The following is a 72,089-nucleotide window of genomic DNA, read 5'->3' as shown; positions in this document are numbered from 1 at the left end:
ATTTTCCCAGATATTATAATCTCCTGGGGTAGAGTAGAATGAAGGAGAGGAGGGAAGACGATAATATTAACTTTAAAATCTGCTTGAGCAGGGTCTGGTGCCTTTATGACTTTCTCTCTTGAGTCTTGATGGCTGGTAAGGAAGAACAGTAAGTAAGTAAGGAGATTAAAAGGGTCCAGTGTCAGATGAGACAAGTGGATTGTAGTGAACTTGATGGTCATGCCTTTGTCAATCTTCAGAGTGCCTCTTATAACTCTCTCGTCTATATTTCTGTCTCACTCCAATCTTCTCTTGTGATTCTGCACAATTTTTACCTCTTCTGGAAGAACACACTTGAATAATAGACATGATCTGGAAATGTTTTTGTATTTGTACTACTTGTCTATGCAAACATACACCCACCCTTGGGACCCCCTTTTAACTGCTTTGTTTTTCACAGAAGACTTTATTATAAAATTTTGATCATATGTAAGAATTTTTTAAATTTTTGATAGTTAAGGTTATTGCTTAAAGGAAACTTAGTTTTTAAATTCAAATATCACAAGACAATCAAAAACTTCAAATGAGTCATAAAAGAGAAAATACAGTATTGCCAAAATAAATCTACAAGAGATATATGTGCAGCTTTGAAAGATCTAAATAAAAACCTTTCTACAAAAGTGAAAAAAGTTCATATCCAAAGTTAGGAAAGGCAGTTCCCTCAAATGCATTTTTTAAATGTATCAGCCTGAAAATAATTAATTTCAGAAAATAGCTTCAAATGCATTGTCATTCACAGGAAAATCATCATCAGAATCATTCAGATTCACTCCTACCTTTCAACTCATAAGACAAAATTAGACACAGTGGCCTACTTAAGGAATACACACACACACACACACACACAAGCAGGTATTTTAGCTTTGAAGTTTTGATTCACCATTGATAGCACAGTGAGGAGCATAATATAGGGTGAATGTTTTGAGAATTCGAACCATGTCAAATTTTTTTGTAATGAAATTCTTCTGAAATTCATTTTTTAATTTAAAAATGTATAATTTCTCAATAAATGATAGTTTATGTAAGTCTAGGAAATAAGGATTTCTCAACGAAATTATGGGGATTCTATCCTGGACTTTGTTTGTGCCTGTATTAAATCAAACCCATTCCATAAATATTTATAAACAGCTATGTGCCAAGACTCATGCTACCTGTCCGGGGATATAAGGAGTCACAATCTATTGAAATCTGATGAGTTCATCTTAATTAGAATTGAGGTCACACTGCAGTAGAACATGTTTCAAGTGTGTTTTAAAGTATAAAAGGAAACCTTCATATTTGGAAATCTGGGTTTCATGAACATTGTGTCATGATCTTTTTCAGAGTTATTCATGGGCTTTCAAACTATGAGTTGGTGCAGGTATTTAGTATCTTTTTATACTTTGTTCTTACTCTCCTCCACCCCAATCTATCATGTTAAAAGGCATTTGAAGGTGAATGACTTGCATCATGAATAAACTCAATTGTTCAGCAGACAGCTCTTTAATTAGAAATCTTTAAATGTGGGCCTGGCGCGGTGTCTCACACCTGTAATCCCAGCACTTTGGGAGGCCGAGGCGGGCGGATCACGAGGTCAAGAGATCAAGAGCATCCTGGCCCACATAGTGAAACCCTGTCTCTACTAAAATATAAAAAATTAGCTGGGCGTTTGGTGCGCGTCTGTAGTCCCAGCTACTCGGGAGGCTGAGGCAGGAGAATTGCTTGAACCCGGGAGGCGGAGGTTGCAGTGAGCGGAGATCGCGCCACTGCAGTCCAGCCTGGCGCCTGGCAACAGAACGAAACTCTGTCTCAAAAAAAAAAAAAAGAAATCTTTAATGTTTGGGAGGACTGTATTTAAATTCCCTTCATACAATGACAAATTATGAAAATACAACTTTTGTATTCTATAATCAAGAGAAGATATTGCTTAAAAAAAGGCCAAATGACATATTATTTTTTAAGTATATCTAATGGTACATGTTTACCTGCTGTCCTTTTCCATAACATTTAAAGTCATTTATGCAGTGAAGATGGCAAAGTATCTTGCTATTAAAAAATATATTCTTTCTACAGTACAGAACACTTTAACAAAGTAATGCTGGATATGTTTCAAGTCAGTAACTCTGATGGCATTCTTCAATTTCTCATATTACTAACCACTCAGAACAAAAGTGCCACTATTAATAGGGTTCAGATTTTCTCACTAACTCATTTTGATTTCCATTGAAACCTTTTCTTCATATTACATGGACTTTCTAAAAAAGTCTTCAAGCTTTTTAAATATTGGATGTGAAGACTAAAGCCAGAAGCTATTTATTTGGGAAATGAATCATCCTAATCTCTTGCAGCCATTTCTACACTATAAAAATGTAGGAAAGAAATGAAGAATAACAACAGGAGGGACAAATTAGCAATGACAAAACTGAAGCCTGGTTTGAACGAGATAGTTTTCAATTCCCAAATGAGGATTTAATGGTAAAATTCAGGAGTATTCAAAACTAGGTGTCTAGTTCATAGTTGCTAAAATGTAATGAACTTGCTTTTTAAAATTGGCTTAGGAATTTATAGTATCAGTTTTCACAATTAACACCTATATAGAGAACAGACATTTTAAATCAACTAATCAAATGCATTCTTTAAATCCCTCAGTATATACTAATGTACCTAGCAATGTATTAAGCCAGTCCTTCTCAAACTTTTCCTTACTTGAGTCTGTAGGTAGGCTTGTTACCACACAGATGAGCTTTAATGCCACAGTTTCTGATTCAGTAGGTCTTGGGTGGGACCCAACAGTTTGCATTCTAACATATTTTCAGGTGTATTAGGCTGCCATTACAAAATACCAGTCTTGGGTGACTTAAACAACAGAAATTTACTTCTCACAATTCCGGAGACTGGGAAGTCGAAGATCAAGATGCTGGCAAGGTGGGTTTTATTCTAAGACCTCTTCTCTTGGCTTATAGTGGACTACCACCTCCCTGTGTGCTCAAATAACCTATTCTTTGTGCATAGAAAGAGAGAGAGAGAAAATTAGACTAAACGATGGAGAGTAAGAATTATGGGGTCCATAATTTCCCAAGAAAAAGAAAACATGATGAAATTAGAGGGAAAAATGAACATTGACCAAGAATGAGATCTAGGTAGTTCAGGAAAGTACCTACATCTTACATGCTCTCTACTTTCTCTTTGTTTGCTGTGTTTCCACAATTTGTAAATTGCAAAATATTGGTGACTGTTGACAGAGCTTATTTCTTTGAACCATAATGCATGAAAATCATCTGTAACTCTTGGCTTGCAAAAAGGAATCCTCAATCTTTCTCTATATTACAAATTATATAGTATGAAGTAAGAAAGTACAAAATGATTATGAATAGAATTTTGTCTCTTTACATTTATTCAGTATCACCACAACAAAATTACTTGTCGAGAATTTGGCTGACACTTTGGAAATGTACATTAACTTATTTATATTAGAGTTTAACTGTATTTCTAGTGGATATAAATATGCTCTTATGATGCATTATTTTGTTTGGTTTCCATTCTCAGTAGAAAGATACTATTTTCCCTATGGTTTTATTCTTAATGGTATTAATTATACTTATGATTTTATAGTTATGCCATATATATTTGAAATTAATGTTTTTTAAGGTAAACCTAGAGAATAAAAATTAACAAATATACTAATATACCTCAAGGACTACATTATTAAAATTTATTTTGCAACCTTTGTTTATTTGGATTAAATAAAAGTAAAGATGTCTTAGTTATACAACTTTATAATTTTAAAAAAATCTAGCCCCAAAATGAAACTCAAGCCTTTCATGGTGCAAAAGAGAGGATAATCCCATTGTCAATCTGTGTGCTCAGAAAAACTCATTTTAATGGAGACAAAATTATAATGCGTGCATTATAGAAGCCTGTGCTTCTTGGAATTCCTCTTGTAATACATTTCCAAGAGCAGTTAATTTTTACAAACAGAAGTTTCTAGTGAATATAATGTCATAAATACAGTGTTGGTTAAGGGAACCACAATTACATTGAAAATGTATAGATGTTTATTCACCACAAGAATACAGCTGATAAAATTATTGCCAGGAAAAAGCATAGGGACTAACATGCTTGCCACCAGTGCTGACTCAATTTGTTCACTGGCAAGGTATGAATCAATATTATCATGATACAATATTAAGTGTATGAAACAAATTAGGAAGTATCTCTTTTTTCTGCTATAAGACTGTTAGCATGCCACTGGAATTCTTTATTTCTTTAAGGTTGGGAAGAAATCACCCATAGATTCCACTCAGGCACTTTTCAATGGGTGTAATTCATTGACATTTCATTGAATTTCTTCTATAGTTATTGTTCTATTATGGATTTAGGACTTTTTTCAGTCAGTTTTGTTCATTTATATTTTCCTTAAAAAACTTCCTTTCTGGGAAGAAAAATTCATATTTATTGCTGTATAATTGCTTTTGGATATAAGCCATTTTAACTGAGGTGAGATGATATCTCATGGTAGTTTTCATTTGCTAGAATGAAACATTCTAACAAATGTTTTTCCTATAGAGTTGAGATATAGCACCTTATATCTTCTAGTTATTAAACCCTTGTCAGATGGATAGTTTGAAAATATTTTCTCCCATTCTGTGTGTTGTCTCTTCACTTTGTTGATTGTTTTCTTTGCTGTGCAGCAGATTTTTAAGTTAATATGATTCCCTTTGTCCATTTTTGCTTTGGTTGCCTGTGCTTTGGGGTATCTTGTAGATGTTTCTGTTTCTTTTTCTTTTTCGAGATGGAGTCTTGCTCTGTCACCCAGGCTGGAGTACAGTAACATGATCTCAGCTCACTGCAACCTCTGCCACCCGGATTCAAGCAATCCTCCCACCTCAGCTTCCCAAGTAGCTGGGATTACAAGCATGTGCCACCACACCCAGCTAATGTGTGTGTGTGTGTGTGTTTTAAAAATTATTTTTAGTTTTAGTAGAGACAGGGTTTCACCATGTTGGCCAGGCTGGTCTCAAACTCCTGACCTCAGATAATCTGCCCAGCTCAGTCTCCCTAAGTGCTGTGATTACAGGTGTGAGCCACTGTACCCAGCCAGATACATAAAGTCTTTATTCATTGTTTATAATAAATGCTAAAAAGAGCTGGGGTGCAGTGGCTCATGCCTGTAATCCCAACACTTTGGGAGGTTTTACCATGTTGGCCAGGCTGGTCTCAAACTCCTGGCCAACATGGTGAAACAGATTGTCCTCTTTTTTGCACCATGAAAGGCTTGAGTTTCATTTTGGGGCTAGATTTTTTTAAATTATAAAGTTGTATAACTAAGACATCTTTACTTTTATTTAATCCAAATAAACAAAGTTTGCAAAATAAATTTTAATAAATTTATTAAAATTTATTAAATAAATAATAAATAATAAATAAATAAGTCCTTGAGGTATATTAGTATATTTGTTAATTTTTATTCTCTAGGTTTACCTTAAAAAAACATTGATTTCAAATATATATGGCATAACTATAAAATCATAAGTATAATTAAACCTATGTCAATACATAGGAAGCTTCTCTACTCTTTTCTCCAGGTTTATTTTACTTACATACTTACTGTAATTAGTTTAACCAGCATTATCTTGGCAGATATTTAGGGTGTTTTTTTTTTTTCCTTCTAGCATTAACAAATATTTCTTGAGACAGGGTCTCACTCTGGTACCCAGGGTGGTGTGCAGTAGTCTGATGATAGCTTACTGAAGCCTTGAACTCCTGGGCTCAAAGCAATCCTCCTACTTCAGTCTCCTTAGTAGCTGGGATTATAGGTATGCACCACCACACTCTGTTTTTAAATTATTGTAGAGGCATGGTCTTGAAATGTTGCTCAGACTGGTCTTGAATCCCTGGCTTCAAGTGATACTCCCACTTCAACCTCCCAAAGTGTTGGGATTACAGGCATGAGCCACTGCACCCCAGCTCTTTTTAGCATTTATTATAAACAATGAATAAAGACTTTATATGTCATTTTTTACATAGTGAGTATATCTGTAGGATAAATTCCAGGAAGTGTAATCACTGGATCAAAAGGTATACAGTAAGTTTGCTAGATATTGCCAAATTGCCTTCCAAGAGGTTGTATAAATTATAATTCTTACTAAAAAGGAATGGAACTGCGTATTTCCCTATAGCCTTGCCAACACTGTATCGTCAAACTTTTAAAAAAGCTTCCAAACAAGTAGGTAAAATTATCATCACAGTACATTTTAATTTGCATCTCTTTTTAGCAGTAAAACAGAGTATGCTTCTTTAAGAGTCATTTGTATTTTATTTTTCATGAGCCATCTCTTTATGTTCATTAACCATATGGGTAGGGGAGTGGTTAGTGTTCAGATATCATGGAACATGTTTTCATTTGTAATGTGAGTTACAAATCTTTTTTTTACAACCTATTATTTATCTTTTGACTTTGCTTATGATTTTTACACAGATTTTTAAACATTATATAGTTGAATTATCAATGCTTTATGTGTGGCTTCTGAAGTTTGACCAAAGTAGAAAGATCTCTTCCTATTTATTCCTAGTTATAAAAGAATTACCCCATGTTTGTCAAGTTAGTTTTGGTTTTGGGTTGCACTTTGTATATTTAAATATTTTATCCTTTGGAAATTGGTGTGCACTGTGAGGTAGAGAGTGAGTTTTTTTCTTCACAAAAGCGCCCAGTTATTAAAACATTGTTTTTGCCACTTTTATTGTATAGCAACATCCCTGCTAGAATTTTTGTTCTCCTACCCCATTTCCAGGCTGTGACTGGCTCCTCTGGTAATAAGAGGGTCACTAGTAGAGGTAGTGAAGGGTCCAGAAAGGCCTCATTGTGCCATTGATTTCTTCTGGTTGTGGCAAAACTTAAGTCTGACTCTGTATCAACAAGGTACTTCTTGTCGTTTGGCACTAAGAGAGTTACTTACCAACAACTTCTTCAAAGTTGGTGAATGGCTCTCCACATTTGTCAATTTAGTCTCCTTCCCATCCTCAAATGCCATATTTTGCTGAGGTTTTCTTGCCTGCTCAGAAAGTTTCTTAAAGTACACTCAGAAAATCTTTCCCTCTTGTGTTATCCGTATTTGTTCCTCTGATAAAGCACATGGGGGCAGGGCAAAGGTAGAACATCAACAACTTGCTTTTTAAAAATCCTCTCTTGAATGTTCAAAATTTCCTTTTACTTACTACATGTGGGTGATAGACTACAAGGAATAAAATTCATTATTTATTTGTTTTCTTTATCTTTGTTCCTTGTAAATCCTATATGGTCCTTTTGTCCTTGGACATAACTGGTGCTGAGATTTAATAGTGTTCATTTAGCATCCTGTTGTAAAAGCTATTTACCGTGTTGTCTATTTCCTTATTACTTGATCTTTGAAAACTTATTGATATGTTTTACATAGTCTACCATGATTATGGTTTTCTCAATTTTGTCTTTTATTTCTGTGCTAGTTTTCTAAATTGTGAATGTAACAAATCACCTCAAACCTATTGGCTTAAAAAAAAATTATCTTAAGGGCTCAATAAACTGTAGCTCTTAATATTTATTTTTTGCTGTTCTCAGAAAGCCTATTCCATTTGATATTCAATTCTTATGCTAACAAAAGTTTTTTACTTTTTGTTTTTCTTTAGTTTGCTCTGTTCTCTCTTTAGAGAGTTCTTATTATACATATTGAATTTCCTGGATTTGTCCTCTAGGTCCCTTATCCTTTCACTTATCAATTTCATTTCATTAACCATTTCCTCTGACTTCTGAGAAAATGTCTCAGGTCAATCTTTTAAATTAATTACATGGATTTCTGCAGCATTAAGTTTGTTGTTTACTGTCTCTTGAATTTTTTAATTTGATCAGCATGTCTACTGATTTGTAAAGGCTGAAAGAGATATGCAAAATCTCTCACTATGACTGTGCTTTTGTTCATTACTTGAAAAAAATTATTTTGAATTTCTGATTGATTTCATTTCATATAATAATATAGTTCATTTTAAGGTTTAAAACTAGAGATTTAGTAACTGTTTTCTCCTGCTCTTTCATAGGAGAATATTTACTTGGACTCACCAATATGGTGGAATGTTTACCCTTTTCATTTATCTTTTTCTTCCTGCTCATTCTTCAAGAGACAAACTTTACAAGAAAATGTGTCTATATTCATCTGTTGTAGTATTAGACAAGGGGAAAAGATGAATGTTGTTTTTGATAACGTATGACTTTGTCTCATGTAATTAATTGTATTACTTTGCTGTGCAGTTAATTTTCAGCACTTCATATATAGACACCATTGGATGAGGAGGAAAGGAAGGAAGAGGAGAAAAAACAGAAGGAAAAAGGGAGAGAAGGAAAAACGGAAAGAGAGGGAGGGAGGAAGGAAGGAATCACTTATGCCCCTTCTTTTACTTAAAAAGCATATTTTACTGTTTGAATGATTGAGTATATTTACAATGTGGTTTGATATTGCTGAAAAATTCTATTTTTCAGCTCTATTGAGGTATAATTGACAAAAATTGTATATTTAAGATGTACAACATGATGATTTTATATACATATGTATTGCAAAATGATCACCAAAATTAAACTAATTAAGACACCTATCACATCACATACTTACCAATTTTTTGTGGTGAGAACACTTAGGATCTACTCTCTTACCAAATTTCAAGTACATTCACATACCTCATAATGATGTTTTGGTCAATGGTGGATTGCATATATGATGGTGATATCATAAGATTATAATATAGTACTGTATTTTTACAGTATCTTTTCTATGATTAGAGACACAAATACGTACCATTGTCTTACTATTTCCTTATGCTATCTAGTCCATTCATATATTTGGCTATATCGTATGGCCTAGGTGTGTGATAAGCTATGTCATCTAGGTTCGTGTAAGTATGCTCTAAGATGTTTGCACAGTGACAAAATTGCCTGACAAAGCATCTCTCAGAATATATCCCCATCATTAAGCAACACATGACTATATACAATACAGTTGTGTTAACTATAGTCACCATGAGGTACATTACATCCCCAGAACTTATTCATCTTATAACTGAAAATATGTGCCCTTTGACCAGTATCTGCCTACTTCCCCTCCCTCCTCTAGCATCTGGCAACCATGGTTCTGCTTTTAAATTTAATGTAATTTTAGATTTAGGAAGTACATGTGCAGGTTTGTTACATTGGTATATTGCCTAATGCTGAGGTTTGGGCTTCTAGTAAACCCATCACACAAATAGAGAACATTGCATCCAATAGAAAATTTTTTTCCCTTACCACCCTCCCCCTTTTGAATTCACCAGTGTCTATTATTTCCATCATTATGTCCATGTGTACCCATTATTTAGCTCCCACTTATAAGTGAGAAAATGTGGTATTTGATTTTATGTTTCTGAGGTATTTCACTTAGGATAATGACCTCCATCTCCATCCATGTTGCTGTGAAGAACATGATTGCATTCTTCTTTATGACTGCACAATCTGATCTTTGATAAAGCCAACAAAAATTAATAGAGAGATGACACTGGATTCGATAAACAGTGCTGGAAAAAATGGCTAGCCATATGCAGAAGAATGACACTGGACCCCTATCTCTCACCATATAGAAAAAATTAACATAGTTTTAATCTCTGCTTCCATGAGTTCAACTTTTAAAGATTCCATATATAAGTGAGACCATGCAGTATTTCTCTTCCTGTGTCTGGCTTATTTCACTTAGTATAACGTCCTCCACCTTCATCCATGTTGTCATAAATGGCAGAATTTCCGTATTTTTTATGACAGAGTAGTATTTTATATATATACCACATGTTCTTTATCCATTCATCCATTGATAAACACTTAGGTTGATTCTATATTTTGGCTATTAATGCTACAGTAAGTAAGAGAATGCAGACATATTTTCAAGATACTAATTTCATTTCCTAGGGAAATATACCTAAAAGTGGAATTTCTGGATCATATGCTAGTTATAATTTTAATTTTTGAGGAACCTCCATACTGTTCTCCATGATGAGTGTATCAATGTATATGCCTAGCAATAGTGAGCAATGGTTTACTCTTCTCCATACCATCACCAACACTTGTTATCTCTTATATTCTTGTTAATAGTCTTTCTAACAGGTATGAGGTGATGTCTCATTGTAGTTTTGATTTGCATTTCCTTTATTATTAGCAATGTGGAACACTTTTTCATATGCCTGTTAGTCATTTGTATGTCTTCTTTGGAAAATGTCTATTCAGTTCCTTTGCCCATTTTTAACTGGGTTACTTGTTTGTCTTTGCTATTGAGTTGTATGAGTTTCTTATATATTTTGGATATAAATCCCTTATCAGATACAGTCAAGTGTGGGTTGCCTGGTTCAGCTTTGAATGACTTTCCTCTTATCTGAAAACTGCCTAGGTGTAGAAAAACTTACCCCTATTTTGTAACTCTAGCCTTTTAGTTATACCTGCATGATCTTGGGTAGAATCAGAACTAAAACTGGGCCCAATCAGATACTTCTGCCCTGGAAATTTCAAGAGGGAAACAAGCTAGGGATTAGTTACCTGAGTTAGGCTAATAGAAATGCTCATATTAATTAGGTATCTTAACTCTTTCTGCAGAGGTCCATTTGGCTCCTTGTTTTAATTATAAACTCTTCCTCTATCCTTCTAATGAATTATCTTTTATTATGCTTCTAGCCAAAGTTACCTTCTGTTACTTTCAGCCAAAACTTCAAAATTTGAGCCATTTTATCTTTTTTGTTTTCAATTTTATTGATACATAGTAGGTATATATATGTAATTTTGCATCAAAATTGTTGAATTTATATAATTTCAAACCACAAAATAATAAAGATACCAAATGATAAGATTTGATCAAAAGGAATGTATAAACATCAGCATATATTACTAAATCTTTAGCATTTCTGGAAATCAAATGTTTTGCTTCGTTTCTCATGGGAAGTTCAACATCTACATGTAAAAGAAATCAATGATTGCTAGGAAGCCAATGAATATTTATTTCAAATATACTATAATTAGATTCTTTAAAGAGAAAATTCATTCTTTTTTTACTATTAGGACATAACAATACACTTTTATGTTACTTTATATTTTCAAAACCCTTAATCATAACTTATGAGTTAATTCTAACCATGTTAGTTAATATATTCTCAAATAAGTAATTTCATACAAGGAAACTCAAGCACAGAGAAGTGCCTTTAACCCAGGTTTTTAATCAAGATTGTTGCTGAGCCAAGAGAACTCCCCAGCATATAATTTCTAGGCCTGTGAAATTGAATCTAAATTATAACAGCTTCTTTAGAACTTGTCAAATACCCTCAGTAAAAATTCAAGGGCATGTAATACCATGGGACTTACTTGTCCAAATGTATTTTAACATGACCCAACATGCAAGTTACTCTCTAAAGATCCATGGGGGTTGTGAGTCAAGAGCAGATGCGATGTGTAAGAATTGTAGGCACTGCTGTGTCTCCAGCACTGATGTGTTCTCACATTGAGAAAGACACAGATTGTCTACCAACAGCCACCATCATATTGGGAAAATTATCATAGAGATCTTTAAAAGAGTTTGTTCCGTTGTTATTTGGTTTCATGAGCTTTAAAAACAGAAAGATGATAAATAGATATACAGAGATATGTCAATATATAGATATTTTATTAATTACTTGGATATAACCACATAAATAGCAATGTCATTGTCCCATCTTTTACCATATATGACTAATTTCTTTCATTTTTCTCAGCCTCTGAAGAAAATATCACTTATGGGACAAATCCAAGCTCTAACCATAGCCATCTTATGTAATTGTTTGAATGTGGAAAGTCCAGGGTCATCCATAAACTGACACCTCTCAATTTCTTTATACTCTGCAAAAGCTTTTGCTAAAATAATTCTACTATAATACTTTTACTATAGTAATAAACAATTCCAAAATGCCATTGGTTCATGAAAAATATTTTTTTTCTCATCATAGAACTCTGGGTTAGCTGCAATATCTCTCTTCCAGGTAGTGTTCAGGTTCAAGTGACTTCTCAACCTGAAGGAATACCTCTTATTATAATGGAGTATTCTCATGCAAATATGAGAGCAGAAGAGAGATGGCAGAAACTTACAGCACCTCTTAAAGCTTCCGTTCAGAACTGCCTCTACTTAGAACTGGCACATTCTCACTTCTTCCCACATTCCATTAATTCTTTCACCAAAGTAAATGACATGGTGAACCGATTATTGATGGGATGAAGAAATATCCTACTCTTATGATCGGGACAGGAAGAGAAGTAAAGATGTGCTAAACAATAAAGCAATCTATTACATATTTTCTGAATACTTAATATCCTGCTAAATTTTCCTGAATACTTAATATCCTGCTAAATTTTTAGGTGAGAGCTGGGAACCACAGACAATTGGCAGATTTAAAGTGATAACTTTTCAACAAAGAAAAATAATAAGAGGACTTTGAAAGCTGTGTGTTAGTGAGATTATGAAATGTTGAAAGTTTAAGTAATCAGCATACCATAAATGACTAAAATCTAGTTTTAGTCCAATATCTTTATCTATTATCTCCATACAATTTAATGTTTTCTTCAGCATATATCAGTCGTATCTATTTAACATATCCTAACAAATACCCCAAATATAATAATTTTAAAGTTGAAGTTTAAATAAAAATAAGTGATATGTGTTCAGTACTTTATCAGGCTTCCTCTCTGAATGATAAAATTGACATTGAAATGTATTTTCTCATACAGAGAAGTTCATGTCCCAGGCATCTTTTTCAGAAGTGTGTCAGTTGATAAAACATCTATACAAAGCTGAAGCTTAGGATGCAGTTAATTGCCATTTTTATTTTTCCCTGCTTTAATTAAAGCTTTCACTGATGGTGAAATTATTGGTCCTGGAATGATCCTTAACAATGTCTGGAAAAGAACAGTTAAACTCATTGTTGTATAGTGCTTTTGAACTAACTAACAAGAAAACAATAGCTATTACATTCATTGCATATGACAACTAAACTTTTATTTGGTAACTGTCTCATGGAGGTTAACTCAGAAGATACTAAAATGTCTGTAAAGTTCTTGTTTGCTGGCAATTTAGTTTTTTTTTTTTTTTTAAGAAATGTGGATTACTACATTCATCACTTCATAACATTTTTTACATATATGGAAAAGAATGCCACCATTGTCTCTATTTTTATGTTAAATAAATGAAGTATTAACATTTACTTTTTATCATCATGCAGTGTGTTCGTTTTCAATAACAGATGTTTTTTGTTTATTTGTTTTGCTGGTTTGTGGTTTTGGATGTTGCTATGGCCACTCCAAGTCAGCATGCTAATTTCTCCTTTGGTAAGCTTAAAAGATATTTCCTGGCTCAGATTTATATTCAAAACTGCATCCATCCTCCAATTCCAAGTATATCATTATTAAATATTTCAGTAATTTTTTCTAAATTTTACATATTGTCTCTTGAGAATGGAACATTCAAAACAAAGTTAGAGTTTGCTATTAGATTTATAGTAAAGCAAGGCAGAATGACTGTGGTTTTAAAAGATACATGGAACACCACCAAATTAAAAGTGTGAAGCTGCCAACCTCCTGCTCTCCTCTTTAGAAGCATGTGCAGCAGGATTAGATAATCTACCATCACCTGAGCTGAGAGGTTTTCTCTAATTGAGGAGGAAGCCCCATAGGCCACAAATGCCCATATTTGTTAGGAAAACAGGATCAAAAAAGCTCCATTATATCCTCAGAATACTGTCTTTCTCATGTTCCACTAAATTTATTTGGAACCCCAGTTTTGGAGCTCGGCATGGCCAGTTAGCTTGCCTGACAAACCCACCACTAGCTCAGACTGCCTTGGCTGGTTTCCCTAACATATCTTTAGTCAAAAAAACTCAAGAATGTAAAGTATAAAGCAGGGGGTTTGGGCTGAGATCCTGACATTTCTGCTTTACATATCCCTTTTTAGCAAACAAGTTGGGGCATGGCTCACAGCTGCAGATTCCAAATGTCTGCCTCGAACGGCTGTTTAATATATGGGATCTAGAAAACAGATTCTAACTTTGACTCTTCACTCTGCCAATGTGTGATCTCAATCATATTACTTATCTGTGCCTCAGAGTCCATGTTAATAGAAGCAGTATATTAATAGTATTCACTTTTTAGAACTGATGAGGAGTCAATGAAATAATATATAGAGAAAACACTTCGCATAGTGTTCGAGCCATAGTAGGCAGTTAATAAATGAAACTTAGAAAGATTTTTAAGTGAAATTATAACCTATCCAGGAAGGAAAAAACAAAACACTATAAAAAACAAAAATGTTTGTCTCTAAGCCATATATTTCTCTTAATGAGAATCAAGTTGGTCTGGGTAAATGGAGACAAACTTAATAAACAATATTCTTTGTTGTCCATCTTTTCTCCTTTTAGTGTTCTGTGCATGACAACATGAGTGAGTTACTTTGGAAGTGATTGCAGCTTTTAGGCACTTCTATTCTGAGAAACAGTAGAAGGACTAGTGCAATACTATATAGTGAATAGGTAATTTTAAATATTTAAAATATATTTTAAAATAGCTACATAAAAGTAAAAAGAAATGGGTGAAGTTAATTTCAACAATATATTTTATTCAAGATAATATATCCAAAATATTATGCTTTCAACATCTCATATGTAAAAATGATTAGTAAAATATTTTTACATTTTTGCCCTCTTTGAAATAGAATATGTATTTTCCACTTACAGCATATGTAAATTCCAACCAGTCACATTGTAAGTGCTCAATAGCCGCATATGGCTAATGGCTCCCATATTGGACAGTGCAGGGATCGAAGACAGAAGAGAAAGAAAAGTTGGGGTAGGAAATGGGATTAGAGGCTGTTCAGTGGTATTCATGTAAATTTTGTGACTAAATATTTTACAAGCTGAATGGTATCAGAATCATTCTCAAGGCTGCTTTGAGCCACGTTAACCCATAGTATATCTTCTAAGAAAATTTGACCATCTTACTATGACATTGATATTAGCCAATATTGGGATGTCTTTTGTTGTCTACTTATTAAAATTGTAAGGGGTATAACAGCTCTGTACTGCTCATTTTTACCATGAAGGGTCTAATAAAAACAGAAGATAGATAGTACCTTTCACATGGTTTATTAAAACTTGATTGTAACCTCTTCTAGCCTTATCATTTTATTTGAAACGTACCACTAAGGATGGCTCTGTAACTGAGTCTCTGTGCACTGTGCTGCATACAGGAATATTGATCAGTTTTATCTTTGTCTTTTAAGAATTTCACATTTTACTGTACTAATGCTTCTTACAGTAACTATTGTATTAAGTCAGGACTTTAACATTATGATTCATAAATAGCATGAAACTTGGTTCCCATAAATCACAGCACTAAATTGGAAGTTTAAAGTTAAGATTTATAAACTAACACACTAAATCACAACTTTAAAATTTAGGACTCATTAATAAGAACTTTTATATGCATGATGTATAAATCAAAGTACTGTACCTGATTCTTGGAAGTTAATGCATGTAAATCAGAATTCTGAAAGTTAATATTAATAAATCAAGGAAATGCATTTTACATGGTAAATTTCTTTAATGGAATAGTTCCTATATTAAATAATGAATACTATCTTATGAAAAATATGAGTCTCAAAACTTCCTTTGATAGCCATTTCCAGAACATCTTTTTGGTTTGATTTAAGCTGATTTCTCTTATGTGAGCATGGAAATACCAGATATACATCTTCTTCATATAATCTCTCATATTCTTGAAACAGCAATTAAGTCACACTACAGGTTTTCTTTCCATGTCTAGGCTAAAAATACCCACAAAACTTAGCTTTCTTCCATAGGATTTATTTTCTTTACTTTTGAACATTTTTAACAAGTGTCTGTGGTCCTTTTGAAGGTGATGTGAGCAAACCTGGACAAAGTGCTCTTATATGGGTCCTATTAACTCAGAGTGTGGTGGATGAATTACTTCTGAACTCTCATATGTCATACCTACTTGTAACAGTCCATTTATATCTCAGACAAAACAGGAGGAGATTGAGTCTCCCATTGTAATGTGTTACCCCACAGGAGGGAGAATTGCTTCCTTCTCTTCATGTTTACATTCTCTGGGCTCCTAAGTGGCCTACAGCAAACTGGATTCTGCCTTTTCTGCTCCATTAAAACTGTTCTTGGCCAGAGATGTGGCTCACACCTATAATCTCAGCACTTTGGGAGGCCAGGGCGGGCAGATCACTTGAGGTCAAGAGTTCAAGACCAGCCTGGCCAACATGGAGAAACCCTGTCTCTACTAAAAATACAAAAATCAGCCAGGCATCGTGGCAGGTGCCTGTAATCCCAGCTACTCTGGAGGCTGAGGCAGGAGAATCACTTGAACCATGGAGGTGGTGATTGCAGTGAGATCTTGCCACTGCACTCCAGCCTGGGTGACAGAATGAGACTCTGAAAAAACAAAAACAAAACAAAAAAACTGCTCCTAATCTGGTTATTAAAGATCTTCATGACACCAATGGCCAAAAACCCCATTGAATCTTTATCTATGTGAATATTCATCAACAGTTGATACAGTTGTTCCCTCTTTCATCAATATCTGTGATACCTCTTGATCTTTCTCCTACCACTCTAGCAGCTCCTTTTAGTTTCTTTTACGGAACTTCCTATTCTAACATCTCTTAACTTAAATGTTAGTGTTTCACATGGTTCTCTACTTAAGCATCTTATTTTCTCACCATGTCTTCTCATTTTTGTCCACAGAGTCTACATGTAAGTGTTGATCATTTAAAGAGCTCTTTTCTGAGATCTAGAAATATTTAGTAAGTATTTCTTCCTTAAGGTACTACTGGCCTCTCTGAATCTATATACTCAAATGGAAAACCTTCTTTCTTTTGTCAAAGCTACTTTTCTGTTTCAAACTCACTTTAAACCCCATATCTAATCTGCCAAGACTCTTCCCCACATTTCTTCCATCCATTGCATTCCTGCAGCCATAGTTTTAGTTTAAATCCCCATTAATTCATCCTTGGGCTGTTCTCATCATTTCCTAACTGCTGCTCAGCCTTGCAGAATGGAAATTTGATTATATAACTCCCTTATTTGGACTTTTCATTTCCATTCCCCACTCCTTAAATAGATGGTCCTTAAAGACTCATCTGCTTCTATCTTCTCAAACTCTATCTCTGCCTCCCAGCATACTCTATACTTTAAATGAGTGGTTCCGAACCTCGCAATTTTGCCCCATAGGGAACATTAGCAATGTCGGAAGACATTTTGGGTGGTCACAATTGGTGGTGTTAGTGGTACTATCTAGTGGATAGAGGTCAGGGATATTACTAAACAATCTACAATGAATACAACAGCCTCCCACAACAAAGAACTATCCAGTCTCAAATATCAATAGGACAGAAGCCCAGAAACCCCGCCACAGACAAATGAAGTATACATACTTTACCAAGAAAATGGAACTGCTATGTGGATCTGAAACTTTGAATACATTTCTAAGTGTCATGTCCTTTGCCTGAAATGCCCTTTCCTCATGCACACTCACCTCCATCCTGAAAGCCTCAGTTCAGTGTCTCCCCCTCTGTAAAGGGGTTTGCTCATCCTCCCAGACATTGGTGACCTATCTTCATGGTTTTATGGAAACAATAGGTATTTGATTCAGAGTCAGAATGACACTGGTTTGAAATATGACTCCACTTTACTACTGGTGTGTACTTGAGCAAAGTAAACTTTTTGAGCCCCAATTTCTTATTTTGAGATTTGTGAGTACAAAATACCAAGCCAACAAGTTTATCATTGGGATCTAATCAGATATTGATGCAAGGGAAATCCAGCTCCACATTCATTACTTCACTGACCATTAATATTAACTTGGCTGTTTGTGCAGGTTATCACTTATATAGAAGGTGAAAAGGATGGATCTTCCCACATAAAGAATGCATATTCTTCAGTAAAAGAAATACAAATGATTAGACTCCCCAACTAGACCTTCCTAAGATGCTTTCAAGGTTGATTTGCAGGTGAATTTAAAACAAGAAAACTAAGTGTAAAATGTGTCTAATATCTGTCATGAGCTACACTTGGATAATTGGGTTGTTCCAGCTAGGGAACTGTATTACACCTGATGCATCTATTAATACTTTTGGAAATATGTTAGCTTATGCGGATTATATAATGAAACAAGAATTCACAGTTTAGTTGGGAATATAGGACTAGAATTCTAAAATAAGCAGAAATAAAACACTATAGCTTATAATCAACCAGTAAAATTTAGTACAGAAAAGTGCTATATATTTTTCTATAAAAAATTTTTAAGTAGTAAAAAGGTAGTACTTACTACTAGTAAAATTAATGGAAGATAGCTTATCCATCATTGTATTTGTGCATGCATATGTATTTCCACTTTCTCTCTTCTTTCCACTCCATCAAATTTTTTTTCAATTTTTTGTAGCATGGAAGATGCAATCTGAGCACTCTAGACCACTTATTTAACAAGGTCACAAGTATTAAATAAACAGAGTGATGTAAAACTATAAGGAAAACATGTATAAATGTATTTGAAATCATTCTCAATTTAATCATGATTACTCTACCAAAGCTCCTACAACAAATGTTTACTTGAGAATTTTTTGAAGCTGCTTTTTTTTAAAAACTTATGATGAATTCAACATTACAGTAAGCAGAGCCATTCTGTCTGCAGTAATGTTCTTGCATCATCTAAGCTATTCCCAGAGGAAATAATAGATAAAGGAAAACCAAGTAAAAAATAACTTTTATCAGATCTACTGTAAAAGGCTTTTCTGACATCAAGGGCATATGCAGATTTTCTTGATAGCCTGACTCCATGTGATTTAGTTTACTAATTTTCTTACGTCCCATCACCTATTTGCTCTAAGTAACTTGACATCTGAGTATATACTTATATGCAAAAAACTATACATATTATGAGAAAATATAGCATTGATACCACTTTGAGCATATCCTAAGGCATGCCTTAATTTTAATAACATATTTGTGATTCTAAGAGAATCACGTGTTACACAATTTGAAAAGGATTAGTTCTTCTATTTAGCTACTTTTTATTAAGTAATACAATTTTGAAACATTATAACATTAGGTGAAACTATAGTTATCTGATTACTGACATTAAATGTCATTTCTTATTAGCAAATGAGAAAAAAATTACAATACTCTTTCTCTTTGAGATTTATGTCACTTATAGTCCAGAAAGAATCTCAAAATATAAAGTGACAAAATATATCACTTATGTCATATAGTCCAGAAGGAATCTCAAAATATAAAGCAATATCCTTCAATATAAGTTTATAAAAAACCTGTATGCCAGCCGGGCGTGGTGGCTCACACCTGTAATCCCAGCACTTTGGGAGGCTGAGGCAGGTGGATCACGAAGTCAGGTATTCAAGACCAGCCTGGCCAATATAGCAAAACCCCATCTCTACTAAAAATACAAAAATCAGCTGGGCATGGTGGTATGCACCTGTAGTCCCAGGTACTCAGGAGGCTGAGGCAGGAGTATCGCTTGAACCCAGGAGGTGGAGGTTGCAGTGAGCCTAGACTGTGCCACTCTGAATTCCAGCCTTCCAGCCTGGGTAACAGAGCAAGACTCCATCTCAAAAAACAAAAACAAAAACAGAAAATCTGTATGCTATAAACAGTATTTTTAAATAGGAGGTGAATTAAAACCTAGGAGAAAAAAAAATACTAGCAAAGACAAAGGGTTACTAGTTTAATATATAAAAGTTCTCACAAATAAAAATGGAAAAATTAGACTAATAGAAATATTATAAGGAAATATGTATAGGTAATTTTAAAAGAAGCAAAATACAGATGGCCTATGATATAGAAATGAACAAGTTTGGCAGTTATCAAATACATTGAAATTGGAGAAGCAACATTATGTATTTATGTACTATATGGTTCATTTTCTAATGCAACGTTGCTACTCAGTATTGATGGGCATATGAATAAAAGGAAATGATCATTTTATATACTTCTGGTAACCATATAAATTAGTATAACTTTCTAGGGAGAAATTTTTCTTCAAAATAGCAGTATCTTTTGACATAGAAAGTTCCTAGAAATTTATCCTGAGGAAATAAAATAGCCATAATATATGTTCATTGCAGCATGGTTTAGGATCTACAAACAATCAGAAACAACCAAAATACACAAGGGCAGGATTTGACTAAATTATGATATACTCATGAGAAGAACTATGCAGCCATGAAAAAGATATTCTAGAAACATATTTACTGCCATAAGATTCATAACTTACGGTTATCTGAAAAAACATAGCTTCCAAAAATGTGCATCATGGTTCTGTATTAGAATCTTTTCATCATAATAATTGCTTAAATTTACATAGCTAATAAAATTCTATTATAATGTGTGCCCAGCAGAGTGAGGAGTCACAATGAACCCTTCTGAACAGCTTCCCATTCAGGACTCATGGAAAACCATGACAGTAGCCCTTCATGACTCAGAACAGGAAAGCAGCTCTAAGGAATCAGTTATCACATCATCCCCCAAGAAGTAGGTTCCTGTTGTCCTCTTATAATTCTGCCTTTCTCACGTTCTTTCTCTTTTCCTCTTTATATACTTTATTTCTGTTTCTTCTCCTATGCCCTCTACCTCTACTATTATTACTGCTTCTCTTTGTGTTTGACTGTTTTTATTTGTGATTCTCAAAAAATACTTTCTGAGAGAGAATCCCATTGAGTCTGGTAGTTAGCATCCAATATGGCATGCCCAAACTAGACAGAGTTCTTACGGTGGGCTACCTCTTTAGCTCCTAATCTAGCCTCTATCTGGTTATCTTTGGTTTCAGCATTAATTCATGATCAAATCAGTTTTATCTGGGACAGAGTCACATGACACAAAGCAAGAAGCAGCCACACTTTCTTGCTTTTCTCAAAAGTGAGTTCTAGAAATAATAGAGGACACTAAGAGTTGCCTTTCTGTGGTGAAATTATAAAATCTATAATATAGAATCTATATCACAGATCATTTATTCTTGTTAATGGTTTATTTTTAATGACCATTATCTGCCTACAAAGAAAAATTAGTAAGAATAACTTTTGCTTTTCATTTCAAATCACTTGGTCTAGTCTCCTGCATAAAAGCTATTCTATCCCTGCCAGTCACTATTTGTAAACATATCCTTCTTCAAAAGCATTCATTCTGTCTCATCCATAATTCTGTCGACTGTTCTTGATTCATTTTCCATCTTGATTCCTGTAAGAACCTTGTAATTGATGTTTAGTAATGTCAGAGGCTTCTAAACCCTAAAACACTCCCTTCATCCATTTACATCATGTTTTATTTCACCTTTGTCTAAAAAAGTATTGGGATATTGCAGCTAAGTAATTACTCAGATTGTGTGTAGATTTTTGTAGTACTCAGTTTTGAGGTCATGTGACCCAAGAATACTTTACCTTTTCAAAATTTAGTGGTGCTTTTCTATATTAAATTGTTTCTTCATTTTCATAACCTTGGTTTTTTCCCACTTGCTTATTTCCTGACTTCAGAAATAATTCTCTAAAAGTTTCCTTATCTATAGGGATATTACTCAATGTCCACCTTAATGTCACCCTAGTCTACCTCTTTCCACTTCTTAAGTCTGCTATTATGGTCCATTTTCTTCCTGCTCTAGCACGCAATGAATAGTGGTGGGTTTTTTCCCCTTATGTGAACTTTTGATGCTATCATGAATTTGATCCTGTTCTTTATAGACTTTCCATAATTCAAGTCATGTTTATTAGTATCTGCTCTGTGGAAGATGTTGTACTGCTCACTCTGAGGCCAGTCTTTGCCTATTAGTGAAGAAAAGGAATGGATGTATGTAATTTTAACATGGGGATGAGGGAAAAGAAGAGGACACAGATAGCTAAAGACTGTATAAGAAATGTCAGGAGAAAGTGGGAGAATTAGTGAAGGGAAGAGGACTCTGAGGAGTACAGAAAACACTGATAAGGGCTATTATAATTTTTCTTCATATCTCATATGCATAACATGAAAGGTATTAAAGAAATTATTTTGAATTAATATTTGTTGAATCAGAAAAGTATAATAGGGTATTAGTGTGGGGAAGGGGTGCAGAAAATCAAGATGGAATGAGTCACAGTCAAATGCAGCAGAATGAAGACAAAGTAAGGAAATATTTTGAGAGACAAAGTAAGGAAATATTTTAAGATAAACCATTAAGAGGAACCTTCAGGAATGCATAGAAGGCAGAAATACAAATGCCATATATTGGAAGTAGAATGTGGCAAAGATTATTACCCAAACATCTGAGCATTTTGGTAGTGAAAGAAGACGGGAAATTATAGAAGAGAAGTTAGATAAATGGCATAAGAATCAATAAGAGTAAAACTAGGAATAGAAGGATGATCAGCACCTCTAAGAATAGCGTTGGGCAGCTCAAAGTATAAGATGATACTTTTGACAAAATGTAAAAAAAAATTTGTATAGGCAATATTCAAAATATGTAGATATAAAATATAAATAGAAAATAGCAAAAAGAGGAGACTATTGCAAGAACAATCACATTTATATCAAAAATAAAAATTTAAAATCTCTTCATGGAAAATAACAATCATTTAAACGTATGGTGTTGATAACAGTGGATATCCACAATCAAAAGAATGAAGTTGGAGCTTATAAAAGATACAAAAATTAACTCAAAATGTATCAAAGACCTAAGTGTAAGAGTAAAAATGATAAAACTCTGAGAAGATAGCATAGGGGGAAATCATAACACTGTCGTTGGCAATGATTTCTTAGATATGACACCAAAAGCACAGGCAACCAAAGAAAAAATAAATTGGACTACATCAAAAGTAAAAACTATCCATCAAAGGACATAATCAACAGAGTGAAAAGGCAACCCAGGGAATGAGAGAACATATTTGCAGAAAATATATCTGACAAAGAATAAATATCCAGAATATATAAGGAAATCCTATAACTCAACACCAAAACAATTAACCCAATTAAAAATAGGCAAAAGACTTAGACATTTATCCAAAGACAATATACAAACAGCTAAAAAGCATATGAAAATATGTTCAACGTCATTAGGGAAATACAAGTAAAAACAACAATGAAATATCCCCTGACACTCATGAAAATGGCTACTTAAAAAAAAAAAAAGCAAAAAATAACAAGTGTCGATGAGGACACAGAAAAATTGGAACCCTTTTGCACTACTGATGGGAAAGTAAAATGGGTGGGAAAGTTATGGAAAACAGTATGGCAGTTCCTCCAAATTAAAAATAAAATTGCCATACAATCCAGAAATTCCATTTCTGGGTATATATCCAAAATAATTGAAAGTCAAGTCTCAAAGAGATTATTTGTATATTCATATTCATAGTAGCATTATTCAAAATAGCTAAAAAGTAGAAGCAACCCAAGTGTTTATTAAAAGATAAATGGGTAAACAAAATATGGTATATAAATATAATAGAATATTATATTTATAATATTAAAATAGCCTTAAAATGAAATTCTGACACATGCTACATCATGGATAGAACTTGATGACATTATGCTAAGTACAATAAGCCAGTCACAAAAGGGCAAATACTGTGTGATTCCACTCATATGAGGTATCTAGAGTATCTAATTCATAGAGGCAGAAAGTAGGTGGCTGTCAGGGGCTGGGGAGTGGGAAGAATGGGGAGTTACTGGATATAGAGATTCAGTTTTGCAAGATGAAAAGAATTCTGGAGATAGGTTGCATAAGAATGTGAATGTGCTTAACACAGTGTGCCGTGATTGCCCTCATAAATAGCTTCTGCACTCCAGCCCGGGCAACATAGTGAGACCTCACCTTTAACCTTTTTTTGTAATTAAAAAAATGTTTTCGTTTTTGTAGATTTAGAGGGTACAAGTGTAGTTTTGTTACATGAATATATTGTTTAGTGGTGAAGTCTGGGCTTTAAATGTAACTGTCACCCAAATAGTGTACATTATATCCATTACATAATTCCTTATCCCTTACCCACCCAACCCCACCTGTACTCCCACCCTTCTGAGTCTCCAATGTCTATTATTCTACTCTCTATGTTCATGTACATGCATTATGTAGCTCTCATTTATAAGTGAGAACATGTGGTATTTGTCTTTCTTTTTGTGAGTTGTTTCACTTAAGATAATGGCTTGCAGTTCTGTCTGTGTGGCTGTAAAAGACACGATTTCATTCTCTTTTATGACTTAGTATCATTTCATGATGTGTGTAGACTATATTTTCTTTATCCATTCTTCCACTGACCAATACCTAGGTTGGTTAAACATATGACTGAAGGTACTTTTGTGATATAATGATTTATCTTCATTTAAGTAGATAATCAGTAGGGGGATTGCTAGATCAAATGGTAGTTCTATTTTTAGTTTTTCAAGAATTCTCCATACTGTTTTCCATAGGGACTGTACTAATTTGCATTCTAACAGTATATTTATCTTTTATTTTAGGTTGAGAGGTACATTTGTAGGTTTGTTATATAGCTGAACTCTGATTCACAGGGGTTTGTTGTACAGATTATTTTGTCACCCTGGTACTAAGTCTAGCACCCAAATAGTTTTTTTCTGATCCTCACCCTCTTCCCATGGTCTACCCTCAAGTAGGCCCCAGTATCTGTTGTTCTGCTCTCTGTGTTCATGTGTTCTCATCATTTAGCTCCCACTTATAAGTGAGAAAATGCAGTGTTTGGTTTTCTTTTTTTTTTAAAAACAGGATCTCACTCTGTCTCCCAAGCTGGAGTACAGTGGCACAAACACAGCTCACTGAAGCCTTGACCCCCGGGGGTCAGGTGATCCTCCCACCTCTGCCTCTTAAGTAGCTGGGACTACAGGTGCATGCCACTATGCCTCACTAATTTTTATATTTTTTGTAGAGTCAGGGTTTTACCATGTTGTCCAGGCTGGACTCAAATTCCTGGGCTCCAGTAATCCACCCACCTCAGCCTCCTAAAGTGCTGAGATTACATGCTGGAGCTACTGCACCCGGATGGTATTTGGTTTCCTGTTTCTGTGTTACTTTCCTAAGGATGATGACCTCCAGCTCCATTCACGTTCCTGCAAAAGACATAATCTCATTCTTTTACATGGCTGCATAGTATTCCATTGTGTTCATGTACCACATTTTCTTTATACACTCTGCTATTGATGGACATTTACATTGATTCCATGTCTTTGCTATTGTGAATAGTGCTGCAATGAATGTGTGTATGTGCCTTTATGGTAGAATGATTTATATTCCTTTGGATATATACCAAGTAATGGGATTGCTGGGTCAAATGGTAGTTCTGTTTTTAGTTCTTTGAGGAATTACCACACTGCTTTCTACAATGGTTGAACTAATTTATACTCCCAATTTTGTTATCTTTATTGGTTTAAAGTCTGTTTTGTCTGAAATTAGGATTGCAACCCCTGCTTTTATCTGATAACCATTTGCTTGGTAGATTTTCCTCCATCCTTTTATTTTGAGCCTACAGGAGTCATTACATGTGAAATGGGTCTCTTGAAGACAGTATACTATTGGGTCTTGCTTCTTTATTCAGCCCGCCACTCTGTGACTTTTAAATGAGGTATTTAGCCCACTTACATTCAATGTTAGCATTGATATATGTGGATTCAATTCTGTCATTGTGTTGTTAGCTGGTTATTATGCTGGCTGGTCTTAAGTGTGTACTTAAGTGTGTTTTTGTAATGGCTGGTAATGGTACTTCTTTTCATATTTAGTGCTCCTTTCAAGATCTCTTATAAGGCAAGTCTAGTGGTAACAAACTCCCTCAGTATTTGCTTATCTGAAAAAGATCTTATTTCTCCTTCACTGAGGAATCTTAGTTTGTCTGGATCTGAAATTCTTGGCTGAAAAATTTTCTTTAAGAATGTTTAGTATAAGCTCCCAATCTCTTCTGGCTTTCTGCCAAGAGGGCCACCATTAACTTGATGGGGTTCCCTTTGTAGATGACCTGCCCTTTCTTTCTAGCTGCCTTTAAGATTTCATTTTGACCTTGGAAAATCTGATGATTATGTGTGTCTTGGGGATGATCTTGTGTAGATTTTTTCAGGGGTTTTCTGTCTTTCCTGAATTTGATTGTTGGCCTCTCCAGCGAGCTTGGGGAAGTTTTTGTGACAATATCCTGAAATGTTTTCAATGTTGTTTGCTTTTTTCCCATCACTTTCAGAGATGCCAGTGACTGGTAGATTTGGCCTCTTTATGTAATCCCGTATTTCTCAGAGGTTTTGTTCATTCCTTTTCATTCTTTTTTCTTTATTTTTATCTGTCTATAAGAGCCGGTCTTCAAGTTCCAAGATTGTTTCCTCAGCTTGGTATATTCTGCTGTAAATACTTGTGATTACTCTGTGAAATTATTATAGTGTGTTTTTCAGCTCTATCAGATCAGTTAGATTCTTTTTTATACTGGCTATATAATTTGTCAGCTCCTGTATCATGTTATTGTGATTCTTAGTTTCCTTTTATTGGGTTTTGCTGTTCTGAATCTTGATGATTTTTACTCATGTCCATATTCTGAATTCTATTTCTGTCACTTTGGCCAACTCAACCTCGTTAAGCACCCTTGTTGGATAACTGCTGTGATTGTTTGGAGGACATAAGACACTCTGGTCATTTGAGTTGCTGGAGTTCTTGCATTGCTTCTTTCTCATCTCTGCATGTGGGTGTTTCTTTAACTGTAATGTAGATTGAGAACAGTTAATAGACTTGTTTACTAGATGTTTTCACAGAACTAAGGCTTTGTGCAGCGTCATTGTTTGTAGCTGACATGTTTTTTATTGTCACAGAAGTTAGCAAGGTATTTTTGGTGTTAAAGGTTTGGGATATGATCCATTAGGGGGTGCATAGGCATAGTGGTCAGTTGGTAGGCTCTTCCTCAGTCGTCTGGCTCCCCTATGTAACCTTGCAGTTGCAGCCATGCTCCCTCTCAATGTCTTCAAAGTGTGGGCTCCTCTCCCTCTTGTATGCTGGCTGTAGATTGCAGGTTGTCTCTCCCAGATGCCCACCACAGTTCTGGGGTGATCTCAGAGTTTATGTTTCCTCACCAACTTGAAGACAGCAGAGGAAGGGACCTTAGCAGTAGTTGTGGCCCAAGGGTCTTTTACTTGTCTTCTGGGGCTCCACCCCAGACAGATGTAGGTCAGCAATCACTCAGTGCGATCAACCTGGGATGTGGGGGTGATGCTGTGACCCACAGTTTATAAGCATTCTCTTTTCTCCATATTCTTACCAACATCTGCTTTTGTTGTTGTTACTTTTTAATAATAACCATTCTGACTGGTATGAGATAATATCTCACTGTGGCTTTGATTTGCATTTCTCTAATGATTAGTGATATAGAACATTTTTCATATGTTTGTTGGTCACATGTATGTTTTCTTTTCAGAAGTGTCTGTTCATGTCCTTGCCCACTTTTTAATAGGGTTATTTTTTCTTGTTGAGTTGTTTGAGTTCTTTGTAGATTCCTGACATTAGCCCTTTGTCAGATGCATAGTTTGAAAATATTTTCTCCCATTCTGTAGGTTGTCTGTTGGCACTGTTGATTTTTTTCTTTACAGAAGCTTTTTAGTTTAATTAAATCCCATTTGTATATTTTTATTTCTGTTGCATTTGCTTTTGAGGTCTTAGTCATGAATTCTTTGCCTAAGCTGATGTCCAGAAGAGTTTTTCCTACATTTTCCTCCAGAATTGTTATAGTTTCAGGTCTCTAAGTCTTTAATCCATTTTGATATTTTTGTATATGGTGAGAGATAGTGATCCAGTTTCATTCTTCTGCATATGGCCATCCAATTTTCCCAGCACCATTTATTGAATAGGGTGTTCTTTCCCCAGTAAGTTTTTTGTTGACTTTGTTGAAGATCAGGTGTAGGTATATGGCTTTATTTCCTGGTTCTCTCTTCTGTTCGCAAAGGCAGAGGAGCTCTCCAACAGTTCAGATACCAGTGGTCTGTCACAGGGGTAAAAGGAGCCAAAACACTCCCACCTACCCTTTCAATGAAACAGCTAGTTACTCAGCATTCCTAGCTGATCTCTGCCAGCCTCTTGATTCATTTTCTGTGCCCCAGTTTCTTCCCATGAGTTATCTGCTATGCTGCAGCACTCTCTGCTTGCTATGCTATTCAAATTATAATTATTCATTTGTAACTTTGGTTCTTCTTTCTGAGGAGACCTGACATCCAGCATCTCTATTCAGCAAACTTGAGCCTCCTTTTTCATCTCTTAAAAAAAGGAATATTTTTAAAATAGTAATATGATAAATTTTGGGCTATGTGCATTTTGTCACAATTAAGCAAACAAAAAATAAACTCCTCATATTCTGGGAAGACTTTCCACCCTCACTTAGTCATTGGCCTTTTTATAATTCCATGGAGGAATTGTCTCCAGCCTTCACCTGTAATACTTCCTGGGTATGTTCAAAGCTTTCAAAACTTTCTGTGGAAAAAAAAAAGCTTTTCTTGACCATCCAAATCAACATTACACTCTTGTGCTTTGATGTCTTATTTCCTACTTTTTCCTACAATAATTTCAAGTATACATTTTGGAGGTGATAGTTTCTTTCAGCCTATCTTGGCCTCTGGGCTATAAATTCCTTGAGGGCAGAGGGAACATAGTCCACTCGATACACAGCTGTATCCTCGAGCTAGGTGCTTGCTTGGTGCTGAGTTAGTAAACACATATTTAATGAGTAAATGAATCTAGTTGATAATAAAATGTCTTTAGATTAAATGTAGTTAAATAATTTGTTGTCAAAACTGATGGAATTCTGGATAAGTGTTAGTAACCTTTGAGGAATAAAAGTGAGATTAGTACAGTTCATTGGTAGTTGTCATTTATCCCCATTCTTTTCTACATACTTTCTTATAACACAGTGTAGAAAGCTAAAAACTACATTATCTGACTCTCTTCAAGCTAGGCCTCTAAATGGCAATTAGGGTCTTCCAGGGAGCCCCACTCTGAAGATCAAATTGCTTGTAGGCCATTTTCCTGCTACAGCTGCTGTAACTGCTAGCAAAGCATTCATAAAGATATATCTGTTTGTGGCCTGACTCAGGGTTCCCATGACAAGTCATTAACTCTGGGCATGAGATGCAGATGTGACACAGAAGGTATGACACCAACAGCATCTTCCTCATCTTTGGATCTCAGCTATGATGACTCTAGTGTCAGATGCTGACTTTCAGTCCTCCATATTTAAAACCTTAAGTCCTTTTATTAAAACTTTTTCTGATTAAAATACCTCACATTGTCAGTTCACTGCATGGAACCTGGAAAGATAAACATAAAGTATCAAAAAGACTAGAACTAGAAAATGGTCAGTTTTCGCTGGACGCAGTGGCTCACACCTGTAATCCCAGCACTTTGGGAGGCCGAGGTGGGTGGATTGCCTGAGGTTGGGAGTTGGAGACCAGCCCGGCCAGCATGGTGAAACCCCATCTCTACTAAAAATACAAAAGTTAGCCGGGTGTGGTGGCAGGCGCCTATAATCCCAGCTACTAGGGAAGCTGATGAGACAGGAGAATTGCTTGAACCCAGGAGGTGGAGGTTGCAGTGAGCCGAGATGGCACCATTGCACTCCAGCCTGGGCAACAGAGCAAGACTCCCATCTTAAAAAAATAAATAAATAAAAGACCTAGAAAATAGTCAGTTTTCATATTATTGATCAATAGCTTTAACTCAAGTCATGGCTAAATTCTGGGAACAATCACTAAATGAACTATTTACGATCATTGAAAATGTAACAAAAGTAATCACACAAAGCTAGCATAGAATCATTAAAAGAATATCATGGCAAAATAACATTAATTGTTTTCTGATAGACTTATAGTAAAAAAAATCAGCAGTCCCATGTTCATTGTGTGCTTGAATTTCTTGAAGCATTTATCAAAAATCCCTCATGTAACCATCTCTGAGAATCCTGTCCTGGATCATTCAAGTATACTTGATAACTGTCCTCTATGTTCATGTATCATTTTTCTTCATTTTTATATGATAATCAGTATCCTGTTAGTTTGTAGTTATATTTTAACATCTGTCCCTCCCTCATCTTTGTATATTTGGAGCTTATGACTGTCAAGAAACATATATTATTTAACCATATAAACCTCTGACATGGTACAGTGTTTTATACCTTAGGTATGCTCAATAAAATTGAATACTTGATATTGAATTATGATATAACTAGGTAAATTCATAAATGATTCAAAATATTAACCTCAAATGCACTGATTAATGGATCTATATGAAGTGGAGAGAAGTCTTAATTAGAATCTCAGGCTTTTTCATTATAATGGCATAATTGTTTAATCCTAGAAAGAAGTGTTGACTTACCTTTAGCCTCTTACCTTGTGGCATACTGTATTAAATTGATCTAGCATAGTTTTTTATTCTGCTTTGCAGTTGAGCTCTTCATTTTATTTGGATGGTGTTCAGCCTCATCAACTTGATTTATAAATTTCTTAAAGGTTCAGGCTTTATCTGCCTCTTTTCCTCTGCTCACATCAGTGCTGTGCCAACAGTGGCTGTGCAGAGGGCCCTTTTTACATGACCATTTTCTTGCAACTGGTTCCTTTCCTCCTAGCTAATTCCTCTGTTGGCCTCCAAGACTCTATGGAAGGTCTTTTATTTCCATTTGAGAATTAGTAGGGGATCAACAGAAGCTATTGTGAGTTGCCTTTCATTTCATCATTTAGAATAAGCTGACTATTTTTTTTGGACAACACCCATATACTTAAGACACCCACATATTTGGAGTAAATCACTGTAAATAGGCGATCAGCAGAAAACAACAGTCTGTAGAACACATTACCAAGGAGCAGCAGGCAGCCAAATTTTTTATAACTGGGCTACTAGCCACCGATTTAAAGCTTTAATCGGAACACGCTTACACCACACAGAAGTCTGTTTTTCTGCACAGCATAAATGGAAGGGGCCAAAACACTGCTGCCTTAATTTACATTGATATTTTTAAACATAGTTTTGACTTTGAGTTGGTAAACATGCTTCAGAAAATGCATATCTAAAAAATGAAGGATGCTAAAAATAAGAGAATGTATGTAAATATACATGAAAATAGGTCCTTTAAAAAGTTACATCCACCACCACCCTACGCCCTACCTTTTAGGTTAACTTGCAACTAATTGGCTCTGGCAGTATTAGACTCGGTCCTTACATAGTGCCACCAAATGTTTCTCTGTCTTTTAGTTACTAATAACACTTGTCTGCCATAGGGAAGACAAATAACTACATTCAATTTCATTTGAATTCTGGAGAGCCTTTTCAAATTTTGATATTTTCAGTTCCAAGCATTTTCCAAGAAAAATACTATTTTGGAGGTGACTTATTGAGGGTGTTCTATTCTACTAATGATATTCTACTACAGAGCAATGAATGTGAGCTTATAATCATAAAAATACTTGATGATACCTTTTTATCCAACTATCCAAGAGCATTAAAGGAGATAAAAACTCCAGCTATTTGCATACTACTTCTGATAGAGAATAAGATAGGCAGAAAACTTGAGTTTCTGTGCAACACATAGTATCAAACCGTTGAAAGGAATATTTCTGATTCCTTGACACCAAGTCTAAACAAACATGTCACTTTCCATTGACAGCTCACATCTTACCTTAAACTTATGTTATGACTTGAGGCTCCCGTCTACTGTGTCCTTCTTACTACTTAAAAAAATCCTTTTCCCATGTTCCTCTCTTCTTACCCGTTTTTCATCCCTCTACTTCCAGGACTTCAAAATCTTCTCCTGAAATGTACCTTCACAAACCCTTGGGAGATTTCAAAGAAACAGGTAAGTCCATCTCATGTTTTCCCTATGCACATACACACAAAATCCTGCTTTAAATTAATGTAAAGACCTACTTTGTTGAAGAGAGGAGAGATGTCATAAGTGGCAACCTACTAGTACAAAGGTCAACACTGTGGTCTGGGACCCAGACAGCCCTGGCCCTGGCCCACAAGACTTGCTTTATGTTGTGTTTTTCTTTTTGTTTTCAGCCCTTCAATCCACACTTCTTTGCTCTGACAGGCTGCGTTTCTGTAGTTTTGTTTACATGTGATGGCTGTAGTTGGGAGACTTGCAAAACACCAAGGCCTGAAAAAGCACTAAAAGTTGCTTCACCTTAAGAACAGCTGTGAAAATTCAAGAGCTAATCACGAAGCTCATTCTCTTTATTGCAACCAGTTGTTCTGCTTCTCTAGGTGCTACCTGGCTACTCAAAGTGTGGTCCAGCAGCATTACCATCACCTGGGAACTCGTTAAAAATGGCCCAACCTCTGACCTCTAAATCAGAATCTTCATTTTAACAAGATCCCCAGGTGGTTCAGTTGCACGTTAAATTTGGAGCAGCACTGATCCCAAAATGTGTTCAGCTCCTGTCTACATGATTTGACAAAATGGTTCTTAAACCAGAAGATGATATTTGAAAAACTTTTTAGCCTCGAGAGACTTGGCTCTATATATTCAAGCCTTAAATTGTGGCAGATCTCCACAGTGCTGAAAATGTTTTTGGCTTCTCAATTCTAGACCTAGAGATTTTTCTATATCTTTTATCTTGGATTTGTCTTGTTCTTTTATTTTGACAAAATATCACCTTTATTTCTGAAAATGTCTTGGTCAATGAAGCTAAGATGTGCTGGCCAAGTGACCTTAAGATCTCTGGTCCTGCTTCTAATTCCCATATCTCCAGTTCAGACTTTGGGACAATACTTTTCAGGAAAAATATCAGAGCAGACACAGTAAGGAACACAGCCTCACATGAGGAAAGGAAAGGAGATAGAATGCCAGTGCTTACTGGAAGCTAATCAATTATATCAGTCAATTTAAAACCAGGGAGTAATAGCACCATCCTCCACCAGTTGGGAGAAATAGGTTTGGGACATGAGGCTGCATATCTCACTCTGGCAAAACTGTTCAAAGTGAGCTTCCTGAGGTCTTTTAGGATAGCTTCCTCTTTTTTTTTTTTTTTTTTTTTGAGACAGAGTCTCACTCCATCACCAGGCGCCAGGCTGGAGTGCAGTGGCGCTACTTCGGCTCATTGCAACTCCTCCTCCCGGGTTCAAGCAATTCTCCTGCCTCAGCCTCCCGGGTAGCTGGGACTACAGGCATGTGCCAGTATGCCCAGCTAATTTTTTTGTCTTTTTAGTAGAGACGGGGTTTCACCATGTTGGCCAGGATGGTCTCGATCTCTTGACCTTGTGATCCGCCCGCCTCAGCCTCCCAAAGTGCTGGGATTACAGGCGTGACCTCCTTTTGTTTTTTAAAAAATTATTTGTTAATTTATGCATAAGAATGTACACAAACCTTATTTCTAACAAAGTATTAAGGACTGTATAATCACTTTTACTTAGAAATGTGTTAGACACATACACACACACAGACACACACACACACCCTCCCCACATATATGTCTAAGTCTCGTGGAGTTTAAAACATCTCTACAGGGACATAATACACATTTTTGTACTAAGTAGGTAATTCATAAATGTGTCTTAAAATGAACTATTATAGTAAAACTTGCATTTGAAAGATGCTAGGATATCCTTCCTTAGAGGTTTAAGATAAAGGATTACAGATTGTGTTGGGCAGATCATAAGAATGGTATTCAATTACTAAGAATCACTTTAATTTCTCAACATCTAAATCAGGCCTTTATTTTGTGAATCAAAATGGTGGCTTGGGAATTGGAAATGCAGACATTTTCATTTATTTTCCCAGCTGATATGGTTTGGCAGTGTCCCCACCCAAATGTCATCTTGAATTGTACTTCCCGTAATCTCCATATGTAGTGGGAGGACTTGGTGGGAGGTGATTGAAACATGGGGACAGTTACCCCCAGAGCTGTTCTTGTGATAGTGAGTGAATTCTCAAAAGATCTCTTCATTTTACCCCTTTGCTAGGCACTTCTCTCCTTCCTGCTGCCCTGTGAAGAACATGCCTTTTTTCTTCTTCACCTTCCATCATGATTGTAAGTTTCCTGAGGTCTCCCTAGCCATACAGAACTGTGAGTCAATTAAATGTCTTTTGTTTATAAATTACCCAGTCATAGATAAAGAAAATGTGGTACATATATGCCATGGAATACTATGCAGCCATAAAAAAGAATGAAATCATGTCCTTTGCAGGGACATGGATGAAGCTGGAAGCCATCATCCTCAGCAAACTAACACAGGAACAGAAAATCAAATACTGCATGTTCTCACTCATAAGTGGGAGTTGAACAATGAAAACACATGGACACATGGGGGGAACAACACACACCAGGACCTGTTGGGGAGTGGGGTGTGAGGGAAGGGAGAGCATTAGGACAAATACCTAATTCATGCAAGACTTAAAGCCTAGATGACGGTTGATGGGTACAGCAAACCACCATGGCACATGTATACCTATGTAACAAACCTGTATGTTCTGCATATGTATATAGGAACTTAAAGTAAAATTTTAAAAGATAAAAATAAATTACCCAGTCTTGGGTATTTCTTCATAGCATAGCAGCATGAGAATGGACTTATACACCAGCTTTGTTGCTTACTGGCTGTTGGACCTTACCATGTTTTCTGTTTTCCCATCTGTGTCTGAAAAAGGTGGACTAGTTCAACAACCTTACAGATCCCAATCTGCTTTACAATCCTATGCTGCCAATGGTTCAGAAGCTTTAAATATTATTAGTTGTATCATACCTAAAAGAGTGATCATTTTGATTAGTTATTTCCTTTTTGGTTCCTTTGTTTGTTCATTTATTTTTAATTTTGGAGAACTTCTAGCAGCTGCCACTAAGCATTATGGAAGAGGCATTTAGATGATGTCTTCATCTTATTAAAGATTCCATCAACATTTTAACACCACATTCCCCAAGAAGTGTTCCTTAACATGGTAATGTGTTACATGTTGAAAAATTGATTCCACTGTCAAATAAGTTTGGAATCACTGGGTTAAACAAGGGAAAAAGAGCCATCTTTATGCAATGCTAATTAGGGCTGTAGCATGTTAATGAGAATTGAGAATCTACAAGAACCAAGGTAAGATACAATTGCAAAATTTCCTAAATTTATTTGACCACAGAATACTTTTGGGGTGAAATATTACAAGGGGCTGGTGTTGTAAAAGAAGTGCTGAACCCAGAGTGGAAATTAGACCCTTATATTTACACAGTGTTTTTCAAGTGGGGCATCTAACAAAACAGGGAGGTAAACACTCTCATAATTTAAATATTCTTATGTCTGGAGAAGATTTCTTGCCTATGACAGAAAATCTGACTTTTCCCAACATGAGGAACAGGAAAACTATGGGGAAATTTCTTACCTGCATAATGGGACACACTGCAGAGGATTTATCCTTGATAATTAAACCAACACAGTTCCAATGTGTAGTAAGAAGGATGGCCTGCAGATTTGGGACCTTAACAGTGGAGATATTTTTAGATATAATTCAATACTTGAATTAAACGCAAAACATAGCTGACTATATAGAAGTGTTGAAAGCTCAGCATTTATACTCAAGTAAGCAAATTGCAGCATTCTGCACCAGCATCAAATTCTGAGTGTTTTTCACCTAGATATCCTTCTGCAATTCAGTTTAAATGGTAGAAAATTAAATGTTACATCCTCCCTAATAAAGGTGGGCACATAGAAGGCAAGAATGCCAAAGAGATTATTAGAAATTCATAATGACCAACAAGCCAAATTATACCAGAATTTTTATTTCTCAATAGAACATTTTAGGTAAACAAATATTTATGTCAGGCTATTTATACACTCTTTGAAAGTGAAGAGTTTGCTTACAAGAATATCGTCTGAAATGGAATAATGTGTTTTGATCTTTGCAGGATAAAAAAATAAATAAATAAATAAATGAAAATGTTGCCTTAAGGCCCTAAAGACAGCCATATGCTTTTGCATACATTTTCACAACTCAGCAGCTGCTCACTGAACCTCTTCCATTTCAAGTTTTCCTGTTGACCACTCTCTTCTGCACGGCTTCTGTGACTGCCGGATGGAAATATTTATGAAAACACTGGGACAGCCAGGATTGTCCAAGTGTTTTCAAAATGTTTGCTTGGCAAAGAGTTGCTGGCAGGCAAAATGTGCTCCTACAAGGGTTTTAGTAAGTGTTTATGCCTCCTCAGTGTATTCCATTTGTAGATGTGGGCAGAGACCTAAACTATGCTCTCTGGAAACTTTAAATGAAGAAACTGAAATTCACTTTGCCTTAGAGAGGCTTTGCACCTGCCAATGCTACCTCTTCTAGATCATTTTAATGGATTCATAGGCAGACGCCTTTTTTAACCACTTCTATAATCACAGGCGCAGACTGAGACACTTTAAGCTTTCTGTTATCTCCCTGAAAAATAATCAGTGAAAGCTTTTCCAAAGAATTGTATTTTTAAAAGGGCTAAGAGACACAACGAGGTAAGTGGGGAAGCTGTGTTGGGGGAGGTTTCAGACAATGAGGAAAACCGTAGAGGAACTGGAAAACATGATGCATTCAAGGAACCGTAACATGGTGGTCATTATTAGAACATTGGTTATCCCATGGGTGAGGCAGGGGATTAGGCTAGAGATGTAGACGAGACCCACATCACGAAGAACTTTCTAAATCACATGCAGAAGTTCACAGAATCATTAAAGTGATTTAAGCAGATCTCTGGTGTGATATGATTTTTTTGAAAAAAGGCCATTTGTTGAGTGTCTGAAACTATAGTGAAAACTGGGGCAATACTGGACATGAACCAAACAATAGGGAACTGAAAATTTCAGGCAAAAAGTGTTAATGTTATACAAATGGAATTATACAACATGCAGCCTTTTGAGACTAGCTTCGTTTATTCAGCATAATGTTTGTGATATTTATCCATGTTGTTGCTTATGTCAGTAGTTTCATCCTTTTTAATGCAGAGTAGTATTTCATTGTATGGATGTACCACAGTTAATTTGTACGTTTCCCAGTTAAAAAGAGTTTGGTTTGCTTCCAATTTTGTGAGATTATCAATAAGAGCTGCTTAAACATTCATGTACAGATGGAACTGTTGTATCCTGACTATGATTATGGATACATAAATCTATAAAATGTTAACATTACTGTATTTAATTTTAATTTTAAAATAAAAGTTGTAAAAGCTAGGTTAAGAAAGGAGCAGTGAGACTAGAGAAGAAAAATTTCAGATAATTCAAAAATGAATTCAACAAATCATTTAATTTTTACTAGGAGACTAGAAAGTTTTAAGAGTATATTTCAGCAGTTGCAAGAACAATAGTGAGCCTCATTGATTCATCATTCATTTTCTGGCTTTGGTGTGTTTGTAAAAAGAAGAACATAACACATACATACATACATACACATACATATGTACATACTATGCCAGATGGCTCTTGGGGAGTTATTTGCTTCTAATGGCGTTGCTTTTTTCAAGGTATTCTGGTAGAAACAGCTTCACAATTGATTGAAACACAGCTGCCACACCAGCCCATCTGGACTCTGCAACTTGCATGACATGGACCCAATAACTTCTTTTATTTGAATAGGCATTCATAAGTTCCTATACCGTCGTTTCATTTTTTCTTTTTTTTTTTTTAAAGTAACACCTAGGTAAAGAAATAAAAAGGAAAGATCTTGCATCGAAAAAGCAGCATGCAGCATATGGTCTTTTTTTTGTCCTTAGCTAAGCTGCATTAGAAACAGTTCAGAAAAGCCTTGAGATAACACTCCATTAGTGATTCCAGATGGGTGAGGCTTGTTGAACCTAGAATCATATATTGAAAAAGGAATTTGGCAAATTTTTTTTTCCCCTTTGCTTTTAAAGGTTAATATAAATGGAGTTGGGAGGCATATTGACTAGATAAAGAGCTATTGATGCTGTCAAGTGAATTAGTTAATCAGATCTTTTATAAACTAACAAACAATAAGCCCACAGTAGTTTATCAGAAGCTTGTCAGCATATGGAGATTATACAGAAAGGGAAAATTATGACACGTTTGAGGGGATGGCCAAATACAAGGGCCAGAAAGTCAGGTAAAAACCAAGATACGTGTTTCTCCAAGAGTGACTGTGTGGTACATTCATTGCAAAAGTATCTCAAATTTGTTTTCTCTCTCCTTATCCACACTCTTTACATGACTTTGCAGCTCCTTTCACTGAGAATTGAAATCTGTATTACCAACCACTAAAACCTGGGCGGGCTTTGTGACGTGCCTTGTTCAAAAGCAGTGTAAATGATGCTGTGTCAGTTCTGAGCCCAAGCTTCAAGAAGTCAAACGTTCTTCCTTGTTCTCTCTTGTGGAAATCTGTCCATTCAACATGTGAGCAAGCATGTGCTAGCCTTTCTGGGGAGCATGTGAAACAGATAACTGCCACTACCCACTCCATCCCCTCCAACCTCATCAAGCTAAGACCTCCCTAGACCAGCCAGCACATAGATCTGGCAAAGTGACCTGAGATGCATGAGCAAGTACAGCTGAGATTTGCCAAGCCCAGACCAGATTTGCAGAACCCCAAAGCAGAACCCCAAAGCAGCCCCAAAGACTTGTGAGCTAAATAAATGCTTGGTATTTTAAGTCACTGTGTTTTAGGGTGGTTTGTTACATAACACTAATAGATACAGACCTCAAATGACTTCTTCATCTCTCCTTGTGTTAGTTTCTTATTGCCACTGTAACAAAGTACCACAAAGTCAGTAGTTCAAAACAACACACATTTATTCTCATTTATTCTCTTACAGTTCTGTAGGTCAGACATCTGCAATCAGTTTCACTAGGCTAAAGTTGTGGCGTCAGTAGGGCTGGCTCTTTCTGGAGGCTTTAAGGGAGAATCCATTTCCTCGCATTTTCAGCTTCTAGTGGCTGTCTGTATAGTTTGGGTTGAGGCTCCTTCCTCCATCTTCAAAGCACATGACCCCAATCTCTGTTTCTTTCATCACGTCTCCTTTTCCTCTGAATTTGACTCCTCCTGTGTCCCTCTTACAAGAACTCATGTGAGAACATCAGGCCTATATAAATAATCCAGGATGACCTCCCCATCTCAAAGCCCTTAATTACACCTGCAAAGTCCATTTTGCCATATTTGGTAATACATTCAGATTCTGGGGATTTGGACATGAATATATTTGGGGTACCATTATTCAGCCTCTACATGACCTTTTTCTTGAAGTGACTATAGTCATATTCCTTTCCTCTTTTAAATTAGCAGTAGAAAGTGTACATATCAGAATAAAAATGAGTTCCAAATAAAGTTGTGACAGGATACGGGGAAGGAAAGGATTGTGACATCAGATTTAGTTGGAAGAAAAGTAAGCTGTACAATAAAAATAACTATTACTTATTGATCTCTTATTTTGGTCTGGAAACTGTTCCAGGCATGTTACATTTAATTTTTATAACTATTAAAGTCTTTCAAGGTAGTTCCTTGCCTTAGTGAGGCTGAGGCTGAGAAATGTATATAACTTGTTTGCAGCTTGTAAGTGGCTGATTTGGAATGCGATCCCAGATCTTTCGGCCAAGCAAGCACCTTATCCATTTTGCTTCATTAAAATCTCTTACTTTCTGAAACTGGTCCCCCAACTTGCAAATCTAATGGTCTACAGAACAAGATTTATACTACAGAAATCTCTCAAAGCAAGGGTGACAAACATCCTCTACCTTTAGGATATTGAGAATTCTACTATAGCATAATATAACTAAAAGTCAAATGTGTAAGTCAATGTAAACGCTTCTGGATTTCAGCCTAATTATCAGAAACAAACAAAAACCTTTTGATACTTTTGAACAAACTTTCAGTGTTTTGACCCATGGCAAAACTTGTTTTAATTGCCCTATGAATCATTTATTATTATTATAAAATTGCACTCAATTTATTTTCAGTTTGGCCTAATTTTTTTTTTTTTTTTTTTTTGGCAACAAATGTCTAAGTTTGGGTTGGTTTACAATTTCCCTGAAATTTTTACTTTGAGAAGTAAATTTTAAGAGGGTTTTTGTTAATGAAGAAAAACTGCTGCTTCACTGAAAAACATTTCATTTCTAACTGAAAAGTTAAAAGCTTTTCTGACTATGTGTCAGTTGCAAGGAACACGAAGTGCAAATGCCTGGTTAAAGGAAAACAATTTAAATATGTGCATACTAAGTACAACCTTATTTGAAATATTTGCTAATAAAATATTCATGCACAGTTGTTACCAAATACCTGACTTCAGTGTATTCCTAAGACATTGAACTATATTGGAATTGTATATAAGATTAGTAGAAAAGAAGAGGGTACCTTCTCCATGACAAACTAAAGCCCCACTGATCTGTTTTGTGGTAGGGTCAAGTTTTTTTTTCCTCACATCTCTTGATATAGTAATTTCCTAGGGCTGCCATAACAAAGTACTACAACCTGCGTGGCTTCAACACCAGAAATTTATTGATTTATAGTTCTTGAGGCTAAAAGTCTGAAATCAAGGTGTTGGCAGGGTTGGTTCCTTCTGAGGGCTCTGAGGGAGAATCTGTTCCGTGCATCTTCCCTAGCTTCTAGTATTTTGCCTGCAGTCTTTGAGATTTCTTGGCTTGTAGATACAACACTCCAATCTCTGTATTTATGTTCAGATGGCATTTTCCCTGTGTACATGTCTGTGTTCACATTTTCCCTTTTTATATGTACAGTAATCATATTGGATTAGCGGCCCATCCTACTTCAGTATGTATGACCTCATCTCAACTAATTACATCTTCAACTTCCCTGTTTCCAAATAAGATCACGTTCTGGGATATTGGGACTTCAACATATGAATATTTAGGGAACAAAATTCAACCAATAATTCTTGGTGGTAAATATGTTTCAAAGCTGAGGCTTGAATATAGCTTTAAAACAACAACCAGAAATAAATATGCATCTACCATTGAAAAGAGAAAGGACATTTCAGAAACAAAAGGCTTTAATTTGGGTACAGAAGAAACCAACAGATATTTGAAGCTGGAAGCTCAAAATATTTTATTACATAACAAGAATGTAAATTAATTTTGTTGTCCTCTGTTTCGTGTGGGCTAGATGTTATATCCATCTAAACAAAAATGAGAATAAGTAATAAGGAACAATACAGTAGCAGAGATAAAGTAATATTAGGATAACTGGCTCATCTATTTATACTCTCTAGCCTTCACTTGTATTTCCTCAAAAATCTGTAGCTACCTGTCTATTTTAATCATAAACAAATCTCCCACCAATTCACAGTACTAAGCACAATAATAGAAGTTCAAAATGTGGAAGCTTCATAGAAGAAAAGAATTTTTGATTTAAAAGAAACATGAAAAGCTATCCGGTTCAATCTTCCTTCTCTTGCCAAAATCCCTATAGAATATCCAGGACATAGTCAGCCACCCTCTGCTAACGTTCTTCCAAAGCTGATGCCTGCCAAAGATAAGCCATTTTATTTGTGATAGTTCTTATTTTACTTAGCAAAAATTTAATCTTTATAAACTGACCCATTGGAATGTATAATGCACTCCAGAACAAGATAAACCATGTTAATTCATGTTCCATATAACAACTCATAAAGCATTGGAAAACCATGGCCATGTGCCTGTAAGGTTTCTCTTCTGGAGTTAAGCATCCTCACTCCCATCTTAAGGTTTAAGTTTAACAATGTTCTGCTTGAGAACGTTCCAGGAGTGTCTTCCCAATCCAGCATACAGTGAGACAGTCACTACCATTGTTTGCATTCTCTTCTTCAGTGCACACCAAGTCTGAAATCATTACTGTATACTTTAGATCATATTCTTGATTTAGACAAATATATATTAGAGAAAATAAATGTTACCTTAAAGAATGGTTACAATCTAAGTTGGAAGCTCTGAAAGTGGGAGACTAGCACTTAGGCTTCCTGCTCTATTCTTGCTAAAATTACCGTGATAAGGTTTTTGGAGAAGATTCATTTAGAAGACTGAAAATATAAAAAAGGGACAACTAAATTGCTATGTATAACCAAGTAGCAAAAATTTTGCAGTAGTCCTTTGGCAGTTCAAGAGAGAGATCTTTTTAAAATTTTTGATACATTATATTTGTACATATTTATGGTATACATGTGATACTCTGTTCCATGTATATAATGTGTAATGATTAATCCAGGGTATTTCGGGTATCCATCACCTGAGTATTTATCATTTCTATATGTTAGGTACCCTTCAAGTTAAGAGAGAGATTTTAATCCCCTTGTAAAAAGATAACAAACGAAACATAGGCAAAAGGAAAAACAAAATTCTGAAATCAGCTGGGAGTGCCAGCTATAACAGCAACAAAAAGGGTTAATGCATAGCTGATCTCATGAAAAAGAGTAATTTCCCATCCCAGTTGCCATAAATTATGAAAAACGAAATGTAGTTCTAATTGTTTCAGCTATTACTGCTTCACGTCTTATACCAGCTGAGAAAGCATTATTGGATACAAAAACTGAGGTGTTTGGTTATTATGTCACATAGGGATAGGAGATGAAGCCTAGGACCTATATGAGAAAAGAAGCTGTAAATAAAGCCACAGGAAATATCCTGGACACACAAAAATATGCATCTACCATGAAAGTGAGTACTAGAAAAAAATCAGAAACAAGGAAACTTTGTCTACTAGGTGTTACAACAACAACAACAACAACAACAACAAAAAAACTCTAAAAAGTCAAAACCTGTACTCAAATCAATACAGATTTGGAAAAGTTAAATTTAAACTTTCCTAATATCAAAAATGTAGCAAACTAAAAGCACAGGTTTGTATTCAAAAGCAGATTAGATGCAGTTGAAGACAGAACTAGTGATCTAGAAGCTACCTGTGAGAAATAATTGCTTACAATGGCATGTACAGAAGTAAACAGATTGAAAACATATATATTCTGAAAGATGAACAAATAGAATGAGTATGTATGTATGATCTCAGTATGACCTAGGCAATATTAGGGGAAACTGCCTGAGAGATTTCCAGTATAGACTAAAGATAATGATACTGTAAAAAGAAAATCACAAGTCCTGTGAGGACTAAATAAAAATCACTCCACATTTATATGAGTGACATGGTATTTAGGACCACAAACAAAAGTATCTATATTAATAATTTGAAGATGAAATGTAAAATACTTGAAGGACATTTTAAAAAGTAAATGAATAGAGTAAAAAGAAATATCAAATAAACAGAGCAAACTGGTAAAGAATTAGAAAAACAACAAAAACGGAAAGAAGGAAATAAAAGAAGCATTAATGAAAGAAAAAACAGGCCAGGCATGGTGGCTCACGCTTGTAATCCCAGCACGTTGGGAGGCCAAGGCAGGCAGATCACAAGGTCAAGAGATCGAGACCATACTGGCCAACATGGTGAAACCGTATCTCTACTAAAAATACAAAAATTAGCCAGGAATGTTAGCATATGCCTGTAATCCCAGCTACTCAGGAGGCTGAAGCAGGAGAATTGCTTGAACGTGGGAGGCAGAGGTTGCAGTGAGCGGAGATTGCGCCATTGCACTCCATCCTGGGCGACAGAACAAGACTCTGTCTCAAAAAAAAAAAAAAAAGAAATGGAAAAAATCAAACTCATAATTTGGTCATATAAATAGACTAATAAAATTTTTAAAATGCTCTAAAAATGTTCATGCTAATCAGTTAATCAGTTTGGGGGAGGAGAGGGAGAATGAGAGAGAGAAAAAGCAGATGATACAGACCCAATATTAAACATGAAAAAGAATACATGGCTGCAGTTATGGCAGAAATTTTAAGTAAATGACACCATCAACAGGGAAAAGGCAACCTATGGGAATGGGAAAATATATTTGCAAATTACATATTTGATAAGCACTTAATATCCAGTTTATACAAAGAGCCCCTATGGGTCAACAACAACAGCAAACCCAAAGAACAAAAACAAAATGTAAAAATGAACAAAATGCTTGAATATCTATTTCTCTAAAGGTTATATACAAATGGCTAACAAGCATATAAAAATATACTGAAAACCACTAATCATTAGAGAAATGCAAATGAAACCCACAATAAGATACCACCTCACACCCATTAGGATGGCTACTATCTAAGAAACAAAATAACAAGTGTTGGCAAACATATGGAAAACTTGTAACCTTCGTACACTATTGGTGGAAATGTAAAATGATGCAGCTGCTATGGGAAACAGTAAGGCGGTTCCTAAAAAAATGCAATTCCACCTCTGGGTACAAAACCAAAAGAATTCAAAGCAGGATATTGAGGTGGTATTTTTACACTCATGTTCTAAGCAGCATTATCCACAACAGCCATGAGGTTGAAGGAATTCAAATGTCCATTAATGGATAAACATATAAACAAAATATGGTATATGCATGCAATGAAATATTCAACCTTAAAAGAGAAGGAAATTCTGGCACATGCTACACAATGGATGAACCTTGAGGACATTATGCTAAGTGAAATAAGCCAGTCATTAAAAAAAAGACAATTACTGTATGATTTCACTTATGTGATGTACCTAGAGTTGTCAGATTTATAGAAACAGAAAATAGAATGGTGGTTGCCAAGGACTAGAAAAGAGGGGAGAATGGAGAAATGTTGTTTAATAAGTACAGAGTTTCAATATTAAAAGATAAAAAACTTCCAGAGATTGATTGCAAAACATTGTGAATATACTTAACACTACTAAACTGTACATGTAGGAATAGTTAAGATGTAAATTTTATGTTATACCTTTTTACCACAATAAAAATAATAATTAAAATGTGTATTATATACATATTTATATCAATAAAGTAGAAAATGTGATAAAATTGATAATTTCCTGGAAAAAATATAGTGTATCAGACTCAATTCAATGAGAATTTTAAAAAAATCTAAACATACCTATAACTCTTAAAGAAATTGAATCACCAGTTAACTTAGTAACTAGGTTGGGGAGAAGGGAGAAGCAGCCACAAATTTTTCACATGACGGTCTAATAAATCTTTAGAGACTATGTAATTTTTTCCTTAGAAAAACAGTTCCAGAAGATGTAAAAGAAATAAATCACTCAAATAATTTCATCAAGTGAGTATAACCTTCATATAAAAACCAGTGATGGCAATAGAGGAAGGAAAAATTACAGACAAATTGTGCTTAGGAAAATAGAAAAATTAAAATATTAGCAAATCAGATTCAGCTATGCTTACCTCAGAAATATGAGTTCAGTTGTGGTCCAGCGCAATAAAGAGAGTCACATATTTTTTGTGATTTTACAGTGCATAATACTGCAGAGCTCTAGGATTTTCAGTACAATAAATGAACATTGGCTTCAACTTAAAGTTACAAGCTGCAATGGCTCCTGAGAAGAGAATCAGCCTATTCTTTGAATCTTTGAAGTAAGGCATTGACTTCTTCTCTTTAGCTATGAAAGTCCTAGATGGGCTGAGTGCAGTGGCTCATGCCTGTAATCCCAGCACTTTGGGAGGCCAAGGCAGGTGGATCACTTGAGGTCAGGAGTTTGAGACCAACCTGGCCAACATGGTGAAAACCCACCTCTACTAAAAATACAAAAATTAGCTGGACATAGTGGTACACGCCTGTAGTCGCAGCTACTCATGAGGCTGAGGCACGAGAATCACTTGAACCAAGGAGGAGGAAGTTGCAGTGAGCCAAGATCACGCGACTGCACTCCAGCCTGTGTGACAGAGCAAGATTCCATCTCAAAAATCAAAAAAAGAAAAGAACATCTTAGTGTCTTCTTCCAATAGAAGGCTGTTTCATCTACACTGAAAATCTATTGTTTAGTGTATCCACCTTCATCAGTTATCTCAGCTAGATCTTCCAGATAACTTGCTGCAGCTTATGCATCAGTACTTGCTGCTTCACCTTACACTTTATGTTATGGAGTTGGCGTCTTTCCATAAACCTCATGAACCAACCTCTGCTAGCTTCCAACTTTTCTTCTACAGCTTCCTCACTTCTCTCAGTCTTCACAGAATGGAAGAGAGTTATGTTCTCGCTCTGGATTAGGCTTTGGCTTAACAGAATGTTGTAGGTGGTTTGATCCTATATCCAGACCACTAAAATTTTTTCCATATCGGCAATAAGGCTGTTTCACATTCTTACCATTAATGTGTTCACTAAAGTAGCGCTTTAATTTTCTTCAAGAACTTTTCCTTTGCATTCATAACTTGGTTGGTTGGCACAAGAGGCCGAGGTGTCAGCCTATCTTGGCTTTTGACGTGCCATCTTCAATTCTCTAAGCTTAATCATTTTTAGCTTTTGATTTAAAGTGAGAGATGTGTGACTCTTCCTTTCACTTGAACAGAGGTCATTTTAGGGTTATTAATTTGCCTCATTTTAACATTGTTGTGTCTGAAAGAAGAGGAGGCCTGAGGAGGAGGAGAGAGATGGGAAACTGCTGGTTGGTAGAGCAGTCAGAACACTCGTAATATCTATTAATCAAGATTGCCATCTTGTATGTGCATGGTTTGTGGTGCCCCAAAACAATTACAATAGTAGCATCAAAGATCACTGATCACAGATCACCATAACAGATATGATAATCATGAAAAAGTTTGACATATTTCAAGAATTACCTAAATGTGACACAGAAACATGAAGTGAGCACATGGTGTTAGAAAACTGGCACCAGTAGATTCACTTGACACAGAGTTGCCACAAACCTTCAATTTGTAAAAAAACACAATATCTTCAGAGTGCATTAAAGTGAAACACAATAAAATGAGGTGTGCATGTATATATTTTTAAATAAACCAATGATTTTGATGAAGTGGTTTATATCAAAATACAAGGAGGGTTTAACATTAGAAAATTGAATTGTCAATTACATTCCTATCTTGAAAACATTGATTTCAAAAATTGCATAGGCATTATAGATATGATATAATTTTCTTAATCATTAAATGCAGAATTTTAGGTGTACTTCTGTAGGCATTTACATTTATAGTCAAAGTATGAAAATGTGTTTGGATAGAATGTATAATGAATTCAGTGCAGTGGTAACTTTTTGGCAGGAAGAGGACCGGAGTAGAAGGGTTTGAGTTTTTAGTTATATCTATTATATTTTATCTCATTATGAAAAGGAGATCTAAAACAATAAAGTAAAATATTCTTTTTTATGTGTTACATGCATGTTTATCATAGAAAAAATATATTTTAATGAAAAACTGTACACCTATAGTACAGTTTTCTGAGTTATTAGATTCTAGCTCTGTTCATTGACTTTGAACTATTCTACATTTCGTTATAAACTGTAGATAACTGATAGATACTGGGCTCAAATAAAGTTCAACATTGCCAAGTTAAATCTCTGCAAACTATTAAAGTGTCCTTCTGATAGAAATTTAATGCCTGCCTTTTCCATACCCCAAAATATAAACCACAATTTTGTCTTTATTTGCAATTCACCTCAACATTGCTTTACTCCATATAAATTGGTGCTAATTTGACTTTTCCTTTGAACCGGTTATAACATCTGTCTGGTTCCCTCATAGCATATGTATAAAAAAAATTCTTTAACATGTGTTCACTTTTATATCTTTATGAGAGTCATGATTTAACCTTTTCTGAAAAATTATCTCAACACTATCTTTATGTGTTTGTAATATTTCACAATTTAAAAAAATTAAGCAACAGAGCTTTGGGAAGATTCAAGATCTGGAACCAGAAAAGGAAGGGACTAGAGTTATTCTGATGGAAGGCCCCCAATATTATGGCAGAGAACACTGGGAAGAAGAAGCATAGTCAATGAGGGGGTCTTGTAGAGTGGGGATCATGGAAAAACTTTGGAGCCATGATTTTTAATATTTATTTTGAATTTCTTTCCTGTGTTCTGTTTTACTCTCTGTCTCCATTTTCCCCAAACCTTTATCAAAATAATTTACTCAAAAAATCCTTGTAGTAGTTCTTTTAGAAATAAACACAGGGGCAAAACAAGTTAAAGAACACTACAAACACAACACAAACACTCCTGAAGACTGATTGCTTATCTCACATTGTGAGTTTCAAAATTTTGCTATTTGTAACAATCACCTCTTCCTTTTTGTCTGTGGAGATGACTAATGGAAAGGTAAAGGATTTTAAGTCAAAATTTAAAAACAATTTACTTATTTTCAATCAATTGTTTTATGACATTTACAGTATGAAATTTAGGGGTTATTACAGAGATGTATTGATTTTTTCTGATAAGTGTCATGACTCATGTTAATAAAGGTGGTATTTTCCACCTAACAGCCCTCGCTCTCTTCTGTGGAATAGGATAAGTGACACTTCGTTGGATTTTGACATTTGTCAATGACAGTGTACAGGACAATTAGGAAGATGATTTTATTTAGGCTACTGCAAAAGAGAGCATGCTCATTAACAAGGATCATCTCATAGAAAAGACGGCCTGGGATTTTATAAAGGCAAGTAAATAAGAGAGTCATCAAGTCTTATGAGAGTCCTAAGGAAGGGTGGAGAGAAATTTTGTGAGTCATCAAGGAAGGGTGGAAGTGGGTCTTAGCTCAGAATATGGAAGATTATGCAGGTCCTTTATGAGGACGGAGGCCCATTCTCAAACAAAGCGTGGAGTATTTTTCCAACTGTTAACCTCTTTCTAGGAGCTGAGGGCTCAAATAAATTTTAACATTGTCAGCCCCATCTTTTGGTCATGACAAATGAATACCATTGTAACTCAGAGGTGATCATAAACTTCCTAAATGCGGCAAACCAGTGTCTTAGAAAGTTGCTCAAGATTTCTTTCTGGTATTTCTATTGACAAACCAGTTGAAGTATCTCTTGAAAGTATGCTCTAGAGTTCTGTAGATCAGGCAGAAGTTTGTCTAAAATGAAAAAAAATGTATAAATGGTTGCATTAAAGAGCCAGAAATTGAACCCTGAGATTCACTGGTCTGGCGGATCTCAAGAGATAGGTGGAGGGAAATCTTTCGGTTATGTTGCACCACTCATTGAGTTTCTTGAAACTCAAATAGGATGTCTATGCTCTTAGTGACATTATCACCTGTCATGGTTACCTCTCACACAAGCCTTTTTCTGGATTTCCTTAGTAGTCCAGACATCATCTCATTCAAGGAAAATTTCAGCCTATGTGTAGTCTGTTGTGGCGATGAGTCTTTCAAAGTTTATAGCAAGTTACTGGGCTTCAGCTGACAAATCTTCAGATCTTGGGGGAAAGCACTAGCTGCAAGACAACCTAGATCCCATGAAGGATCCAGGTAGACAGGTTTTAGTTCTCAGTGAGTCCAAGTCATGTGGGACAGAAAAAATTTGGAAATGTTAGTTTGAAAAATTGTAATCAGATACTGAAAGAAACATGAAGAACCAAAAATTTGGTAAGGTTTGACGATTTGAACAAGATAACAGAATCCAGTTCATTTTGCAGATAGATACCAAAACGAGATTTTCCAGAGGATGAAAAGACACAATCTCCTCCATGCGAAACACTTTGGGTATCCATTAGTCACCTGCAATTTACAAAGAGGTGCAAAATAGCTCAAAGACAATAAATAGGACTAGAATGATGATTCAAAAGTATATGCTACAGATAATGCATAGTTTTCCAGTGAAACACAAAATTTCTCTTTATAATCTTTACCCTTCTGTTCAAAAATAATCTCAAAGAACAATTACTTTTTATCACAAAACTGTTCTCTTTAGATTTGCCATAATTATTTACACAGATGCAGCAACAATGGTAATTTATCGTATAGACCATCTTAAGTGATTTTTTTCCTCCAGTAGTCTTCCTAAAGACTCTCAGATTAGGCTTTTTAAAGAAAGTTTTATGAGGCAAAGAAGCCAAGCCAAGACCTCACTATAAGATTTCACTTGCAGTACCTTGGATGCAGTACATTCCAGGTAGACTTAGATGAATCTCTGTCTCCTTGAGTTCCCCAAAATATCCTGTTTCCAGGGCCTGCCAGGAAGTGACCTTCCTTACTCACCTATAAGGCTGAGAACCCTGTAAGAGAAGTACAAGACAAGTTTTCTCAATAAGATTTTGTAAGTATGGACTCTGGAAAGTCAACCTTAGTTCATTAAAAGTATTCAGGCATGTTTGATTACATGAACTTCATTCTCAAATACGACATTCCAGGCCAAGCCTTGGTTGCAAAATCAATGTTTCTAATTATGTCCTATTGTTGTCTAATGAAGGGAATAAAAACATTTCACCCCAAAATATACTACTTTGACATATTTTAGATAGCTGTTCGGAAGGCCTAAAACAGAAGTAGGCTTATAAAGCTGTCTTTCGTGGTGGAAATTTGCATTTGGAGAGAAAATCTACATTAATGCAGCAAGTTTTCTCTGAGGCCTTCCTTTGTCCAGATCTAGGAAATATTAACTGAGAGTCTGAAACCTTTAAAGGTCTAAAAGAAACATTTTCTACCCACTCCCTCTGAGGGCTGCTACCTGTGTGGTTTCATCTATAAAAAAAGCCCCCCTTTGCTAGCCAGCTCTCCTCTTTTCCCCTCCCATAACCTGTTTTACCACCATAAACTGTTTTTGCCAGGATCCAAGACCCCATTATTTCTGTAAACTCAAGATGGTATATATACTTCTATAATCCATTGAGGACTTAGGGTAATCCCTCTGTGTCTCTCCCTAGTGTGCATGTTAATGAATTTGTATTCCTTTTTCTCCAACTAATCTCCTTTTGTGAGTTAATATTTCAGAAAACCTTCAGAGGTTGAAGGGAAGCTTTCCTTTGGTCCCTACACTAATATCAGGCAAAGCAGTACTAGGAATCTAATAAATAGAAACATTTCATAGACAGTCAAGGCATTGATAATTCTCTAGAAACTTCCCATACTGCCTACATTTTCTTTTTCTTTCTTTCTTTCTTTTTTTTTTTTTTTTTGAGACTGAGTCTTGCTCTGTCACCCAGTCTGGAATGCAGTGGCACAATCTCAGATCACTGTAACCTCTGCCTTCCAGGTTCAAGCAGTCCTCCTGCCTCAGCCTCCTGAGTAGTGGGGATTACAGGTGTCTGCCACCACACCCAGCCAATTTTTGTATTTTTAATAGAGATGGGGTTTCACCGTGTTGGCCACACTGGTCTCAAACTCCTGATCTCAGGTGATTTGCCCGCCTTGACCTCCCAAAGTGCTGGGATTACAGGCGTAAGCCACCGCGCCCAGCCCCATACTGCCTACATTTTCTGAAATATTCATATTAATAATAGTTTACCCATACACATTTAACCTAGGGGAGACTAAGCATTTGTTTTGATTTGATAATGTGTCCCATGCAACTCATCAATAACATATAAAATAACCCTAATTATTTCCAGCACTTTTCTTTTTACAAAGTGAAATAATAAATCCTTTGTTATTTTCCAGGGGCCCATAGGAAGACAATAGTATCTGGAAAAAACATCAATTAGGATTTGATTTTGGAAAGGCAAAATATCAAAAGTTGTCAGAAGATTTGAATATTTGATTAAGATAGGATCATATATTACTAAGAAAAATAATGTGTGGCTGCCTATTTACCAAAGTGGCATTTTATTTTTTACTTTATTTTTTAAAGTAAACATGGGAGGTAAAGACTTTAGCTCTTTCCTAAGTAAAACTAAAATAAACATTTGTTTTTGTAAATAATGAAGGATATCATAAAATCAACACAAACAGTAAAAGGTTATCATAGCAAGGCACAGAATCTTTGCTGTCCAGAGACTACGCAGAAGTAAAGAATAACTTTTATAGCCTCTTATTAACAGCAGACCAATAATTCAAGAAAATTGTGTCATTTTAACAGAAAAAAACAAATTTTAGTTATTCATTAGTATAATATTTGATTCTAGAGCTCTTTTTACACTTAAAAATCATCAAATCTTAGCTAGCTTTGACCATCACAAACAAAATTCCCTTTCCAAAAATCTCCTACAATTCCTATACCCATGTATGTACCTTGTACTACAGCTTCTTAAAGTGGCAAAAATGAACATGTTCATTATCTATAACCTCTCTTTAGCAAATAAAAATAAGCCAAAGTATATAGACTGAAGTTTGCTCATCCACATTTTAGTATTCTCTCTTACTTAGAAATTATCTAGGTATCTAATGAATGTTCATTAATTAACTCAATTTAGTATCAGTCAAAGATTTTAAGTCACTTAAAGATCATGGAAATTTGTTCAAGTTGATGCACTAAGGATATAATTTCTGTTGGAATGAACTGTTTCAAAATAGTGATTCAACTTGTTTAAATGCAAGCTTTTTTTAATAATCTTAATCATTTAGTAAAAAACAATGCCAATTTATTCCATCAGTAAACCTGTATAATTTTAGGAAAATAATTTCCTAGTAGAATAAAAGTTTGTAAGTGTTATACTTAACACCGATAAATCAGAGAAGATAAAACTAAAAGTGTTAAGCTAGTCGAATGTGCTAAAATTTACCTAAATTATGTAAATTTGAATTCTTAACACATTTCCAACTGTAAAAATACATTTTAAATTAAGCACAGCGAAAATTTTGGTAGATAAATCTCCTATTTTCTGGAAATTTTAGGAGTTTTCTATTTATATAAGTCAGTTTTTAAAATCTCTATCAGTCATTAAGAATGGAGCTCCTTTAAGAAATTTTTATAGTTTTATTTATTAATATCAATACCATCTAAAGGTAGAAACCTATTGCACACTCACACAAGGATAGGTAAATTATATAAACTACAGACATAAACATATAGACAGGCACACAGAGACGTAAAACTTGTATCTTCAATTCTAAAATTTCAGCCCTGGGTCAAGCATAAACACAAAAATATAAACCACTAGGTATCCATCCCAGTGGACATAAAATTCTTCATTGATTTGGACTCTAAATAGACAAATAGACAAACAGGAAAGACTGAAAAAACAGATTTTCTTTCATCTTTTACCCAACAGACGCAAGATCTCTATAAACCATTAATCCCCTTACAGAAAGCATCAGATGATCAGACCACGAAACCAAAAGAATTTAGCACCAGAAACCAAGCCAGTACTCAGAAAGAATAAAAATCAAATCCCTACTGTGGACAAGAGTTTCAGGCACAGGATTAGGAGTCAAACATATTGCTGAGTTTCAGATCACCAGTCAGGAACAGAGTACAAAGGCTCTGAGAGCCCTTTTTACTTAGATGGAGTATATGGGGATCTGAAGGCAAAGTCTAATCTCATCCAAGTCATGGTACCACGCTATAAAGACAAAGTGAACCAGACAATAAAGGAAATTATTTTATTTAGCCTATTGCATTAGACAGCACATTTGTTAATGAGAAACATGTCCAATAAAAAAGGAAACCTTGGGTTTGTGGAAACAAAATAAGAGAGTTATCAGTGAGTCATGGGTCTCATGAGGAAGGATAGTGATCTGTGTTATCTGAGTCACTGAGTAAGGATGGGGTGGATCTTTTATCAGATATTCAAGAGTAGGACGATTCTTTGAAATTAGCCATTTCTCAGAATGTGTTGGGCAATTATTGCTTTCGGGGAACGAAGCATTAAGTTTAACATTGTCACATTAAATCTCTGTAACCTATTAAAGTCATATAGATATAGATTAATTTTGACTTGTAATTTCACTTGTCATTATTGAAGATTACTCTGTCCTACTGTGGGACAGAGTACCTGTCATAATAAGAAGGTACCATCTAGTATTAAACCATAAATCCCTTAATACCATGGCATGCACATGGTATGAGTTTTAAAAATACTATTAGTGTACACATGTGCTAAATTCTTTTCTTTCCATTTCATTATTCACAGATTCTGATATATTTTGACCAATATCCAAAGTATAATTTCATAACGTGGATGGTTGATTTTTTATTGATGTTACTAGGAACAATATGTAGATATAACGATAGAAAACTGTTATTTTGTTTTTATGACAAAGAAAAAGCAGTTTATTGTTTCATAGTAGGGAGTCATTCAATACAATCTTAAGACCGAAGTTGGCATGTCAGAAATGCATATATAGTTTCTCTTTCTCCTACCACTAATATTATATTAAACAACTAGCAAATATCTTGTTTAGCGTAATTACTTTATGATTTTTCTGCTCCCCAAGAAGAAGAGCATTTTTTCCCATTCCATGGAACTTACAGAATCACCTAATATAAAATGCTTCTCTACCCTAAGAGGCAAACTCTGTTTTTGTTTTTTATTTTAATTTACAACTTTTACTTTTTTCAAATTATAGGACACCATTTGGCCTAGGGAAAAAATTACTGGAGGACCCACATGTTTTATACATAGTAAATTAAGATTAATTGGATTAATTTATTTCAAAATGACTGATTTGATAAATTTTCTTTATATGGAAGCATAAGGGAGACTGATTAAAAATAAGAAAGTAGAGGGTCTAGGGAATTTAAAATGTAAATTGTCAGTCCTTGAAGAAATAGTATATATATATAACTGAAACTCTTAAATTGTTTTTCAACTCTTCAACTATTAATGGTTCAATAGTTCCTTAGAAAAATCAGGCTTGGTTTCAGCTACGATTTGTCTAATTGATTATACAAGAAATAATTCCAGTTATAATTCATTTGATTGTACAAAAATCCATTTAATAATTATTTATTCATTTATTAGGTTTACCAAGATGTGCTCTGGATAGGGAAATTAGGAATTTAAGGTGTTAAATTATCTTTAATGTAAATATATATTATATGTTTTAGATAATTATAAAGATTAATAGTAAGCTCCATAGTTTTCATAGTGGGTTGTTAAAAAACTTTCAATGGCCAGGCGCAGTGACTCATGCCTATAATCCCAGCACTTTGGGAGGCCAAGGCAGGCAGATCACCTGAGGTCAGCAGTTTGACACCAGCCTGGCTAACATGGTGAAACCCCGTTTCTACTAAAAATAAAAAAAATTAGCTGGGTGTGGTGGCAAGCACCTGTAATCCCAGCTACTCGGGAAGCTGAGGCAGGAGAATCTCTTGAACCAGGGAGGCAGAGGTTGCAGTGAGCCGAGATTGCGCCTTTCAACATTTGTAACAATGAAATGTAAGATTCGCGTGAATTTTCTTTTAATTTCTTAAATACATATGTACAATACTTATTTTGTAACCATATTAAAATTTGCTGTTTTGGCAGAGAATATGCAATAAGCTGATATTTGCAGTTCTATGAGAACTTTTTCCCTAAAAGTTTTCTCAGAGACTCTAGCTAGCCTAAATGTGTGTTTCCAAGGCACGAGAGACATCTTGGGATACCACACAAAATTCCCAGAACTTTTCTTTTTTATTACTTCTGTTTATGCCTTTGCATTAATAAATCCTAGACTTTGAAATTTCTGAGTGAATGGTGAGTTTTACCTCTCCCAACCAGCCTAATGAGTTAATTTAAAATTTTCTCACCTCTTTGGCATAGTGGCCAGGATCCATAAATTTTGTGGTGATGCGATTTAATCCAATTAAAAGGCTGCTTCTTTCCTGCTGTGAGGTAAGCTGCACCTCTTTTTTGTTCCAATTTTCTGGTATTCTTCCCAAAGGGTGCCAGCCCTAGATAAATTAACAACTTTGTAAAGCCTTCTTTCACTGAAGTGACTCTAAGATAACATGCTGAGTCTTTCTAAATTCAGCAGACTAAGAATATCAATCTCTTCTTTGTCATATTGAAATGTTGGAAGAGTGTGTGTGTGTGTGTGTGTGTGTGTGTGTGTGTAGGGGTGTTAATTAAATCTCTATTACAGTGCATAATTTATTTGTGTATCAGTTATCTACAGTTTAAAAGGTTGTATGATATCTTCAAGGTAAGGACAAGGTTAGAATCAGATAATCCAGAAATATGTGCCATAGACAATGGATAGCTTTCCATTGACATATTAAAGTTTTTCTGCAGTAACTTCCTGATTCTGTTTGTTTTTGATAATTTTTTTTACTGGACTTATATATCATTCCCCACTTACTGGAGTTAGAATGAAATGCCAGAATGATATATTTAATACCGGGCTGTAATCCTCTATGTTACTTATTAAATTATTATAAAAAGGGGAAATACTTTCAAAAGTTGTGAAAATTCCTTAGCAATTCTAAAACAAAGATTACTATTATGAATACAATATTATGCAAAAACATGACATAAAATAAACTAATGCATTTAATGTAATTTCATTTATACAGTTTCTAAAACAGGTTAAAAATGTTTATAAATGTTTACATTTGAAATAAAATTATAAAGAAAACTAAGGACATATTATACAATCCATAAGAGAAGTTCTTATTTGACCAAATATTTCTGCTGACGAATTTAAAAATTGTTTAAATACTGTATCAAACTAGAGTGGCACACGTCCTACCACTCCCCATTCTCACAGTCAGTCACAATGGTTTCCCTTAATGATTTTATAGTATTTGAGATCTTGTGCATGTGTGTTGATGCTTCAGTACTTATGTATAGGGATAGAACAGAATTTTTTTACCCACCAAGGAATGTTCTAATGGCTTCCCCTGTTTTCACACATTATAGGCTGCCATTATAATCGAAATTATTGTAGAGGAGTAAAGAAATCATTTTCCCTCTATTTTCCTAGGTTCCCTTCCTGGGGCCCAGCAAATTAGACTGATAAAAGGCAGATTAACAAAAGAAATATAAACAGATGCTTATTAATGCTTGCATCATTCATATACAAAGGAGCAGTCAGTGATGAGTAAGTCAAAGAGGTGGATAAAACTTGGGGTTATGTAAAATCTTAACAAAAGAACAATAATGTAGAGAAGTGGCATACAAAAAGAATTTATGCTTCTGTATTAGTCCATTCTCACACTGCTATGAAAACTACCTGAAACTGGGTAATTTATGAAGAAAATAGGTTTAATTGACTCACAGTTCTGCAGGCTGTACAGGAAGCCTGGCTGGGGAGGCCTCAGGAAACTTAGAATCATGGCAGAAGGTGAAGGGGAAGCAGGTACATCTTTACATGGTGGAGCAGGAGAGAGAGAGCATGAAAGGGGAGATGGTACACATTTTAAACAACCAGATCTCAAGAGAACTCACTCACCATCACAGGAACAGCAAGGGGGAAATCTGTCCCCACAATCCAATCACCTCCCACCAGGCCCTTCTTCCAATACTGAGGATTACAATTCCACATGTGATTTGGGTGGGGACATAGAGACAAACCATATCAGCTTCTAAGAGCATCAAACTGTAGGATGTTTAGGGTTATGGGGGAAATTAGTGGAGTAAGGTTTGTTTGTGCAGGTCCATCTTGGTGTCAACTTTGCATCTTTTCCATGGTCAAAGAACTTCCCCATGAGAGGGTATTTATGGCAGTCCTCATTCTCAAAAGTTTCTACTTTTAGTCAAGTAAAAGAATCCCATTGAAGGCTTCTTTCTGCATTTGGTGAATCTCAAAAGCCTTTGCTAAAAATTACCCTTATGCTAAAATGGCATATTTTTGAGTGGCATACTCTGAAACCATTCGTCATTATAGACCCAAGATTGGCCCTGAAGCATTCTGTTGCAGTTTCCCTCCCTTAAGAAGGAATAGAGGCTTAGATTGAGGTATTTTGATAAGAACACTAGGACACACATTAAACAAAGGCTACCTGCATATTAACTTTAAAATTTATTGAATTCTAGAGAAAATTGAACCCAATATGTTAACAGCAACTTGGATTATTTAGAAATTCTCAACAGGGATGCTAGTGACATTTTGGACAGGACAATTTTTTAATATTAATTGTCTGTTTCCTAAATACTGCATGATATTTAGCATCGTTGGTAGTTGGGCAATAAATTTCAGTAGCACCCAAGTTTTTGTGACATCCAAAAACCTCCCACCCATTTCCAATTACCATTGGGGGAAATACCATCTGTATTAGTTTATTTTCAGACGCTATGATAAAATACCCAAGACATGATGAAATACCTGAGACTGGATAATTTATAAAGGAAAGAGGTTTAATTGACTCACAATTCTACATTGCTTGGGAGGTCTCAGGAAACTTACAATCATGGCCCACAATGATTCCCTTCCAAGGGGAAGCGAATACACCATTCTTCACATGGTGGCAGAAAGAAGTGCTGAACAAAGGGGGAAAAGCCTCTAAAAAACCTTCAGATCTCAGTGAAAACTCACTCACTATCATGAGAACAGCATAGAAGAATCACCCCCATGATTCATTTACCTCCCACTGAGTCCCTCCCATTACATGTAGGGATTATGGGAACTACAATTCAAGATGAGATTTGGGTGGGGACACAGCCAAACTACATCACCATCCCTGGTTTAAAATACTGCCACCTTCAGAGGATCATTATTCACAGTATTCAAGTGAAAGCAACTCAGCTGTCCATTGATAGATAAATAGATAACAAAACACCTTTCCTTAGTCCTGGAAATACACTTACAACAGAATATTATTCAGGTTTAGAAAGGAAAAAAAATGCTATATGCTACAACATGGATGAAACTTGTGGCCATTATACTACATAAAATAAGCCAGTCACAGATAAATACTGTGTGATTCCACTTATATGAGTAACTAAACTCATAAAAACAGAAAGTAGAATGGTGATTTTCAATGGGTAAGGGAGAGAGGAAAAAGAGGAGATGTTGTTTAATGGGCATAGAGTTTTAGTTTTGCAAGTAAAAAAATATGGAAATTGCTTGCACAACCAAATAACTATGCTTAACACCTCTGTATACTTAAAAATGATTGTGTACACTTAAAATGATTAAGATGAACTTTACACTTAGAATGATTTAAGTGGTAAATTTTAGGTAACATAGATTTTATCACAATTTTAAAAATACTGCCACCAATCTGAAATATTAAGAAAAACATTATTTTAGTGTATATGATATTATATCACTTACATATTGGGACACCCAAACAGTGACTTTTTATGAACAAATTATGACTTTAAAAATTGCAAGGGGATAAAACTAGTCATACATTTCAACATCTCAAGAAATATTTCTTTTAAATCTGTTCTTTACAATGATACCAGTTCTCTACTTGGTAGAGTGGCCTGGAAGAATATTTTATAAAAGTCCTAGAGGTTTTCTATGCAAGTTATTTCATAAATTTATTACCAAATAAATGCATTGAGGGCTAGTTCTTGGTAGAAATGTGAAGTCATGTGAAAAATAAAATCTATTAGCACAATTGTCAGAACTTAAATGAATAAATAACAGGATTTTAGGCTCTGGAGAACCTTGAAAATTTTTTTTCATGCCTCAGCTCTTATCACAGTTGTCCTTTGCGCTTACAAGCCCACTCTGCAGGTTTCTCATTGCTTGTGTAGAAACATGCTAAGTGGCAATATTTCTTTAAGATGGGATTTATTTCTAAATTTATTTTCAGGTCCTCCAGTATTTCATTTAACCAAACAATGCCGAATCTTCACTTTTCTAGATGTTACATTAAGGGAGAAACACATTTAAAAGCACTAAACTTGGGTCAAGAGATTCAAGTTTACTTAGATTTGATCAGGTTAGGTTAAAATTTAAGCTAAAAGTAAGCTAAAGGCTAACCTAAGATGTTAATGTTACATCAAAGTGAGATAGAGCCGAGGTAATTCATGTTTGGTGTTAACATATGAACTTGGCCCTAATATAGTACTAAAAGATATGCTAGGTTTTCCAAGGAACTTTTTAAATTAGATATATTTGAGTCCTGTCCTCCATTAATGCATAGAATATTCTTCTTTATGTCTTTCCAGATTTACGTCCTTTTCAATCATCATATTTTCAAGGAGTGGTGTAAAAATGTAGATGTAGGGAAAGGAGAGGTGTGACAATAAATGTTATTTATAAAAGTCATTAAGTTAAGGAAAGAAATTTAGTGTGGTATCAAATAAAAAACATATCTGGACTTAGATAAGGAGAGACTATTGCAATAGAGAAAAGAGAGCTACTGTAATACAGAGAACACTCAGTTTGTAAGATTTCTAAGCATCTTAAAGGGCAGGCAGATGTAGTCTTTCTCTCTCTCTCTCTCTCTCTTTCTTTCTCTCTTTGGTTCTTTGGTTCTTTGATTCTTTATTTCTTTCCTCTCTTTTTTCTTTTTTTAAAATTTGCAATGCTTATTTTTTAGTGTAGTATATTTAATTGTCAAATGAAGATTTAATATATCCAAGCTCTATAACATGATTTGATATAGATATACATTATGTAATGATTACCACAATCAAATTAAGTAAAACGTTTGTCACCACCCATGCTGTACATTAGAGTCCCTGAACTTGTTCATCTTGTAACTGAAAGTTTATATCATTTGACCAATATCTCCCCATTTTCCTCACCTTTCCTTAGTCCTGGCAACCATGTTCTATGCTCTTGATTCTATGAGATCTACACCCCATGCTCATTGCTGCTTTATTCACAATAGCCAAGATATGGAAGCAATCTAAGTGTCCATCAATGGGTGATTTGGCAAAGAAAATGTGATATAGGAGGAAATTCTGTCATTTGCAACAACATGGATGAACCTGGAGGATATTATGGTAAGTGAAATAAGCTAGGCACAGAAGGGAAAATACCACATGATCACACTTACATGTAAAATCTAAAGAAGTCAAATTTATGACTTTTCTTTATAGGGAAGAGTAGACAAATCTAGAAAGAATTGGGTGTGGGGATATGGAATGAGCAGATTTGGTTGCTAATCGGACAGTTAAGCAGGAAATGTTTTCCTTTGAGGTCAGCTGATTCTCTGGGAGGTGCTTTTAAAGGAGATGTGGTTGCTCCACATTCCAATGTTTGCTGGAACTCAAGATGGGGTGAAATTTAGGGGCCTGGGGAAAGAGAAACCTGACCAAAGTTTGGTGATGTCAAGTTAGTAGGTACTTATCCAAATTGGTCAGTGGGGGCAAGTCATTCAGCCAATCATTTATGAGACAAAGAATGGAAATTTGGAGGGTCTGTGTCTGGCCTTTTCATAGGTGAACAAGGGGGGGAGTCTGGGAGTCTTAACTATTTCATATGGGAAATGATGGTTCTGTAGAGTGACACAGGAGTCTCCAACTCCCAGGCTGCTTACTGGTACCAGTCTGTGCCCTGTTAGGAATCAGGCAGCACAGCAGGAGGTGAGCAAGCATTACCGCCTGAGCTCCACCTCCTGTCAGATCGGCCATGGCATTAAATTCCCATAGGAGTGCAAACCCTATTGTGAACTACACACGAGAGGGATCTAGGTGGCGTGCTCCTTGTAAGAATCTAATGGCTGATGATCTGAGGTGGAACAGTTTCATCCCGAAACCATACCTGCCTCCGCAATCTGGGTCCATGGAAAAATTGTCTTCCACTGTCACCAAAAAGATTGGGGACTGCTGCAGCAACCCATTTCCAGAACACAAATGTGAGGATTTTCTTCACTGTAACTGTTTGCTGTTTTCCAGGAGCACAAGGCTTAGTGTAAATTCAACAATGTCAGTAGCTTAGCGGAAAGTACACAGGTTGTTAAACAAATCCTTAAGTTAAAGTCTTAGTTCTTAAACCTTTTGGTTTGACTGTGCGCAATCATCTACTTGGCATCTTTGGGATTCAGATTTGTTAGAGATCATAATACAGGCTCAACTTAATTACACAATTGTTATGAGGATCAAAGGAGAAAAACAGGAAATGCATTTTAATGGGCTAAATAAAGTTGCTACTATTAAGTCATCTATGGGTCAGACCTTTTTAGGACGACTGCTTCACAGTTATCGTTTGTTCACAGAAACATCACCTCTTATTTGTTCAAGTTCTAGTATATTGCTATGAAACCCAGTCCAGAGATTTGCCTCACAATTCTCACTTGTTGACTATGCGAGGAAACTCTTATAAAACCACAAACTCTGATAGGAACAGTTTTCATATTTGCATTCATTTATTCAGTTATGACTTGTTCACTCATTTTTGGGATAAAAGCTCCTAGATATAAAGGAGGGAACTGAGCTCAATGTCTCATTGGTTGGGGGAAGATACAGCAGTATTACAGGTTTCATAGGGGACATCTCCATATATTCACAGGTGTGATAAAGTTATGTGAAATTTTGCATAATATAGCAAAACATATAAAAGGAAGCACTGTAATGATTTTAGAGATTCAACTCTCTAAGACAATATGATTTGAAATAAAATGGATAATTACAAAATTTTAAAATGAAACATAACTTAAGTTTCCTTTGTAGAACTACGCAAAATTTTAAATCAGTATACTCAAACTGACTCCAGTGCTATAAGTGCTTATGTCTCAATGTATCTAGGGCAATTTGTGTCCTTTTATTTTTCTTTCCCATCAGTAAACAACAATATGTCTTTTGAACTCATTATTGCAGGTACTACATTTTATGAAAATTAGCAGATAGCTCAGAAAGTGATGGGGGAAAAATGCAGATAATGGAATCATGGCATTCTGGGGCATTTCTGGCATTCACTACTGGATGTGCTACCCCTGGGTATGTTCTCCCTTAGGCATCTTTAGGTCTTGAGCCTTCAGCTCTTCTCAGAGAGTATAATGTATTTCTTATTCCTATTAATCATGGACACAACCTATTGCTGACTTCTCTCTCTTCAATACCATTCTCAGAAATGAGAAACTTTTTTATACCTTTATATGACCTTCTGTGTATTCTGATAATGACAAAATATAATTACTGCTCCCCAAAAAATAAAAGGAAGGGCAGGTCCTATCTAGACATTTCTCTTTACCCATCATGGTTTCTATGCTCATTATTATAGTCACTTCTTTTAAAGTGCTCTGAGCTCCTTTGCACTCTCTTGCTCCCTTAATTACTCCCACTTGGCAAATCTCAACCCTTCAACTATTTTCACCCAAGGAGCTGAAAATTTCTGGGAAAAATAAAATCCATACAACTTTGCTGACCATTCCCACTTTAAATTCATAACAACCATCAGAAAGGGCACTAAAGCCTAATACATTTTCCTAGGATATTTATGTTCCCGCTTTTCAAAACAGTCAGTTTACAGATCCTTCTCTTTATTTAAGCTCCTACTCTCATACACCACCCCAATCTTAGCTGCTGAGGTTGCCTCTTACTTCATGAATAGAAGCAAAGAGCATCTTTGCCATCTTCCTTGTTGACTGACTTTCCACAACCTTCACCCTTTTTATGAGGTAACAGTACCTCTACTCCCATCAAAAGCCATCACCCCCAACTTAGCATGGAGTGCCATCCCCTCTGCCTTCTCAAGGGCAATTCTCCCATTTCTACTTTTTATCTTATCCACAGAAAACACATTTTGGCAGCTCCCTTCTCATAAAAGAAAGAATTCCCACCTTAATACCGCCCTCTAACCAACACCCTTTTTATCTGCTCTTCCTCACATGAAAACTTCTTTTCAAATGCATTGTGGTTTTGGACACTTTGCTTTGTCAGCAACCATCCAACCAGCCTATTAAGCCTACTTGTCTAAGCTTCCAACAAGCTTCCATATTGCCTTATCCAAAGCTTTTCATCAATTTCTTTGTATCCCTTAACTCTACTGACCTTCTTGAAATATTTCTAGTCTTCATGAAACACTTCCTTCTCTGGATTCCACATATCCAGGTTTACTCATCATTGACTCCCTTGTCTCCTTCACTGGCTTCACCTCTTCTCCACCTCCACATGATGAAATGATCCAGGGCACAGTCCTTCCTATGCTCTTCCTAGACCAGTGGTTATCAAGCCAGGATACTGTCTCAAATCACTTAGAGGGTTCTTTATGTAAATATAGAGAAAAATCCTCTCAACATTTTAAATTTAATTGACCTGGAACAGAGCATGACATCTGTATGTTTAAAAAGCTTCCTAAATGATTCCAAAATGTAGTCAGGATTGAGGAACACTGCCTCAGAAAATATTCAGACCCATAGTTGTAAGTACCAATTATACGCTGTTGATTCCAAATAGATATCACCAGCCAAGATCTTTCCCTATTTGCCTATTTGATATTGCCACTTAGATGTCAAAGCATCTTAAAAGGAACATATTCAAAATGGAATTTAATGTCTTCCTTTTCCTCAATTCTGCACAGCTTATCTATCAAGTATTACTGACATCCTGTCAAAAATACATCTAGAATGTATCCCTTTTTCTTCATTTCCACTATCTCTTTCCTAATTCAAATTGCCTTGATTTTATTCTTTGACTGCAGCAATAGCCTTTCCACTGGTCTCCTTGCTTTTATATATACCACATTCTTCTCCATTCTGTATACTATAAGCAGACTTTTGTTAATGTAAACCATACCAAGTTTCTCCTTTGTTTTAATGTCCTCTAATTGCTTTGCATTGCTCTTAAAATACAAACTCCTTACTATGATATTAAAGGCCCTATGTGATCTGTCCCAGGGTACTTCCTAAAGCAATTTTCATATGACATTTTCAATTACTCACTATCCTCCAACCTTACTATTTTCTGTTTTGCAAACACATCATGATTTTTCTTGCCTTAAGGCCTTTGCACTTGCTGGTCCCTCTGCCCCTAGTTGGCCCTTTTCCATACCTTGTGCTTCATCTTTCTGCTGTGAGGCCAAGTATAATTTCCTCAAAAATATCACAGTTGTTAAGAAAACTGCCTGTGTGTCAAACTATATAGGTTAAAATCTCATCTCCATCATTTCTTAATAGTGTCATCTTGGAAGAGCTAGGTAAACAATCTGTGACTGAGTATCTGCATATGTAAAATTAAGATGACACTAATGCCGACATCCTAAGTTGTTGAAATAGCCTAATCAATGCAAATAGGAAATAGAGAAGTACTTGATGCAAAAGTATCCAATAAATGTTAACTGTTACTATAATTCTCTGATTATCTTATATAAAGCAAGGTAGCTTGTCTATCACCTTGATTTTTGTCTTCAAAAATACTTATCTCCCTTTTCTTGATTATTTTTTAATTAACTTTGATTTTAATTAATTTTTATTTTCTGCCTTCTCAAACTAAACCCAGAACTACAACCCAAGCCTTGCTAGAATTTAAGTTCCATGAAAGCAGGGATCTTATTTGTCTTGTACAATGCAGATGACACAGAATATAGGACAGAACCTGGCACAGAGTAAGTGCTCTGTAAATATTTGTTAAATCAATGGCAATTAGTATAAATTGAGCATAGGTTTTATTCAGGTTTTTAAAGAGAGGAGTATGTGAGAATGAAATGAGTAGATATCAGTGAGTATAGACATTCTAAAAATCAAGAACTATTTTATTGGATTTAAACCTGACTCTGTACCTCTTTCTAAGACAAGACTTTGGATAACTCAAACGTGGAAAATGACATATTACCTCCATATGAAAAACATCAGGTTTTAAAAAACTTGCTATACAATTACCACTATCATGATAAAAACAATTGTACTTTTTTATTCTAAGAGATATTATACTATAATAAATTCAAATTCTATTAGTCAATTATTTGAAGTATTTCTATTAAATACTTCAAATGAAGTATTATAAGGTAATATTTTTATCTTAAAGTTTGAGATCAATTTAGTTTTGGATGCAAATTAACTATGTCTTCAACCAATGCACAATGATTTCATTGGAAGAGAAGACCCTACAGCTTATGTTTACAATTTAAAGACAAATACTATCTTCAAATTTCTTTAGAATGCATTTTTTTAAAATAATGTGAATTTATCTTGATTACTACAACTTCATCCTCAAAAACAAAATTTTATCTGTCTTGGAAAGGATATGAGCAATATTAAGGCAAGTTCAAAAGCTCTTGAATGAATAGAGAATCAGTCATGCTGAAGGGGCCTCACAGTTTATTAAATGAGTTTTCAAGAGACATCATATTCTTCATCGTATTCTACCACTTAGGTTGAGTGGATTCTAAAAAATCATGAGAATTTCAAGCACAAATGCCACTTTATTGCCTTGTAAAAACCCCACTTGTTCTATTCCAAAACATCATTCTATATTTTTATTGAATTTGAAAAAGTGAAATGAAACAGAATAAAAATGTCTTTGTTGCAATGCTAATACTTCAAAAACTGGGCTTATAAATCGTCACCACACCTCAGCTTTGAGACTAATGAATCTCTGCTCTCCTCAGTTCTCTCTTTGTGTAAAAAGTTGAATGGGCAAGTAGCCTGAGATGCTCATTTATTTGAATCACAATAGTGGCCTGAGAAAACCCTAAGCAAAGGTAAATGAATGCATAGATTTTCTGTTCCCATATTGTTTTCTTGGTTTCCCAGTGTTCCAGTGATTTCATCCAAGAGGAAAGCACAAAAAGAATTTTTATCCTATTGCAGATTTAATTTCACTTCAATAACTTGTCAACTCCCTAAAAGGAATGCTGACCTACCACCTCACCATTAGTTTTGTATTCCTAATGAGGCTTAAGTGGTGAATTACCCATCTTTGAACAAATTTTAAGTGGTTATCCTGTATCAGAGCTGTCTTTTAACTTTTAGTAGCACCTACAATGACCAGACTGAACTGTACTATGTAAGTGCCAACTAGGGAGAGACTGGTTCACAGATATTTGGGTATTAACTGCCTGACAGTCACAGCTATATGTCATTTTGGAACAACTTACTATTAGAGTAACTTAAGTTGGTTACTCTTTAAAACCCAGTTTTGAGAAGAAAAAATTCTTATTTTGCAAAATAATGCCAAGCACAGTGGCTCACGCCTGTAATCCCTGCATTTTGGGAGGTGAGGCTGGTGGATCACCTGAGCCCAGGAGTTCCAGACCAGCCTGGCCAACATGGTGAAACCCTGTCTCTACTAAAAATACGAAAAGAAAAAAATTAACTGGGCATGGTGGTGCATGCCTGTAAACTCAGCTACTCAGGAGGCTGAGGCAAGAGAATTGCTTGAACCCAGGAGGCGGAGGTTGCAATGAGCAGAGATTGCGCCACTGCACTCCAGCCTGGACAACAAGAGCAAAACTCCATCTAAATAATAATAATTAAACTTTAAAATCATATATAAAATATTTACTGACGAATGTATTATTCACCTGATTCTAAATATAAGTTAAATATCAAGTTTCTTACCCACCACTTCTCTCACCTACTATTCAGTAATGTCTACTTGAATGTCAGTATTTAAATATTGCAATTTTGGTCCATAGCAAGCTTTACACGTGAGTAGATAAGGTGGAAAAATGCCAAAATACACATTCCACTTCCAAAAATATCTCTCATTTTGCCTCATCTGAAGCACCAATTACTAGTCATTTAATTGAGCACCATCTCCAGAACTTGGTGACATCCACATATTACCCCTTGGAATCACAGACCTCACTTACTACTTTCACAAAAGTACATTGCTCAGATTAGCTAATTTCAAAATCCTGGAAACCAATCAAAAAGTTGTGATATCAGAATGGAGAAATGTCCATGCTGCATCAGTCCATTCAGGCTGCTATAACTCATAAACTGGGTGGCTCATAATCAACAGAAATTTATTTCTCATGGTTCTGTGGCTGCAAAGTCCAAGATCGAGGTGCTAGCAGATTCAGTGTCTGGTAAGGGTCCACTTTCTGGTTCATAGTTAACAATCTTCTCACTGAATCCTCACATGGCAGAACAGGTGGGGCAGCTCTTTAGGACCTCTTTTGTAAGAGCAGTAATCCCCTTCATGAGGGCACCACCTTCAGTACCTAATCACCTACCAAAGGCCTCACCTCCAAACACCCTCACTTTGGGGATTAGAATTTCAACATATGAGCTATGATGGGACAAATTCAGTTCCTAGCACATGCACTGTATGGAGAACATGAAGGAAAATCCATTTGTGTCTGGCTCTAGTGACTGGGTTTAGATCTAGAAAAGAAAGCAGAATGGAACATTCTATGCCACGCTATTATCTATTGGAGAGGCTTACAAGCACCATTTCTGTGACCTGACTGGAGAAGTGAGTTACCAGATATGTAGTAGGAATAAATGTAGGCCTAGGAAGGAGGAAGCAAAAAATATAGGGGAGAAATATTGGGTAAACGAAGGAAATAAACTAACAATCTGCAAGTGTCTAGAGAAGAGTTATTTCACTAGGAATCTTGGTGACGTTGAATTTTAGCCACTTGGATACACATCTCCTGCTGAGGAGACAAATTTTTAAGGGGATAAGGCTACTTGGAGCATTTTGAAGGTTATACTAGTGGTTTCCAACATTTAGACTATGTACTTCTGGATGGCCTTGAATGATTTCTTCAATAATTGAATCCTAACATCACCCCTATATCAAGTAGGGAGCAATGAACAGCTTTGATAATAAGAACAAAATCTGCACAAACAAAAACGTCAGAAATAACTGCGATGGTGGGATGGTGGATGATCAAGCACTAGATGGGATGCCGAGCTCAACAGATGTTACTTTTTTTTTTTTTGAGGTGGAGTTTCACTCTTGTTGCCGAGGCTGGAGTGCAATGGTGCAATCCAGGCTCACTGCAACGTTTGCCTCCTGGGTTTAATCAATTCTCCTGCATCAGCCTCTTGAGTAGCTGGGATTACAGGCACCTGCCACCATTCCTGGCTAATTTTTTATAAATTTAGTAGAGATGGGGTTTCACCATATTGGCCAGGCTGGTCTCGAACTCCTGACCTCAGATGATTCACCCGCCTCAGCCTTACAAAGTGCTGGTATTACAGGTGTGAGCCACTGCACCCAGCCTTACTTTTTTGTTTTATTTTTAGCTCTGAATTCTCAAAATTGAAGCACGAGAGTGTTATATACGTAGCATATAAGAGCAGAACTAATTTTTCTTATGAGCCAAGAATAGGACTTCTAAAGTAATGTGACAAAAATAAAGGCTGGGTTGAGGCACTTGTAGATGCACAGTGGGCTCGATGTTACAGCTTTCTGTCAAAATTGAGTTAATGGCTCAATACTATTTAGAAGATCAGTATATTTCCTTGCAGTGGCTGAAAGTAGAAACATGCCTTTGTTTGGGGATGAATTGTGTCCCCCTACAGAAAGATATGTTGAATTATTTAATATCCAGTACTTCAGAACTAACCTTATTTGGAAATAAGGTTATTCCAGATGTAATCAGTGACGATAAGGCTATACCGGAGTAGGGTGGGCTACTAATCCAATATAATTGGTGTTCTTAAAAACAAACAGCCATGTGAAGACATAGGGAGAATTGTATGTGACAACAAAGGCAGAGATTGTAGTTACACAGCTGCAAAGGAAGGAATGCCAAGGATTGTCAGCAAACCACTGGAAGCTAGGGAGAGGCAAGGAAGATCATCCCCTGCTGGCTTCAGGCACAGGAAGGCCTTGTTGACACTTTGAGTTCAGACATCTAGTCTCCAGGTCTTTCACACTTTTCACTTTGATGCATACAGTCATGTGCCACATTAATAATAGTTTGGTTTATGATGGGCCACATATACAGCAGTGGTAATATAAAATTATAAAATCTTATTTTCCTTTACCTTTTCTATGTTTTCTAAACATGTTTAGATACACAATTACAATTGTGTTACAATTGTCTACAGTATCCAATAAAGTCACATGTATACAGGTTTGTAGCACAAGAGTAATAGGTTATACCATATGGCCTCAGTGTGTAGTAGGCTGTACTGTCTAGGTTTATGCAAGTACATTCTATGATGTTTGTACAATAGAATAACCTAATAATACATTTCTCAAAACATATGCTTATTGTTAAGAGATGCATGACTATACTAATCCATCTAAGTGAAATCCCCTCTGCATCCAAATAGGTCTCCCCTCCCCATTTCTACCCCAACTGAGTCTTATTATAAGGCTCATTACTTCATATTATTTGTTGAATAAATTAATAAGTAAACATTATTCAAAATCTATGAAAATTCCACAGAAAACCTTATAGTATAAATACAGTTTATGATCCAATGAAGTTAAAATAAATCAAAAGATTACCAGAATATATACTTGGACTATTTCAAAAAGGAAAGAAAAAATAGAAATTAAAAATCTATCTAAAAGCAGACAGAAGGAAAATATTCCATACAAAAATAAATGGGAGTCATCAAAAGTTACACTCAGGAAAAATGCATATCTTAATATTTTCATTATTACTGAAAAAGGAATGAAAGTAAATAATATAATCCTTGTAGAAAAAAATAACACGAATGAAACAAAACACCCTAGAAAAAGAAAATTTATATAGATATAGTTAAGTGCCTAAATGAATTAGATTAAAACACCAACAAAAACTAAAATAAACAGAATATTTAAAAAGATTTTTTAAGGCTTACAAGTTGGAACAAGAAAAAAATAGAAAATCATTGTGTGTAAAATTAAGAATAAGAATAGTGGAAAGAGAGATCCAAGATGGCTGGTTAGGAGCAGCTCAGGATTGCAGCTCCCAGAGAAAGCGCAGAGGGACGTCCATTCAGAGACCCAATCAGAAAGTCAGCAACTAAAAAGACGACAGGTGGATAAATCCACAAAGATGGGAAGAAACCAGCACCAAAAAGGATGAAAACACCCGAAAACAGAACACCTCTCCTCCTACAAGGGATCACAACTCCTCACCAGCAAGGGAACAAGACTGGATGGAGAATGAGTGTGATGAAATGACAGAATCAGGCTTCAGAAGGTGGATAATAAGAAACTTCTGTGAGCTAAAAGAACATGTTCTAACCCAATGCAAAGAAACTAAGAACCTTGAAAAAAGACTTGACGAAACGCTAACGAGAATGGACAACTTAGAGAGGAATATAAGTGAATTGATGGAGCTGAAAAACACAACACGAGAACTTCGCGAAGCATGCACAAGTTTCAACAGCCAAATTGACCAAGCAGAAGAAGGGATATCAGAGGTTGAAGATCAACTCAATAAAATAAAACGAGAAGGCAAGATTAGAGAAAACAGGGTAAAAAGGAATGAACAAAGTCAACAAGAAATATGGGACTATGTGAAAAGACCTAATCTACATTTGATAGGTGTACCTGAATGTGACGAAGAGAACGAATCCAAGATGGGAAATACTCTTCAGGATATTATCCAGGAAAACTTCCCCAACCTAGCAAGGCAGGCCAATATTCAAGTCCACGAAATACAGAGAACACCACAAAGATATTCCTCAAGAAGAGCAATGCCAAGGCACATAATCGTCAGATTCACCAGGGTTAAAATGAAGGAAAAAATGCTAAGGGCAGCCAGAGAGAAAGGTCGGGTTACCCACAAAGGGAAGCCCATCAGACTCACAGCAGATCTCTCAGCAGAAACCCTACAAGCCAGAAGAGACTGGGGACCAATATTCAACATCCTTAAAGAAAAGAACTTTCAACCCAGAATTTCATATCCAGCCAAACTAAGCTTCATAAGTGAAGGAAAAAAAAATCCTTTGCAAACAAGCAAGTACTCAGAGATTACATCACCAGCAGGCCTGCTTTACAAGAGCTCCTGAAAGAGGCACTACACATAGAAAAGAACAACCAGTACCAGCCACTCCAAAAACATACCAAATGGTAAAGAGCATCAACACAATGAAGAATCTGCATCAACTAATGGGGAAAACAGCCGGCTAGCATCAAAATGGCAGTATCAAATTCACACATAACAATATTAACCTTAAATGTAAATGGACTAAATGCCCCAATCAAAAGACACAGACTGGCAAATTGGATAAAAAGCCAAAACCCATCAGTGTGCTCTATCCAGGAAACCCATCTCACATGCAAGGATACACAAAGGCTCAAAATAAAGGGATGGAGGAAGATTTACCAAGCAAATGGAGAGCAAAAAAAAGCAGGAGTTGCAATTCTCATCTCTGATTAAATAGACTTTAAAGCAACAAAGATCAAAAGAGACAAAGAAGGACATTACATAATGGTAAAAGGATCAATGCAACAAGAAGAGCTAACGATCCTAAATATATATGCACCCAATACAGGAGCACCCAGATACATAATGCAAGTTCTTAATGACTTACAAAGAGACTTAGACCCCCACACAATAATAGTGGGAGACTTTAACACCCCATTGACAATATTAGACAGATCAACAAGACAGAAAATTAACAAGGATATCCAGGACTTGAACTGAGACCTGGACCAAGCAAACCTAATAGACATTTACAGAACTCTACACGCCAAATCCACAGAATATACATT

The sequence above is a fragment of the Aotus nancymaae genome, unplaced genomic scaffold (genome assembly GCF_030222135.1).
Source record: "Aotus nancymaae isolate 86718 unplaced genomic scaffold, 86718_ANA_hifiasm-v0.15.2.pri h1tg000058l, whole genome shotgun sequence".
Lineage (NCBI taxonomy): Eukaryota > Metazoa > Chordata > Mammalia > Primates > Aotidae > Aotus > Aotus nancymaae.
This window is presented reverse-complemented; position numbering follows the sequence as displayed.